Source organism: Triturus cristatus, chromosome 3_2 (genome assembly GCF_964204655.1).
Source record: "Triturus cristatus chromosome 3_2, aTriCri1.1, whole genome shotgun sequence".
NCBI classification, from domain to species: domain Eukaryota; kingdom Metazoa; phylum Chordata; class Amphibia; order Caudata; family Salamandridae; genus Triturus; species Triturus cristatus.
The window spans coordinates 142,190,917-142,263,005 of NC_140584.1; positions in this window are offsets into that span (position 1 = coordinate 142,190,917).

Sequence of the window (72,089 nt, forward strand, 5' to 3'; positions counted from 1 at the left end):
TCACTGATGACATCATCCTTGTGATAGAGTGGCAGACCTCCTCTCACCCTAATATAACCTTTGATACACACATTCAAAAATAGAGACTAAACTTTTCAAAACAATGGACATACCAATACCAGTTACAACAACCTCTTCAGTAATTCTAAGATCCACATACACGTCCACTCATTCACCAACAGTCCTATACAGTCACTCATACATGTATTCACTCATCATATGTACTCATACACCTATACATCCTGTTACACAATGCCACTCATCCATAGAGTTACTCACTCATGCTAATAAAGAATCAAACATACATTTATTTGCATATACAGTTATACACACACCACCACACTTCTACGGAAACTTACACATACTTAGTCTTTTAAACAATCACTTATAGAAACACATACTTATTCATACAGGAACTCTTTCAATCTCTCACTCTCACATATACTCACTTATATACACCAATAGTCACATATACTAGTTTAAAACATATGTAGTTACTCATAAAGACACTATTGAGACAGTCATTCACTCACTAACACACCCAGACACACACTCATTCACCCATACAGTCCTGCACACATGCTGTCTTCAACACATACAAAGAGTGAGTCACTCATTCATGCACCTATGCACTACGTAATACCCCCCACCGAACCATGCAGACACTCAGACTGATACTCAAAAAAACAACTAATAACCTATATAGACACCCATGTAGCTACTCACCAACCCATGCAGCCACTTATACACAAAGTGAGAGACTGATACAGATATTTACATGTTTAAACATTACTCACTAAGCCATGTATTCATTATGATACACTTAATCAGTCAGTTACACAATCAATTTTTCAAAAACAAATCATTCATTTAGACACTTATATACCCATTTATTCTTCCATCGACCTTGAGATATACATATATAAAACATATTTAATTTTCAGAAAAACACATATTCACTGGATGATGTCATCAGTGATGTCATTTGAGATGTCATCAGTGATGTCATGAGTGATGTCACTGACCATGTCATGAGTGATGTAATATGTGACGTCCTCAGGAGTGCATTGCGGGCACGCGAGTTATAGTTAGCTGAACTAACTATAACGGGGGAATTTCAATGGTTTTGTAGAAGTGAAAAGTCCAGCTAACTATAACACCCCTGAAACCTATGGTTTTTCAGTGAATATATATATATATATATATATAGATACATATATAACCTACTAGCAGTCGCCAGTAGGTAGTTATAGTTAGGACCTAGTTACCATAGGAAAATCGCAATATTCTATTCCCAATGACTTTGGCGCCAATTGACGAATTGCGGATTTTTCAAGAACTTATGGCCCGCTCCGGTACGCTCCTATCTTGAAAGTTTCGGGGTGATTCGGCAAGCGGGGGCCGAGAAAAAAGGTGGGTCCCAAAACGTGTTTTCCCCAAGGAAACTTTAGACACGGCTACAGCCCGAACTGCTAAATGGAATTATACTAAATTTGGCAAAAAGGTAGCCCCTGGTTCAGAAAGATCCCTTTTTGTTAAATGGTGTAAATTCATTCAGTAGTTGCTGAGAAAATCAAAATTAAAAAAGTTTTGATATCTATGGCAGCGGAGGATCCGCGCACCCTGCAGATTAGAGTCCGCGCACCCTGCCGATCATGAGCTGCATTCTAATTGGCTGTGAACACTCCAAACCAGGAACTGTTGGCAGCCATCTTGTGCTCGGTAGAAGCGAGGCACAAGATGGCAGTAAAATGAATGCAGAAAACAAGAAGAGGGGGCAGGGTTGAAACACCCTGACCCCTAGGCCTGTTAGGGGTCATTTAAGGACCTCCAGGGCTACAAAAAGCATTTTTTTTTTAAATGGCGAGATGTGCGCTGGGTGCGCAGATCCAGCCGCGAAAATAAAAAAAACGAAGCGTGGGCTCCAGCACTTCGTTTAAATAAAGCCCCCAGGTGGGCCAGGTCCTGGGGGCGGAAAAGCAAAAGTGTGGGGGGGCCCCATTCCCCCACATTGCCCCGGGCACCGCCACCCCCTGGGGCATTGTTTTTTAACATTGGGGGGGCATTCAAGCCCCCTCCCGAGCCCCGGGGACCGCCACCCCCGGGGCTTATATTTAAAAAATGATTCCTGTGTGGGGGGGCTGGAGCCCCCCACATGCCCTGGGGACCGCCACCTCCCAGAGCCCTAATTATTACAAATGGAGGTCCGTGATGGGCCACCAAGCCCCGGGGACCACTACCCCTGGGGCTTTGTAAATGTTGGGAGGGGGGCCACGTGGCCCCCCTCCTGGAGCCCTTGATGGCCATGGGGACCGCCACCCCCAGGGCCGGCTCCTGCAGTGTCCCGGGGTGCCCACCCCTGGGACACTGCTGTTTGCTATGGCAGGGTCATAGCAAACTGGGGTTTGGTTTTTGGAAGAGAGAGCAGGGAAACCTGCTCTCTCTTCCAAAAACCAAAGCCGATTACTTTTCCACTCGGGGAGCTGCATGTTAGCAGCTCCCCATGTGGAAAAGAAATGCCGGCTCCCGAAGGACACAGGAAGCTGGCGGGACCCCACGGTCCCCATCATTGTGTATAGGCCCCGGGGGATGGGGTCCCCAGGAGAATAGAAATTAGTGGTACGAGCCAATTTTTTTTTTATGGAACATTTTGGAGTCACGACTCCAGCGCGGTGCTCAGCACGCCCCCCTGGTGTTAACGTGCCAGGTGCGCAACTCCCATTGTGGCCCTTGGTGTGAACGTGCTGGGTGCGTGACTCCCAGCGCGGCCCTTGGTGTGAACGCGCTGGGTGCGCGACTCCAAAATGCGCAGGGGGCGTAACTCCAAGCAAAAAAAAACTAATATTTTTTAAATATAAATCAAGCTTATATGTTTAGATCTTGGGTGGCTCTAAAAAGAGCCCATGTGTTTATTGGGCAATTTTGGTCCTACAAGTAAGTACCTATGCAGAGTATAAAGTTGTTGAGAAAGAGTCTGTTACCCTCATCTGTGAAATGTACACCATCTCTCCTATAGATGCCATCCATATTAAAATGCAGATTGTCGTTGTAAATTGACCCCATCGTATAATCTCTGAGATAAGCAGAAACAGCGTTATTGACATGTTTCCTAGCTTTCTCAATTTGTGGACAAAATTGATTGGACCAGTTTCATTTCTGTCTTTGGCATATGTTAGAGTAGACAAAGGCAGTTTTGGGGAAAAGTAACATCAATTCTGCAAAGGTGTCCTTCATTACCATGTCCAGACCTACCCCAGTCAAAGTGCCTAGGTCATTGCCACCACAGTGCACAATTATGAGGTCAGGGTGTTGGAGATGCAGAAAGGATTTAACCAATGGCATCAAATGGTACCACTTTAATCCCCTCTGTCCAATCCATTTAATGTCTACATTTTGCAAACCTGGGACATTGTCAATACCTCTGCTTTCAGCATACCTTTTGCACCAGAGAATATAGCTGTGTCCCACAATCCACACTCTAAGCATCTTGAAGGGAAGTCTAGATGCACTCAGAAGGTGTCTGTAGGTGAAGTAGGCAGTTTGTAAAATAAGATGTATCTAAAATGGTGGACAAGATGCATTTTTAAAAAACAGAAGAGAAATGATTGGCTAATTGAGAACATTATACACTGAAAAATAGGGTGCATATTGCTGTGTTTAAAAAGCATGTTTCTTATTGGTTAGTAAAAACTGTTTGAAAGGTACATTAGATAAGATAAGCTTGTACTTTGGAAAGTCAAGCACACTTGCTGTTTACATTTGTAACATTGTGTGCTGAACTTGTGACGTGTGTTTTCAGTTGAGTGTTCCATGAACTGTTACTATGGTAACAGGCATTAAGCAGAATGGGGGTAGGGTTGGAAGTTATGAGTGGCATTAAAATGTGTATGTCTTATTAATATTACAGTAATATGAAATTGCAGTGATATTTCCCAAGTCACTGGTATAGTTAAAAGTAGTGTGTTATGAAAAAAAAAAAAAACTATTTGTCATATACATTTGAGGTCTCGTCGGGATCCACGGTTTCATCGCTTACGGTGCACGCACCAGGCACGACTCCAGAAACTTCCAGAAGCAATTTTGGTTCAGTTAGTGGTCAGTTGGCAAGGGTTTATATGTGTAACCAATAAAAATATGTGTTAGACTTTGAATTAATCTGGGAAGCAATGTGATTTGATATTTACATGTATATGTGTGGAGAACGAGAGGGAAAGTTTGCCATTTTTTGGTTTGGCTAAGAGCAGTGCACTACATTCATTGTGTGCATAAGAATATCTGGTGTGTGATTCAGATACTTCATAATCTACAAATCAATTTGAAAGGTGAGTTATTAATTTGTGAGGTGTTCTATGTGGTGCCTTTGATTTTAATCATAAAATATAATTCATAACATTTGGAGTTAGTGATATATTTTCTAATGAAGAAATATTTATCACAGTGTGTTGTAATGTGTTAAACTCTTGTTTAATATACAGTTTGTGTATTATTATGTGTATTTTGCAATAGGGATTGTTGATTATGATTGATTGTTTTAATATGTGGATGTGTACATTGGTATTGTAGTGCAAAATTGTAGGTGTTGGTTTTAAATTGGAAATGTATATGTTAAGTTAAGGTATTAATGATGAGAGTAGGTTTTATAAGTGTCTACAGAGGTATAGTTAAAATATGTGACATAATTTTTGGTGTTTGGTTTCAAATTGAAGCTTGTATTGAGAATGTATGTGGTGTACATAGAGTTCATATAAGTGCTTATAAACTTATCCTGATGATAACTGTTAGCAGTATGAGAACCCAGTCACTGTTTATGCACTTGGAGAATGAGTCAGGCATTTAAAAAAGCAGTGGTACAGTCAAATGAGCACAATGTATGTGGTCCCCTAACCCCTTCCAGACCACTGAGTCTCTCCTACTAAAGTCCAGGGAATAGTCTTGCTTGTATGGAATCACACTGTGAGTCTGTGTCCAGTCTTAGAATCATCCTGACAGAAGCATGTGCTTATTTAATCTCTCTGCAGACATATAAGTGCTTATAAACTTATCCTGAAGACAACTGTTAGCAGTATGAGAACGCAGTCACTGTTTATGCACTTGGAGAATGAGTCAGGCATTCAGAAAAGCAGTGAAACAGTCAAATGAACACAATGTATGCGGTCCCCTAACCCCTTCCATACTACTGAGTCTCTCCTACTAAAGTCCAGGGAATAGTCTTGCCTGTCTGGATTCACACTTTGAGTCTGTGTCCAGTCTTAGAATCATCCTGACAGAAGCATGTGCTTATTTAATCTCTATGCAGACATATAAGTGCTTTTAAACTTATTCTGATGATAACTGTTAGCAGTATGAGAACCCAGTCACTGTTTATGCAGTTGGAGAATGAGTCAGGCATTCAGAAAAGCAGTGGAACAGTCAAATGAGCACAATGCATGCGGTCCCCTAACCCCTTCCAGACTACTGAGTCTCTTTTACTAAAGTCCAGGGAATAGTCTTGCCTGTCATGAATCACGCTGTGAGTCTGTGTCCAGTCTTAGTATCATCCTAACAGAAGCATGTGCTTATTTAATATCTCTGCCGACATATTAGTGCTAATAAACTTATCCTGATGATAGCTGTTAGCAGTATGAGAACCCAGTCACTGTTTATGGACTTGGAGAATGAGTCAGGCATTCAGAACAGGTGTGGTACAGTCATATGAGCACAATGTATGCGGTCCCCTAACCCCTTTCAGATTACTGAGCCTCTCCTACTAAAGTCCAGGGAATAGTCTTGCCTGTCTGGAATCACACTCTGAGTCTGTGTCCAGTCTTAGAATCATCCTGACAGAGGCATGTGCCTATTTAATCTCTCTGCAGACATATACGTGCTTATAAACTTATCCTGATGATTACTGTTAGCAGTATGAGAACCCAGTCACTGTTTATACACTTGGAGAATGAGTCAGGCATTCAGAAAAGCATTGGTACAGTCAAATGAGCACAATGTATGTGGTCCCCTAACCCCTTCCAGACTACTGAGTCTCTCCTACTAAAATCCAGGGAATAGCCTTGCCTGTCTGGAATCACACTGTGAGTCTGTGTCCAGTCTTAGAATCAACCTGATAGAGGCATGTTATTATTTAATCTCTCTGCAGACATATAAGTGCTTATAAACTTATCCTGATGATCACGGTTAGCAGTATGAAAGCCCAGTCACTGTTTATGCACTTGGAGAATGAGTCAGGCATTCAGAAAAGCAGTGGTGCAGTCAAATTAGCACAATGTATGCGGTCCCCTAACCCCTTCCAGATACTGAGTCTCCCCTACTAAAGTCCAGGGAATCGTCTTCCTGTTTGGAATCACACTGTGATTCTGTGTGCAGTCTTAGAATCATCCTGACAGAAGTATGTCCTTATTTAATTTCTCTGCTGACACATAAGCACTTATAAACTTATCTTGCTGTCAACTACTAGTAGTCTGAGAACCCAGCCACAGTGTATGTATAAGAGGAAAAAGAGTTAGGCTTTCAGACAAGCAGTGGTACAGTCAAATGTGCACAATGTATGCAGTCACCTAATTCCTTGCAGACTATTGAGTCAGTCTTGGAAAAGTCCTGGGAATAGTCATGGTTCTCTGGAAACACACTGTGACTCCTACAATCTAATTTCTCTGCTGAAGCTTAAGCACTTATAAACCTATTGGGCTCTCAACTAGTAGCAGTGTGGGAACCCAATCACTGTCTATGCTCTTGGAGAATGAGTCAGGCATTCACACAAGCAATGGTACACTTTGCTGTGAACTACTAGTACTCTAGGTACTCATTTACTGTGTATGCATTTGTAAAAAAACGTATCCATTGTATTAAATATTCAATTAGTACCTGTGTACTTCAGTGTTTAAATGGTTTTTATATACAATGTGTTTGTTTAGTAATAGAAAAGTATATTTTATAGATTTATTAAAATAATTGTATATATATTTATTTGTTACAGATATTGTTACAGATATTGTTCATCATCATTAAAATAAACTTATCATGATTAAAAAAACAGAGAAGAGAAAAGAACAGAAAAAGGACTATTATTTGAAGAAAATTCAACAACAAGTATTGGATGACCAACAACATGTTGGGAAAAAGAATAAGTCTTCCGGTAAGAGAACAAAAGAATTTATTAAAAAACTTTCAAAGTCTAGAAACAGTGTGCAGATTGTGGAAAGTACAAAGAACGCCTCAACCAGAAAAAAAGAATATGAATAAAAAAAATGAAAAAAATGGGAAATTACAGTCTAAAGACACAATGTATGGTAAAAGAAGGAAGAGTCAGGGTAAAGAAATAAGAAAGAAGATGTTTTACAATAGAGTTGTCTTTAATTTGTTGAAAGGTGTGAAGAAATACAAAAGAAGAGCACCATTTTATAAAAAGAAGAAGGAGGAAATTGAAATTATTGTTGAGAAGGCTTTTGAATTAAAAAGGAAATTATTCATTTTCGTTTTAAACATAATTCGATCACAAGATAAACCAATTCATTTTATGAAGGCCAAAAGTAAGAAGAAAAGAGTAATTAACAGAACTAATTTTTGTTATTTTTTTTGGGTGAATGGAAACACAGTTCAAGTTCAGAGCCTTTCTTTAATGAAAAGAGTTATTTTCAGACCAATACTTTGTTGCTTGCAGTTGATACCAGTGGTCAAGCTTATGAGGTTAAAAATGGTTGTCCAATTGAAAAAGAAAAGATGGTACCTAGAAATGTACAAGAAGTGATAGCTGATGAAGTTCTAGGGAGACATCCTAAAGCCCCAGTGTATACTTGGGATTGCAGTAGTATTTGTAGTATACAACAGGTATCTATTGATATTTTACGCAATTTCTTACGACAATATAGTAAAAAAAGTGTTAATCAAAAGATTAAGATGTTGCAAGGACTAGATCTTTGTAGAGTAAGAAAAAATACTGGTTTGCAAGGTCATTCTCTGGCTTGGCTTTCTAGGAAAGTATGTCAAAGTGTTTTTCATCATTTCAGAATGTTAGCAGTACATCATTCTCAAATGCGGAAGGTAGTCAGAAGATTGTATTACGCAAAAAGTCCAGCAATAATGTTAAATGAGTTGAACAGTGCTCTTTTGCGGGGGTCAGTATTAGATGTAAAGAAGGTTTGTGATGAAATCGAGTTTTGGTATTTTCGTCCTGAAAAAGAGAGTGCAGAAACTGACACATTAATAGAAGAAGATGTAGAAGAGAATGTGGAACATACTACTACAAAATATTTTGAAGAACAAATTACAAAGTGTAAGGTGATTTCATGTGAAAGGCCAAACTATTCTTGTATTTGTTGCCGACGAACTCACTACAAAAATCAGAATAGGACTGTTGATCTATATTTAAAAAGTGAAAGAGAAAACAATGATAAGTGGAAAGAATTTTCAAATTATTTGTTGGTAGCGAATTGCTTTGATTTGGGTTCTGATCAGCGTATTTGTAAATATTGTTATAACAAATTAGACAATAATAAAATGCCTGCTAGAGCTATCCATAATAATATAGAGTTGGTAACTATTCCTCCAGAACTGATAGCTTTAAATATGCATGAGTCTATTCTGATTCAATGTGTGCACCCATTTCAGGCTATTGTTCGTATGGAGCCTAAAACAGGTAAATTACCTCCTACAGATTTACAGCGAAGATTAAAATGAAGAGTTGTATATTTACCTCTAGATTTAAAGAAAAATATTGAAACTATTGGTGTAGAGAATGTAGAAAGTGAACCAATGGTTATTCTAGTTAATGGTGTTCCTACTAAGAGAAGAAAACCTGGCAAGATTTAGTGGATGTTAGGAAAGTGCAAAAGGCAACATTATATCTGATAAAAAACAATGATTACTACAAAAATGTGTATGTGGAAGAAGAAGAAATACTTTTAGGAGATGATAGTGAAATGTCAAGTGGTCAAATTGAAAAAGTGGACATGTCCAAAAGTGAAGAAATCTATGAACATTATAGTGTACATCCACTTCATTCGAAAGAAGAGATGGGGAATACTATTGAAATATTCCAAATGAAGAAAACAAAGGGGACTCCCATGAGTGTATGTGAAAAAAGTTTGGAAGCACGTTGTTTTCCGCAGCTGTTTCCAACTGGAAAAGGTGGACGATATGACAAACGATCAGAGAAGATTCCTGCATCAGAATATCGAACAACAAGATTGTATGCAGAAGATGCAAGATTTTGACAATGTATCCCATATATATTTCATCTTTTGTTTGCGAGTGACTTATCTGGACTTTCATATGCAGTTAACCACAGGAGTGCATCTTCAAAATGTTTCTGCAAAGGAATGTATGGATAAAGTACATCAGAGAGACAATCATTTAGTATTTCAGCTGATTAATTTTATGGCATGTCAGCGTGGTACTAATGAGTATTTGTACCGTCGTCATGGAGAACTTAAATGTATGCTTCTCAGGAACTTCTAAGTGGTTTGTTACCGTAAGCTGTGCTGAATACGCTTGGGATGATTTACTTGAATTTCTTTGAGAAGCAAATTCGAATTTAAAAAATATTGAATACAAGACACCTGGAGAATTGTGCTCTTTGGATCCTGTTAATGTATGCAGATATTTCAATCATAGGTTTGAAGCTATGATGTCTTTTATCTGCAATAAAAAGAATCCTCCTCATGGAAAAGTTGTGGGTTTCTTTGGGAGAAAGGAGTATCAAGCAAGAGGTGCTCCTCATATCCATATGATGTTATGGATCAAGGATGCACCCAAGTTCGGAAGTGATTCGGATGACATTGTTTTGGCTTTTATTGAAGAATATGCCACATGTGCTATACCAAAAAGAACAGAAGAAAACACCTTAAGGCAACAAGTCTTACGATTCCAAAGTCATCGATGTGGCAAATACTGTCGACGAAAGTACAAGTCTAAGGAAAAGTTTTATTCCAAATGTCGTTTTGGATTTCCACGTCCTGTAATATCCAAAGAAAGAGTAAACAGTTTTATGTCAGCTGTGAGACATACCATCACTAGAAAATCTCCCAAACATGCATACAATTTGAGAAGAAGTGAAGAATCAAAATATATCAATGATTATAATCCAGTTATTCTCTCAATGTGGAATGCTAATATGCATATTCAATATGTAGTGGATAATTCCATTGCTGTTGCCCGGTATGTGACATCTTATATAACAAAATCAGAAAAGACGGAGTTAAAAGAAATGTGGGAAGAAATTTCTCACGAGAAGAGTGTTAGTAAGACATTGTACAGTTTCAGTTTGAAGATGTTATCCCATAGAGAAATTGGAGGGCATGAATGCTCAGATCGGTTGTCGTCTGCAAGTTTATATTCAAAGTCACGAGGGATCATTTGGGTGAGTCTAGGTCTTGCTGCAATGCGAAATCGAGTACTTAAATCTATACAAGAAATTGAATATTTAGCAGTAAATGAACCGGGAAGTACAGATATTGTCAAAACAAACATGATGGATACATACTATCCAAATAGAAGTCGTCATCTTGAGAACATATGTCTCTATGAAGTGCTGCAATTTTAGTTTTAAGAAAAATACTACAGAAAACATAAATGAAGGAAAATATGCAGTGATTGGTTCAGAAGGATGTTTGGTGAAACATACTAAAGGAAATCTAATTAATCACAGGAAACTGAGTTGTGATACTGCTGATAAAAGAGAATTTTACTATTTCGCACTTTTACAACTGTTCAAGCCTTGGCGTACGGAAATGGAATTACTTGGAGATTTTCAGTGCTATGAAGATTCTTTCAATGCATGTAAAGATAGCATTGAATGCCCAGTTTTCACAAATTATCTGAAAATGTTAAATGAAGAAATTGACCAAGAAGCTACTATTGCAGCTGAGATTGCTAGAGACAGTTCTCAAGACAGTCAAAGTTCTGGACCTGTGAGTCAAGATCCACTAGGACAACCAATTCTTGAAAATGAAGCAGCAATCGCCATGAATGAAGTGGAAACAGCCATGCATTAAGCTCAAGAAGATATTATGGACTTAGAAAACTTGGAAGAACAACTAAATGTTGAATAGAAAGAAATATATCAGCAAGTTAGACAACAGATCAACCATAGTTTTCTTCATGAAAAGTAAGAATGCACATGCACATCATTTCATCTTATCCCAATGTATATCAGTGGTCAAGCTGGTCCAGGAAAAAGTTTCTTGATTAAAGTTTTGACCACTTATCTACAGAAAATAACTGATTCACATTTGTCTTGTGTTGTAACTGCTCCAACTGGATTGGCAGCACACAACATTAAAGGAATTACATTATATCGTTTACTAATGCTACCTGTGGAACATGAAAATAAATTGGAATATCACAAGCTATCTGGAGAAGCTTGTTATGAAGTTTCAAGAGTGCTTAAGAAAATGAAACTTCTGAATATTGATGAGGTGAGCATGGTCTCAAACTTAATGCTTGCCTTTGTGCATTTAAGAATGCAGCAAATTCTTAAAACAGAATACGATGTCTAATTTGGAGGAAAACCTGTTATAGTTTTTGGAGATCTATTGCAACTCACTCCTGTAAAAGGACAACCAGTATTTAAAACGTTAGTGCATGAAGACACCAAAAAGTCTTTGGGAAGTGTTGGAAACGTTAACATTTGGTCATATTTTGAATACAAAGTACTCATTAAAAATATGCGACAGGCAAATGATGTTGATTATGGAACTATTCTTCAAGATATAAGAGTTGGAGTACTGACAGCACATGGCAAACAAGCTTTTCAAAGTCGATTGCTTACAAACTTGTTTCCAAATGAAAATATAGTTCTTGAAAAAATATATAAAAAATTGCAGAAAATAAATCTATAATCTGCTTAATGCCAACACTGCGCGAGTGTTCTATATTCAATGAAGAACTTTTGAAGCTAGAAAATTAACAAATAATAAAAATGGAAGCCATTGATAAAATAGAGCATGAAGGAATTACTATTATTTTGACAGAAAAATTGAAAACAAAATTGGATTCTTTAGAAAAATCTATATCTAAAACTGCTCGTTTAGAAAAGAATTTTTATGTATGTCTAAACTGCCGGGTAATTTTATGGCGTAATTTGGATGTGGAAAAAGGTTTAGTAAATGGAGCAATGGGGAAAGTTGTTGATTTTGTTCATTATCAAAGTAGAGATGGAATTGAATGTTTGAAAATCAAATTTGATCAGATTGAAGAAGTAAACAAATTGCTCGTTGTTCAGTTCGTTTTTTGCTAGTTAAAGATGTATATGTTCGTAGAAAACAGTTTCCTCTTTCTCTGGCATATGCAGTGACTAATCATAAATCTCAAGGTTTAAGTGTAGATAATGCTTTGGTAAATATTGGAAATACCATTTTTAAAGAGGGTATGTCATATGTTGCTTTGTCCCGAGTCAGAACTTTATCTGGATTGTATTTGATTTATTTTGATGAGGGAAAGATTAATGCAGATGCAAACTGTGTAAAAGAGTATAATCGGTGAAGAAGAGTGTATGCTCCCAATTTAGGTGAATATCCTGTATATGAAAAGGGTGTAATTGGTCGAAAAAGAAGATATGAGAATATCTGTAGTGAAGCTATAGAGAAGGAAAAAAATCAAGATAATGCTGAGATTGCAAGCAAAAAGAAAAAGGACACTATTGAAGAGATTGTCGGGTATCAGTTAGAAAATAGTTCAGGTATCAACTGCTATGCTAATGTAGTGGTCAATGTTGTTTTTTTCTAGAAAGTTTGCAACAGAAAATTATGGAGAATCGTGAAAAAAGATTTTGTTTCTTGTTGCATTGTATTTATGAAAATTTGAGAACGGATAAAAGGAAAATACAAAGTGTTTCTGATATTCCTAATCTTTTGGATATATGTTCTGGTGCTACACAATTTACGCAGAATATTCAACAAGATGCTCAGGAATTTCTAATGTATATGCTTGCAGTATTGGAAAATGAAGAAATAGAAATTAAAAATCTTTTTGACCTTCATTATCAATGGGAACATCAATGTGAAAATTGTATGTTTACATCTAGCACTAACATAGACACTGAAAGATTTATATATTTGACATTACCAGACTGTAAAACAGTGTCTTTCAACAAACTAGTTAAAGCAGCAAATCAAAACATGGAGTGTAGCCAATGCAAATCTGAAATGTTACCAAAATTGTTTATACAAAGTTTTGGACAATATATAATTTTAATGATACAACGTTGTACAGCTGATGGAAGAAAATTGGAAACTTTAATTAAATATTTTGTAGCAAGTCAACTATCAATATCAGAAAGAACTTTTGTAGCAGTAGCAATTATTTTCCATGATGGTCCTTCTACAACATCTGGACATTACACTGTCTATTTAAAATGCAATAAAGGATGGACATATTGTAATGATGCTCATTTGGTTTTTAGACATTGTTTGCCTAATGAATTACCACATTTCTACCTAATATTTTTAAAGCCAAAGTTTTAAGAACATAATTCGGCCTATTAGGAATATGTTCAAATGTATTAATACGATTACTATTGGACAATTACAGTATAAAGGATTTCAGGAATATCATTTGGCCTAGAGGAAAGGTATTAATTTCAAGTAAGGACTTTTGCTTGGACATTCTCACAACATATATTTTTAAAGAACATCATTTAGAGTATATGGAAATTATAAAGAATTGTTCATTGAATTATTATTTCAGTTCTTTCATTTTGAAGTAAGACAATTCTCTTAGAAAGAAGCATTTTTATATGTGTGATTTGTATTATATGGTATGTTATTGAGAATGTTGTTTTTATAGATTGTTGACAAATAGTTGACTATATTGAAAATATTTTTGACACGGATTTGTGTTTTTTGAAACAATCTTATTGATTGTTTTTTTTTTGCCTGCTGTTATGTGATAAGCAACATTGAAATCCCTGTTTCTAGTGAAATTCAATATATTCTGAGAACAGCAAAAAAGGCAAATGAAATAATTCATGTAGTGTTAAAATTATGTTGTGTAAAAAGTATATTATATTTTATAACTGTATTTTTTCTTCTCTTTCACAGATTCTAATTGAAAAGTACAACATTTTCAGAAATTTAAATTGTAAAAAACAAGTAAAAAATTGTTAAGCATTTTTTGATATGAACTACTGTCAAGGTAAGATTAAGTAATGCAAACACTATCAATGCACTACTACATTCAGCTCTGCACTATGTATATAAACCTGTAACCAACTAATAAGTAAAGTTTTACCTATGCAATCTAGGAATCCTCCTGTCTATCCCATGCATTTTTTCAATTATCCATCGAGCACTATCTATGTATCCTATCAGTCTGCCATAATACAGTCTTCTAAATACCAAGTTAATACCTATGCAATGTTGGAATCCCTCTGCCTGTGCCATGTTTTTTCGCAATCCTCCATCCAGCACTATCTATGTATGATATCACTTTACCAATACCTAAGCAATTCTAAATTCAACATATACTGTCTTTGCAGATCTGAAAATATTCTAGTTACTAGTCAAGTATCTGAGGAATATCCTAATCAGAATAACTAGTACAGCTTTAATATTCTGTGCACTATGTATGCAGACCTGTAATCACCTACATAGCATTGATATAGTCTTTTAAATATTCAGTTAGTACATATACAATCTAGAAATCCTTGTCTTTATTCCACTCTGACTAACCAGGCCTTGAGCCAGTGGTATGCTAAAAGACACTTAGAATACAGTGAAAACACCTACATACACTAGGGAAGACTATGGTGCCGATCACGATCCTGTAAAAACTGTGTACGAACCGTCGGACGGAGCATATTCTCCGTCCGACGCGTACCCGGTCGTCAAAACTTACAAACATGGAATTACGATTCGCACGGAAACTCCATTTCCGTACGATTCGTACAAAACCCCGACCGACGAAAATAAACATACAAATGCGATCCGGGAAAGCGCCGACGTGACGTCAGGACGCACGCAGCCTGCCATTCACGAACCAGGAATTACGATTCGCACCGACGTCATCCCGCACAGTGAATATTTTCCGGCTGCCAAAAACTGCCGGGAAATCAGGACGACGCGAACAAGGAGTACCTGTACGCGACGGACAGACATGGACCCGAACCTACGTGTCATCCCGGCCCTCATAGCAGTCGACCTCCTCTACAGGTTCGGACGCAGATGCCGCAGAAGGTCAGAACAACTAAGGGAGTGGGGAGAGGGGGGGCAGGACCAGGGGCAGGCCACAAAACCCCCACCAAAGTCACACAGCACACATGCCCTGGACATACCTGACCCCCAGGCCCTGGTCACTACGAGGGGGTGGGGGCGTGTCCAGCAAAGCCATCGTCCGCCACAACGGAAGTGCTTGACGACGCGAACCGGCAACACAACAATACAGGTACGTCCCGTACCCACGCCTTAAGAGCGTGGGTACGAGTCGTACCCCGCCCACACCTACGTCATCCCAACAATGGCGGGACGGCTGTACCCACGTGGCAAAGGCCTGGGTACGGGCCGCACAAGCATCACATAGCGTGGGGACGGATATGTACGGACCGTACCCCCACCCCTGTATGCATGGAGCGTACCCCCAACCCCAACAGTGTAAGAACGACCCGTACCCTCACCCGCGTACGTATGGAGTGTACCCCCCACCCCAACAGTGTAAGTACGACCCGTACCCTCACCCGCGTATGTATGGAGCGTACCCCCACCCCAACAGTGTAAGTACGACCCGTACCCTCACCCGCGTACGTATGGAGCGTACCCCCACCCCAACAGTGTAGGTACGACCCGTACCCTCACTCGCGTACGTATGGAGCGTACCCCCCACCCCAACAGTGTAAGTACAACCCGTACCTCACCCGCGTACGTATGGAGCGTACCCCCACCCCAACAGTGTAAGTACGACCCGTACACTCACCCGCGTACATATGGAGCATACCCCCACCCCAACAGTGTAAGTATGACCCGTACCCTCACCCGCGTACATATGGAGCGTACCCCCCACCCCAACAGTGTAAGTACGACCCATACCCTCACCCGCGTATGTATGGAGTGTACCCCCCACCCCAACAGTGTAGGTACGACCCGTACCCTCACCCGCGTACGTATGGAGCGTACGCCCACCCCAACAGTGTATGTACGACCCGTACCCTCACCCGCGTACGTATGGAGCGTACCCCCTACCGCAACAGTGTATGTACGACATGTACCCCCACCTCGTATGCATGGAGCTAACCCACACCCGTGTATGTTCTAAGCGTACATATCGTGAAATAGGAGGGGTGGGTGCAGAGTCCTCCCAGCAGTGCCCAGACATAGGAGGGGTGGGTGCCTATCACTCCCAGCAGTGCCCAGACACAGAAGGGGTGGGTGCAGAGTCCTCCCAGCAGTGCCCAGACATAGGAGGGGTGGGTGCAGAGTCCTCCCAGCAGTGCCCAGACATAGGAGGGGTGGGTGCAGACTCCACCCAGCAGTGCCCAGACACAGGAGGGGTGGGTGCCTATCACTCCCAGCAGTGCCCAGACACAGGAGGGGTGGGTGCCTATCACTCCCAGCAGTGCCCAGACACAGGAGGGGTGGGTGCAGAGTCCTCCCAGCAGTGCCCAGACATAGGAGGGGTGGGTGCCTATCACTCCCAGCAGTGCCCAGACACAGGAGGGGTGTGTGCAGAGTCCTCCCAGCAGTGCCCAGACACAGGAGGGGTGGGTGCAGAGTCCTCCCAGCAGTGCCCAGACATAGGAGGGGTGGGTGCAGAGTCCTCCCAGCAGTGCCCAGACATAGGAGGGGTGGGTGCAGAGTCCACCCAGCAGTGCCCAGACACAGGAGGGGTGGGTGCCTATCACTCCCAGCAGTGCCCAGACACAGGAGGGGTGGTTGCAGAGTCCTCCCAGCAGTGCCCAGACATAGGAGGGGTGGGTGCCTATCACTCCCAGCAGTGCCCAGACACAGGAGGGGTGGGTGCAGAGTCCTCCCAGCAGTGCCCAGACATAGGAGGGGTGGGTGCAGAGTCCTCTCAGCAGTGCCCAGACATAGGAGGGGTGGGTGCAGAGTCCACCCAGCAGTGCCCAGACACAGGAGGGGTGGGTGCCTATCACTCCCAGCAGTGCCCAGACACAGGAGGGGTGGGTGCCTATCACTCCCAGCAGTGCCCAGACACAGGAGGGGTGGGTGCAGAGTCCTCCCAGCAGTGCCCAGTCACAAGAGTGGTGGGTGCCTAACACTCACAGCAGTGCCCCTGCAAAGAAAAGGGTGGAGTACCCACAGATCCTATGCCCACAAATGTCAGTCAGGTGCACAAAGGTCCTGCAGTACATGTACCACATGTGTGCGAGGCTGGGAGTATACACATGCATACAGCCTAAAAGGGAACATGTCCACATGAAGTCATGTCAACCGACTACATACACAAGTACAGTGATCACCAAGGATGCCACGAATGATGCAGGTGGAGACATCGCTCTGCATGCATGTGCAAAGTTGAAGGAGTCCGTCACACCCCCAGCTGATGTAGACACAGCTCAGCACCACATAGTGGAAACACCCTGCAGGGAAGATGTCAGGGTACACAGAGGAAGGAACACACCTTGGGACAATTTCACCATGCAGTAACTGCTTACATGAACAAAGACACTTAGCTAACACCTTGTGATGGCACACAGATACCAGGGTCCCCACTATGACCAGCACACTACTAAATTTCCCACACACCCAACACATGTTCACCACCCAAAATCATGTAGCAGCCCCACCAACAGCAATACCAGAAAAGCAGTAGTGATCTAAGGAAAAAAAAATTGGCTTTATTCAGCATTACGAAAAAATGTGTGAGTGGATAAAGTTCAATATTTACAAAGCCCATAGGGCAGTCCATGAGTCACAGCTGGATGGGGGACACAGTGGGACGCGTGTCCCCTAGCTTGCCTGCACAGTCAGACTCCTTTGTCTTCCACAGCGGGGAGGGCATCATGTGGGGGGGAAGTACCAGGCACCGCAGGGACATGAGGGCGAAGGGTAGGCGTCGTGGGTGCAGGGATGGAGGACTCCACCACAGGGGGTGGGGCAGGGCCAAAGGCGGAGGCCAGGATCTCGCTGCACACCTTAGCAAGGTCCTCCAGCGTCTCCCCTGCACCCCAAGGAACCATAGGCCCCAAGGAGGGGGGGGGCAGAGGGATGGGTCGCAGTGCCACTGGGGGAGGGTGTGGCGGGGGGGACACAACCACCCTGACCGGGGACTCCCTTGACCGCTTGCGGGGTGGTGTCACAGTGGGGCTCAGGGACAGAGCGGCCATGAAGGAGTCCTTGCCGGATATGTGGCCAGGAGAGCTGAGGGGAGGGGATTTGGAGGGAGTGGATTGGGTGGAATGCGGACTCCCACTCTGGCTGCATGACTTGCGTTTGCCCCCCGACCCAGTGGGTGTGCCTACTTCACCCTGTGTGTGCATGCCAGGAGGTGTGCGTATGACCTTCCCTGCTGGTGTGGTGCCTGTGTCTGTTGTGGTGGGTGCATGCGTACGTCTGGGTGTACGTGGGACAGGCATGGGAGTGGGAAGTGTGGATGGGGCAGGGGTAGGGGGAGGGACGTAGCGCTGCAGGAGACCCACTGCTGCAGTCAGTGTTGAGTCTATGGACCTCAGCAACTGGCGTTGGTCAGCCTGCGATGAAAAAATGCCCTCCAAGTATGCCTCCATGTTGTGCAGCACTTGGCTGTGGCCATGGAGGACATTAAGGATCGCAGCCTGACCAACCTGCAACTGCCGCTGGATGTCCACAGACTCAGCATTGGCGGCAGCAGTGGAGACAGGGGCAGGGGGTGTGGTGCCTGGCAGGAAGGAGACATGTGGTGACCGGGCACGCTGGGAAGGGACACGAGCAAGTGGGAGGCGGCTGATGGCAATGGAGGGGGCGGGCTGAGATGTTGTGCCGCTGTCAGCTGCTGGTGCAGCCTCCGCCCACTCGGAGAGATCATCCTCGGACCCGACAGCTTCATATTCAGTGGTGCCAGTGGACAGGTCCTCGGCCTCAATCTCCTCCGCCTCAGTACCACTCAATGTGCCAGGCACGATGTCAACGCTGGCACTGGTGCTCGGTCCCTCCGCTCCGACTGTGCTCATGTCTCCCTCCGTGTCCCCCGACGATGCTGTGGGCAAGGTGAAGAGACAGCAATTAATCACACACCTGTATACACATGTCACATGAGTCCAATCTACATAGGTTACAGTGCATAGCCTGCAAAGAAAGATCTGTAACACCTACAAAACAAGGTACAGATGTAGGGCATGCAACACACAGTTGGTTGACCCACCATGCCAATGAAAGTCCATGGAGAGCATGACACAATAGCAAATGACATGAAATGGAGTTTGACATAGGAGCCAGGCCCTGGGGACAATCCAGCACTGCATCTGCACCACAAGGCGTTGCCGAAAAAAGGGATGAGCAGGGACCATATACATGAACTTGAGGCACATGCTGCATAGGTAATACTGAGAACATGCCCACCATGACTGGCTCACTGCACCTTGAGTGTATGTCCAGACAAACATCACACACTGGCCAGACCTAGCAAGGAGAATTCTGGTTTTGACATGTAGGCTTGGCCCGCACCAACCACCCCCTACATGAGACAATTTGTTGAGACACAGGTGGCACTTACATCTCTTAGTCTGGGTGAAATACACAGGGGCTGCATAAATGCAAGATTGGACGCCAAATACCCAAGGTGCGCCTGTCCAAATAATCATATACAAATGGCCACCATCAGATTATTGTAACAAGACACACAGGCACTGGCCACCGTGAGTATGAACAAGGACAATCAGGTCAGGCTGTACAGTGGACACTTGTACTACATTTTACGTCATTAGACATGGCGCCAGGGGACAATGGCACAGAGCACAACCTATGCTGTAGACACTGAGAGTGTCCACGTTTTGTGATGACACACATGACACCTATGAACATATGCCCCAGGGGACAGCAGTGGCCACACAACTCCATGGTCCTGAATGGGAATGACTGCAACACACGCCACCATCCCTGCACTATGCGTATCGCACACTCATGCACATCATGTCACAGGCCACAACATAGGACATGCGCGCTGTAAGGCCTGACACTTGAGAGACTAGCACCCATGTCTGGACTCAGCATCAGTGCCAACTGACATGGAACCCACATGCACTGAACTGGACAGGGCACAGGCAAGGTCCCCAAACCTGTTAGACGCCACCCCCACACATGATGCTACAGGCATAGTTCACGTGGAGAAAGTGCCAGCCTACATTACCTTGTGAAGGAGTGACTACACACAGACCAGGGAACACATTGCAAGGAGGGGAAGGGAGGCAGGAGAGCACAGCTATACTGTGGGTAACTGGATCTGCACAGCACCTTTAAACCCTGGCAGTGTATCCATGCAACTGTGCACTTACAAATGCTGGTGACACACAACAAACACACATGTACCTACCCCCTTCCTGCTGCTGCTTCTCCTGTAAGCGCCTCTCCAAGTCTGGAAATACCACCACCAGCACACGCTTGTGGATGTGAGTCAGACGGCGGCGCCCCCGGTTCTTATGGGTCTCAGGTGAGTCCCCCAGCAGGACCTGTGCAATCCTCCGCGTCCAGCACCGGATATCCTGCCAGCGTTTCCTCACCTGGGCCAGGCACCGCTTGCGACCATCCGCACTCCTCACGGCACTGACGGCGGTCAGCCATATCCGCTTCTTGGCAGAGGCGCCTACCTGTGAGGATGAACAAGTGACACTACATCAATACATCAGGCACATGTCACAGAGAGACATATTAGAACAAATGTGCTGTTTACAACAAGGCATAGTATGCATCCAACGCATTGCACCTTTGTCATAGGGACATGATCCTCTGGGGAAGGGCAAAAGCAGTCCGTGCCATTGAAAGTACACAGGTGGAATGAGGGCAACAACACAATCAATGATCCAGGCTCACACTGTGCATCACAAGCTACACCAGGATAATGTGCAGCACCTCTAAGCAGTCACATGCCACAGGCCACTGACGCTACCGCAGCAGAGTACACAGACACACACAGGCACAGGACATTCACCTGCCATTGCCAAATGCTGCGACAAACCTCACTCTGCACATGTGCCACTAGACGGGGGGGGCTCACAGGTGTGGGGCTGGCTCTGCACGTCAGGTACACAGCACTGCTCCCTGCTCACATCACATGGGCAGGGTATATCCATCCCTCATGCAGCCGGGGTGCTACACTCCACATATGCACCCACCCACATGACAGGGGACTTACACACACAACGATGTCCAGGGTACGAACACATCATGTGGACACTCTCAGCACAGGTACACAGAACTAACACACATCTGTGGGTACAGTCACCTGTCACACTGGGGTGACCACATAATCACATGAGGACTGCAGAGGCTACATTCCCAGGAGGACAAGACAGGCAGAATGTGGCATGCACCATGCAGTGATTGTCACAGTAAACACAATGCAAGTGAGGACGGCAGACATGCACCACAGCATGCACTGGCTTGGAGATATCAGGCATTCCCCCCCCCGGGACCCCCTCTACAGTACATAGCATGTGTGCCACACCTGGACATAATGCCAGAAGTCACACTCACAAAAAAGGGACACAGTCTGTGCTGGTGGACTCTGCACTCACCTGATACCCTGGTCGCCCATACAGCATGGGGTACTGTGGGAGGATCACTGATAGAAGGCGACCTCAGAGGGGCCCGGAGGGGGCCCCGACTGTCCTGAGACCCACCCTCAAAGTATCGTAGCCGGGCACTGGCGGGAGACTCCTCAGGGGAGGAACCTCGTATCTAGGATCGTACACTCGGCACCACACGACAAAGAGACACCACACCGAGAGTTCTTAAGAATCAAGCTTTATCAGATCGGAGTTGTAGGATCTTTATGATCGGCAAGGCAAATATATACAAGTGGAGCGCGGGCTCACAAAGTCTCGGAGGGGGGTTAGGAGGTAGCGGGACAGTCTCTGGGGATATGGATCAGGTGCAGGACCGTACCCGGCGCACAGCTCACAATCCTCGAGCTGGGGGATACGCTTGTCGTCGTGGGGTCCGGCGGGACCAAGAGAGTCTGTGGGAGCCGCGAGTCACTCAGCAGGGCTCAGGTACAAGTTCGGAGGTCTTACGATCTTCGGGGAGCCGCGAGTCACTCAGCAGGGCTCAAGCACAAGTTCGGAGGTCTTACGATCTTCAGGGAGCCGCGAGTCCCTCAGCAGGGCTCAAGCACAAGTTCGGAGGTCTTACGATCTTCAGGGAGCCGCGAGTCACTCAGCAGGGCTCAGATGTTTCCAAGGCGAATCTCTCGGACAGTCCCAGAGCACCCCTTATTATAGGGCGACTCCTCTTTGATGTCCGGAGTCTGCCCAGGCAGGGGTCTTGTCACCTGGGGGTCGCTTGTTGGGGGTTTCCTGCCATTGTCCTTTGCTCCTTTCAGGGCCGGGTCGGGAGGAGTCCCAGACACCCAGCAGGCGTGGAGCCAGCCCTCGGGGAGGCCGGCGGGTCGATCGAAACCCACCTTCCCAGGGAAGCGCAGAGGTGTGATGGAAACTGCTCCTCCCTTTCTCATCCCAAGGGGAGCGCGATGTCCTCCAGCCAGAGTGGCGCCTCTAGGCCAGGGTCGTGCTGGGGCCGGGCGGCCATCTTGGTGCATGAAGTGGGCACACGGGCCCGGTGTGGCCGATAGGAGGAAGGCCACGGACGGGGAAGTCCGGGTCGGGTGTGTGTGTTCTGGTGGGAAGGATCGGCTAGGCTGTGGGCTCGGGGCTGGTGTGAGGTGCAGGGGTCAGGTCTGGCTATGTTACGAGGGCCGGGTCTAACACGCGTCCCCCCCAGCTGAAAGCCGGAGAGAACTACCCATCCTCTTGGGGGTTCTCTTCGCTGAGGCGGAAGAACCGGGAGAGGCCATCGGCGTTGGCGTGGTCCGTACCAGGGTGATGTTCCACGGTGAAATCCATCCCCTGGAGGGAGATTGACCACCGCAGTAGCTTGGGGTTTTCTCCTCGCATCTGCATAAGCCATCGCAAGGGGCGATGGTCGGTTTGGACCTTGAAGTGGGTGCCGAACAGGTAAGGGCGTAACTTCTTGAGGGCCCAGACTACGGCGAACGCCTCGCGCTCGATGGTGCTCCATCTCTGTTCCCTGGGCAACAGCGTTCGGCTGAGGAAGGCTACGGGCTGGTCTAGGCCTTGGTCATTCACCTGGGAGAGGACTGCCCCGATGCCATGCTCGGAGGCATCAGTTTGTACCACAAACTCCTTGGAGTAGTCGGGGGCCTGGAGGACGGGGGCAGTGCACATGGCCGTTTTCAGGGCATCGAACGCCTCTTGGCAGGCAGGGGACCACTGCACTTTCTTGGGCTGTTTCTTGGACGTGAGTCCCGTGAGGGGACCGACCAGGCTGCCGTAATTCCGAATGAATCTCCGATAGTAGCCCGTGAGGCCCAGAAAGGCTCGGACCTCCGTTTGGGTAGTGGGGGGTTCCCAGGCTAGGATGGTGTCGATTTTGGACTGTAGAGGGGCGACCTGCCCGCTTCCGACCTGGTGCCCCAGGTAGGTTACCGAACCTTGCCCAATCTGGCACTTGCTGGCTTTCACGGTGAGGCCTGCCTGGTGCAGGGCGGTCAGCACCCTCCGGAGGTGCTGGAGGTGGTCACTCCATTCCGAGCTAAAAACTGCGATATCGTCGAGATATGCAGCACTGAATTATTCCAGCCCGGCCAGGACTCTATTTACCAGTCGCTGGAAGGTGGCCGGGGCATTTTTCATCCCGAAGGGCATCATGCGAAAGCGATAGTGCCCATCCGGGGCGGAGAAGGCGGACCGCTCCTTGGCTCCTTCTGTGAGCGCAATTTGCCAGTAGCCGCAGGTGAGATCGAAGGTGCTGAGGAACCGAGCATCCCCGAGCTGGTCAATGAGCTCGTCGGCTCGGGGAATGGGGTGGGCATCGGCTCGGGTGACTTCATTGAGTACCCGGTAGTCCACGCAGAAGCGGAGTTCTGGGGTGACACCGGGGGCAGCTGCTTTTGGGACCAGGACCAGGGGGCTGGCCCAGGGGCTGTCTGAGGGATCGATCACTCCTAGGGTCAACATCTTCGAGACCTCGGCTTGAATACAGGACCGGACCCGATCAGGGACTCGGTAGGCTCGGTGTCTCACCGGTGGGCTGTCCCCGGTATCCACGTCATGGACACACCAGTCGGTGACTTTGGGGATCAGGGAGAAGAGGTCGGAAAACTGCCCTAGGAGCTGGCGGCAATCCTCACGTTGCTGGGGAGTGAGGGATGGGGAGAGGTTCACTCCCTCTACGGAGCCGTCCTTCTCTTTGGTGCTCAGGAGATCAGGGAGAGGATCCGAATCCTCCTCGGACCCGTCATCAGTGGCCAGTAGGAGGCTCAGCTCCGTCCGCACAAAGTGGGGCTTGAGGCGGTTCACGTGGAGGACCCGGAGGGGGTCCCGGGGTGACTGGACGTCCACCAAGTACGTGACCTGGCTCTTCCGCTCAACCACTTTGAAGGGCCCGGTCCATTTATCCTGGAGGGCGCAGGGTTTCACGGGGGCCATGACCCATACCTGCTGGCCCGGCTAAAACTCGACCAGAGTGGCGTTCTGGTCGTACCAGCGCTTCATCTCCTCCTGGCTCGCCTCCAGGTTGGCCTCGGCCATCTCTCGGAACCTCCTAGTCTGGTTTCGGAGGGTCAGGATGTAACGGAACACATCTCGGGGGGCCTCGGCGCGCCGCCTCCCACCCTTCCTTGACCAGGCTGAGGAGCCCCCTGACGGGGTGTCCGTAGAGTAACTCAAAGGGGCTGAACCCCAAGGATTTCTGGGGAACTTCTCGGTAGGCGAATAGGAGGCAGGGGAGCAGGACGTCCCACTTACGCCGGAGGGGCTCCTCCAGGCCCGCGATCATCCCCTTCAGAGTCCGGTTAAACCGCTCTACCAGGCCGTTTCCTTGGGGGTGGTACAGGGTGGTGAATTTATAGGACACCCCGCATTGTTGCCATAAGGACTTCATGTATCGGGAGATGAAGTTGGTACCGCGATCGCTCACGACCTCGCGGGGAATACCCATGCGGGAGAAGATTCCCATCAACGCCCGGCCCACCACGGGGCCTGTGACGGTGCGCAGGGGGATGGCTTCAGGGTATCGGGTGGCATGAACCACCAGGACGAGGATAAAACGGTGCCCTTGGGAGGTTGGGGGGTCCAGAGGCCCCACGATGTCGATCCCGACCCGCTCAAAAGGGGTACTGACGACAGGGAAGGGTTGGAGGGGAGCCTTGCGCTTTCCTTCCGCTCTTCCCACTGGCCTGGCACGTGGGACAGGACTTGCAGTGGGCTTCTACATCTGCTTTCATTCTGGGCCAGTAGAAGTGAGTCACGAGGTGACTGTAGGTTTTGTCCTGGCCCAAGTGGCCTGCGAGGGGAACGTCGTGGGCCAAGCCCAGGAGGAGGTTTCGGAAGCGTAGGGGTACCACCAGCACCCGGCCGGACCCTAGCTCCACCGACTTCTGCTCGCTGTACAAAAGGTCATTCTCCCAATACACCCGGTGTGTCCCAGTCTGGTCGCCTGCGGCCTGGCCCTCTGCCTGCTGCCGGGGCCCGACCAGGGAAGGACAGGTAGCCTGCTCTCGGCAGAACTCCTCTCGGGAGGGGCCCCCTCGTGGCGCCACTGGGCCAATTCGGGCAGATCACCTAACTCTGTGACCTGGGCGGAGTCGGAAGGCAGTGGTTCGTCACCGGCGACCGACCCTTCTTGTGGGGGGATGTGGGGACCCTCGGCGGGGACCATCCTATCTTCAGTGGTCGGGGCGTCGTCGACTTCCCTCAGGGGGGTCAGTCGGGCCGCCAGGGATTGGGTGGTGGCGCACACCCACTCAGGGAGGCCCATCATCCCTAGGTGGGTCTTGCGCTCGACTTGTTTCCAGGGGGAACTTTCCAGGTCGTTCCCCAGGAGACAGTCGACTGGCTGGGAGGTTCTCACTGCGACTTTCAGTTTACCGACCACCCCCCCCACTCAAAAGGCACCAGGGCTACCTTACATAGGCTTTCCGTGTTGTCGGCGGAAACGACCGGGCAAAAGACATTGGGGAGGACCTGGTCTTCGTGGACTAAATGACTGAGGACACCGGTGATGCTGGCCCCGGTGTCACGGAGGGCTTCTACTTGGTGGCCATTGATCGTTACGAGCTGCCCATATTTCTTCGTGTTGGAGGGCAGGAGGCTTCCAGGGACCATTTCTCTATCTCCTAAGGATACTAGGGCCATGGCGGCGGGTTCCCACTCTTCGGTCTCCTCAACCTCCTCCCCCAGTGCTACATTGGCTATCTGTCTAGCGGGGGGTGCTGCCTGGGTGGTGTGTGGGGCCATGGGGCATTCAGGGTCGTTGGCGTAATGCCCGGGCTTCTGACAACGGAAACAAGTGATGGTCACCCGGTGCCCCCGTCTCAGGGGGGGCCGGATACAACTGGTGGGGGTGCCGGGAAAGGCGGAGGTTGGGACTTCGGGGGACTAGACTGGGACTCTCTCTGCCCTCCCTGGTTTCCCCCCCCTCTCTGGCGGGGTGGTCCCTGACTGGCTCGGGGGTACTCTCCTACAGGGCCCCGGGAGACCCGGGTGTTGGTCCAGCGATCCGCCTAGACGGCCAGCTTTCTCGGATCCGTGAGCTTGCTGTCGAGCAGATGCTGGCGCAGTTCCACAAAGCAGTTCGCAGCCAGGTGTTCCCACAACATAAGGTCTGTTAGTTCTTCCAGGGTGGTTACCTTGCTGCCCTTGATCCACCCATCGAAGGCGCGGCTGAAGAAATTCACATACTCCACCCAGGTGGTACCCGGGATCTTCCTGCAGTCCCGGAACCGTTGGCGGTACATCTCCGGGGTGAGGCAGTACCTTGTGAGGAGGGCCGCTTTCATGTGATCATAAGAGGTCTGCATGGAGGTTGGTAGGTCGAGCAGGGTGTCTCTCCCTTCGCTCAGGAATCGTCCCCACAACCCGGCCCCCCTATCCTTCTGCAGGACCCGATGGGAGGTCATGGCGACCTCGTAGGCCCGGAACCACTGTTGAATGTCATCGTTTTTGTAATATTCTTTGACCACATCCTTGGGGATGTGGACCTTCTGCTCCGCCGGGGAGGCCGCCTCTCGGTTCCCCGGGGGCCGTGCTTCTTCGCTTTTTGCTTTCAGCTCCATTTCCTTCAAGCTGCGTTCATGTTCCAGTTGAAGTCTCCTTCCTTCGTGTTCCCGTTGGAGTTTCTTCTCTTCTAGTTCTCCCTGCACTCGCAGCTGTTCCACCGCTAGCTTTTTCTCGGCTAATTTCAACTCGCCCTCAATTTTGAGTTTGGCTAATTCGAGTTCGTGATGGCGACTTCTTTCTCTGTCTGCGAGTTCCTCTGGGGATAGGCCCCCGTCTGGTACGAAGCCTCGCACCTGGTTGCTGCTGCGTTCTCCTTGGGAAGGTCCAGCTTCATCGTGGGGCTCCACCGCTCCTTCTGGGCGGGAGGCTCCAGAATCCACCCAAGCTTTCAGTGCTTTTTGCATATCTTCTTTGGTGTTGAGACCAGTGGTAGCGATTTTGAGTTCTTTACAGAATTGCTTCAGTTCTTTGTGCGTGTACTCTTCCAGCTGTTCCACCTGGAACACGGTACTGGTGTCGTTTTCTGTGAGAACCACGGCGTTTCCTTCTGCCATCTTTGTCGGTAGTGCGTCAGCCGTTCACGGTACGATCTTTAGATTTATGGGCCCGAATCCCGTCGCTTGCCACCAATGTTAGAAGGCGACCTCAGAGGGGCCCGGAGGGGGCCCGACTGTCCTGAGACCCACCCTCAAAGTATCGTAGCCGGGCACTGGCGGAAGACTCCTCAGGGGAGGAACCTCGTATCTAGGATCGTACACTCGGCACCACACGACAAAGAGACACCACACCGAGAGTTCTTAAGAATCAAGCTTTATCAGATCGGAGTTGTAGGATCTTTATGATCGGCAAGGCAAATATATACAAGTGGAGCGCGGGCTCACAAAGTCTCGGAGGGGGGTTAGGAGGTAGCGGGACAGTCTCTGGGGATATGGATCAGGTGCAGGACCGTACCCGGCGCACAGCTCACAATCCTCGAGCTGGGGGATACGCTTGTCGTCGTGGGGTCCGGCGGGACCAAGAGAGTCTGTGGGAGCCGCGAGTCACTCAGCAGGGCTCAGGTACAAGTTCGGAGGTCTTACGATCTTCGGGGAGCCGCGAGTCACTCAGCAGGGCTCAAGCACAAGTTCGGAGGTCTTACGATCTTCAGGGAGCCGCGAGTCCCTCAGCAGGGCTCAAGCACAAGTTCGGAGGTCTTACGATCTTCAGGGAGCCGCGAGTCACTCAGCAGGGCTCAGGTGGCATGGCACGGTCAACAACACATGCAAGTGTCCCCTGATGCCCGCTACAGGGGTTACCACACCCATAGTGATAGTGAGCGTACAGGCGTGTGTACGGGCCGTACCTCTATGAGTACGCATACACGAGAACACCCATAGTGGTACGGCCCGTACACATCTGCGTACGCTCACTATCACTATGGGTACACATACGGCAGCACTCCCATGGTGATAGGGAATGTACACAGGCCCTCTTAGCGAAAGTACGGTGCCTTTCACACATCACAGTGGTGACAGGCAGCACACAGGAAGGAATAGGGCTGACATACTTGTCCATGGATGGACATCAAGCCATTGTCTGGGCAGTACTACATGTGTGGGGCACAGGTGTGAAAGTCTGTGATGTGGCAACTCACTCCTGAGTCGAGAAGGCACCAGATGTATGATGAGATGTGTACAGATGTTATGTGTGACGGTGCAATGTGTGCCGGGCATGCCCTTGACTCCTTTGACATGTGTGCATGTCGTACTGCACACTTGGGATGAGCGTCACTGGCATGGCACGGTCAACAGCACACGCAAGTGTCCCCTGATGCCCGCTACAGGGGTTACCACACCAGACAGGTCACTACCCATGGTGCACCATGTGACTATGTCATGTATGTGTGGGGGGTTCACATTGGGATGATGTTGGTGCTCCCTCAAAAGCATCAGCTGTTGCAGCAACCAACATGTGTCTGTGTGTAGATTGACATGGCACACTGTTCCGCACACCAGGCCACATGTGGTACCCGATGTGAGGTGCGTATGTATGCATGGGACACAGAGTAGCGTAACAAGGACCTGTCTCCATCCTCTCTATGAATGTTTGGTGAGTCATCACATGTGCACCTTCATGGCAAGGTGTGTGGCCTGTCCTAGTGTAATGTCATGTGACCTGTGGCTCTAGTGTTCTGCTACCAGTCTCTGCAATCGACATCCTACTTCTGCTGATGTGTGGATGTATGTCACTCCTGTCTTGCATCTGGCTGTTCACTTACACTGGGACACAGCTAGTCCCATGCCATGGCATGTGGAGGTTCACAATCTCCGTGTGTAGCTGGGTCTTGGTAGGAGTGTCACCTGGCAGCCATACGTGTCCAGGGCATGTAGCACATACCTGACTCCGTATGTAGCATATGTGTATTGACAGATTAACATGTGCTCAGTACATATAAATTGTTGTTGTAGTGCACTCACTCTTCCTTGTCACTTCCAAATTACTGCAGAGCGCCGCCTCTTCCCCGACCAATTCCGGACTTGGCTGCCATGCGGGAGAATGACTGTATCCGGTGCTACCGCTTCCCCCAACGGTTGATTCTGGAGTTGACGGCGAGACTGGCACCACACCTGCAACCGCTGCACAGGTATCCTACGGCACTGACACCCAAGCTGAAGGTAATGGCAGCCCTACATTTTCTGGCCACGGGTACCTTGCAAAATACCATAGCTCATGTTGGTGGCATGTCCCAGAGCATGTTCTGCCGTGTGCTGCATGATTTCTTAGAGGCCATGTTGCTTCACCTGGATGAGTTCATCCATTTCCCAACCCCTGAAATGTTGACTGGGGTCAAGCGTGGATTCTATGCCCTGGGAGGGATGCCCCATGTCATTGGGTCCATAGATGGGACACATGTGGCTTTGGTACCACCACAGGCACAGGAGGTAGCGTACAGGAATCGCAAGCACTACCACTCCATCAATGCCCTTGTGGTGTGTCTATCCAACATGGTGATTTCACATGTCTGTGCTCGTTTTCCAGGATCAGCACACGATGCCTACATCATGAGGCGTAGCAGGGTGCCTGAAATGATGACGCAGCTGTGCAACGAATGAGCATGTGTTGTTGGTGGGTACACTCTGGGCCCGATTCACAGAACTAACTTAAGACAAAATCCTAAACTTACTACCATTTTGGTATTCACAGAAGGCACTTACTCATTTTGGTATTCACAGAAGGCACTTACTCATTTCGGTATTCACAGATGCCTTCTGTGAATACCGAAAGTCTTAAAATTAGGATTTTTCTCAGTTTAGTAGTAGTATAGTTAGGACTCCTAACTTTAGGACTCCTAAATGCCTTCTGTGAATACAGAAAGTCTTAACATTAGGATTTTTCTCAATTTAGTAGTCCTAAATCTAAACTTAGGACTACTAAATTGAGAAAAATCCTAATTTATGTCATGGACACGTCATCGTGTGCTGACTCAGCGTTACATGCACGGACAAGTTTGGAAGTCTCCTTAGGGTAAGGGATGCATCAGGGGTGTATTGGGTGTGGCAGTTGTTCACGATGTATGCACACTGCCCCTGTCGATGTTTGGTTCCTCTGCAGACATGTTGCATCACCATGGTACACATGACATGCAGATGGGTACACCTGAATAGATGGTCAGACTTGTTGACAGTCATCAGTGATGGGATTGTGGAATGTGATGATGGCATCAATGTGTGTTACACTGCCCTCGGACACATACGGTTTGCATTGGCTTGACATGGTGTGGGACTTCCACATCAGCGGATCAATGGTGTATGGCAGGCTCTCCGTGCGCAGCAGGGGGTGTTTAGCTGTTAGCCGACACTTGTGTGCCAGTTCCATGGCTATCACGCATTTGTGCTGCAGAAGGGGGGTGCCAGTGTTGGACCCACATGTTACTCCACATGACCTGTTCATGTGTACTCCGAGTTGCCTCTGCAATCCCGAATACATGACTAATAAAGGTGTCCCTATGCCTCCAAGTTGCCTCTTCTCAGTCAATGCTGGTGTGTTGCCATGGGGCATACGGCATGTCTGGCATGGTTTACCATGATAGTGGCTATGTGTCTATGTGTAGAGTAGCAAGATGCAAGCTGTTTGTGTGGGATTAGACTGTGTATTGTGCATGATGTCCATGACTGTGTGGGTATTGTGACATGTGCCATCCCCATGCATCCAACGTTGGCCAGGCCACCATTCTCTGCATCCACCTGACTCAAGCTTGCAGGACATGGTTCTGCCACCTGTCCACACATACCTGGGTGCCCCCCAGGACACTCCACATGATCCCTGACCTCTGCGCATGGCTGTCGCTGTACTCAATATGTCTGTCAGCACGGTTGTGCGGGCCCCCCCCTCAGCTGGCTGGGCCCATCACGGGTGTGTATGGTGCTCCATGTCTGTCTTGCCTAATACACTGTGACCCATGTGTGTCCTGTGCCAGACTCAGGCCCCAGGGTGTGGATGGTTGAAGTCAAATGAGAACTCAGGCATGGTTAGACTTTACAAGACACATGTAAGGTAATAATGCAACCAGTAGGCATCTTCTCTTCATGGTGTGACTTTTTATTTTGGTTGGGGGGGGGGGTTTGACATGAGGGGCTTTCCAGGTGTGTGGAATCCAAAGTTCACTAGGGGAGTTGGTGTCCTTGCCATTTGAAATCCTCAGAGTCCATGCCACAGTCTTTGTGGCAGAGAATGTCTTTTGATGCTGTGCTGCTGTTGCTCCAGTGGGCCAGGTGCCAGGCCAGGTGTCCTGGGAGATGGTGCTGTAGCACCGACCCTCAGGGTCTTTTCCGTGGACGACCCGCCCTCCTGCGGGGACCCTCAGAAGCAGGCCATGACGATGTTTGGGATGCTCCATCGGATGTTTCCTCCTCCTCCTCCTGATCCTTCCCTGTGGGTGGTGATGTTCTACGCCTGCTGGCACAGGGAGGGTTGCCCATGTTGTCGGCCATCCGACGGAGTGTACTGTGAATTCCCGTGAACACCGTCACGAGCTCAGCCTGTCTGTCCTCCATCCCCCGTTGGTGTTGCTGTAGACAGGCATGTTGCTCCGCATGTTGCTGGGCCTGCCGGGTCTTGATCTCCTCGAGGATGGACACAACCTGGGCCATGCCCGTGGTGTCCTGCCGGTATGTGTCCAGGATGTTTCGGACATGGGAATATACCGGTTCCCCAGCCAACTGGTCAGGCTCGTGCCTCCGCCGTCCTCCACTCCCACCACCCCTGCCCACTTGCACCTGGCATGCCCTTGTGGGCACATCGGGTCTCCGGGACCCCTGAGGGGTGGCATTGGCGTTGTCGCCTGCCTCCTCTTGGGTGCCCGGGACACCGTGTCCCTCCTGGCCAGCCTGGCTGCATTGTGGTGGTGGGGCAGGGATCCTGGGTGTCTCCTGGGATGTGGCAGGAGTGGGGGTGGTTGTTGGCCCAGTTGTACCTGACGCAGGTGCTGCAGGTCGTTGGACACCAGAGGGGCCAGGTTGGTCGGGGTCGGGTTCGTCCACAGAGTGGTGAGAGTCGTCGCTGCCGGTGGCTCCTTCATCCCGCCGAGCCGGGTCCTGTGAGTCTCCCCCCCAGTGTTGGGGGTGATCCACGACGTTGACCTGTGTGTGAGAGAGACAATGTTAATTTTGTTCCATGCAACATCCATGTTTCATTCGTTTCAAAGTTGGCACATTTCCTCTGGGAATTTGGTTATGTCTTGCATTCCACTCACAGTGCACTTGTGCATGGGTATGTCCCTTGGGCACAGCTTTGGCGACTTTACCTATGTGTGGCACAGTCTTACTTGCTGCGTCAAGTGTGACTGCAGTCAGCAGTGGAGTGGGCAGGTGTGGCGAGCCGTGCATTGGCGCCTTCCGTGTAGCAACGTACGTGGGCACATTGAGTTGTTCCACACACTTATATGATGCAGGTAGCTGTCGTTGTGCTCGTGCACAGGTTGTGACATGGCCCTGTGTTTTGCCATGGAGGAGAGGGGGGGTTCTGGCACTGGCCACCCTTGTCTACATGCACGCAGTCCACCTGCTGACGAGCAGACATTCCCACACACCACAAGGCTGATTTGCTCTCCCTGTGTGTCCCTTTCTCGCTCCCTCTCTGTCCCCCTCTCCCTCCCTCTGTGTGTCAGCCTCCTCCCTCTGTCCGTGTCCCTGTGTCTCCCTCCCTCTCAGTCCCCCTCTCCCTCCCTCTGTGTGTCAGCCTCCTCCCTCTGTCCGTCTCCCTGTGTCTCCCTCCCTCTCTGTCCCCCTCTCCCTCCCTCTGTGTGTCAGCCTCCTCCCTCTGTCCGTGTCCCTGTGTCTCCCTCCCTCTCTGTCCCCCTCTCCCTCCCTCTGTGTGTCAGCCTCCTCCCTCTGTCCGTCTCCCTGTGTCTCCCTCCCTCTCTGTCCCCCTCTCCCTCCCTCTGTGTGTCACCCTCTGTCACCTCAGCCCAGCTTCCTGTGCACACACTGTTAGCAGATCTTTGAATGGCCCTTGGATTGTTGATGTGAGTTTGTTTCTGATCTCCAGGCACCCATTGGGTGTAGTGTCTGTGTCTGCACTGCTGCTGTGGTGGTGTGTGCTGCCACTCTTTCACAGTGTTGGCTGTTCATTAGCTGCTGTCATGTGCAAGAACGTGCCGTCACCCCCATGTGTTGATGCAAGGCGTCCGCCATTTGCTTGCAAGTCATTCCTGTGTTGGGACACACTGTTTGTCTGGCTGTGACCTAGGCCATATGGGCAGGGGGCATTGTTGTCTGCTTCTGAGTTGCACTATGTGATTTTTTGGGCCCACCCTCCCGCCATCCGGCTTACCGTGTCATGTGTTGGTGTCTTCTGTGGCCTGTGACTTGACATTGTCCAGCTGGGTGCATGGGGCATGGTGGCGCCAGTGGCATGTGCGTGTTCATGGAGTGTGGTTGAGTCATGCGATAGCTTGGGGTGGTTGCGTGACTGTTTGTGAGTTTGGTTGTGGATGACGTTCCCCCCATGTGAGGTGAGTTGTTTGTGTACTCACCCGTCTCTCGGAGTCCATCTACTCCGTCCACTGCCACCACCGGCAGTATGGCCATCACCCTCTCCTCCCAGGGATGGTAGTGTACGGGTCTGCGGGCCGGCCCTCCTCCAGTGACGTTGGCCTGGTTGTGTTCATCGGTCATCTTGACTCGGACCCTCCTCCGCAGATCGTACCACCTGGCTTGGCATTCCTGCTTGTTCCTTCTGGTGTCCGCAACAGCATTCACAGCATCGACGATCGTCTGCCACATTTGCTGAAGTGCTGGTCTGTCTGACCAATGTTCCAAAGAGCTGTGGCTCGACTCTGAGGATTTCATCGACAAGGACCTCCAACTCTCGGCTAGTGAACTTTGGATTCTTGTTAGTGGGCATGGTGAGGGGTGTGGGTGTGGATGGTGGGGGGGGTGTGGATGGTTGTGGGTGTGTGGGTGTGGTTGTGCAGGTGTGTGTGAATGTGATGAGGGGGTGTTTGTGAAGGTGTGTGTGTGAAGGTGTGCAAGTGTAAGGTGTGGTAAAGCTTCTAGTATGGTGCTGTAGGTTGTCTGTGGGGTCTGGCAGCAGTGAGTCTGTTGCAAAGGCTCATGGTTTGTGTGTGTGGGCCCTTTTTATTGGTCCATTGGTGGGTGTGGCTGTGTTTGAACTTTGGGTGGGTGTGTTATAAGGAGTGGTTGTGTTTTGGGCCTCTGTTTTTGTTTTTGGCAGTTGCAGGTCAGTGAATGTGTTGTTTTAGTGGTTGTTGGACATGTTTTGTGGCTTTGTGCCATTCGAATGGTGTATTCTTGTGTTGTTTTGGTTTGTCCTGGTTGTGTACGTGCGTTTTTAGCGTGTGTACGGTGTGTACATGGGCCATTTTGTTGTACAGTGCTGTCCTTGTGTGTGGCTTGGTACGACTCGTACATGCGCAATGTTGTGTAAAGGTGGTGATGTTGGGGCCTGGGGTGCGCCCCGTACTTAGAATGTTGGGGTGGGGGTACGCTCCATGCATACGCGGGTGGGGGTACGACTCTAACGTACGAGGGTGTACATACACGGGGGTACGACACGTACACGGGTGTACATACACGGGGGTACGACACGTACAAGGGTGTACATACACGGGGGGTACGACACGTACACGGGTGTACATACACGGGGGGTACGACACGTACCCGGGTGTACATACACGGGGGGTACGACACGTACACGGGTGTACATACACGGGGGGTACGACTCTAATGTACACGGGTGTACATACACGGGGGGGTATGACACGTACACGGGTGTACATACACGGGGGGTACGACACGTACACGGGTGTACATACACGGGGGGTACGACACGAACGTACACGGGTGTAACTACCGGGGGGTATGACACGAACGTACACGGGGGGTACGACATGTATACGGGTGTACATACACGGGGGTACGACAAGTACACGGGTGTACATACACGGGGGGTACGACACATACCCGGGTGTACATACACGGGGGTACGACACGTACACGGGTGTACATACACGGGGGGTACGACTCTAATGTACACGGGTGTACATACACAGGGGGTATGACACGTACACGGGTGTACATACACGGGGGGTATGACACGTACACGGGTGTACATACACGGGGGTACGACACGAACGTACACGGGTGTAAATACCGGGGGGGTATGACACGAACGTACACGGGGGGTATGACATGTATACGGGTGTACATACACGGGGGTACGACAAGTACACGGGTGTACATACAGGGGGGGTACGACTCTAACGTACACGGGTGTACATACACGGGGGGTACGACACGTACACGGGTGTAGATACACGGGGGTTCGACACGTACATGGGTGTACATACACGGGTGGGGGTACGACTCGAACGTACACGGGTGTACATACACGGGTGGGGGTACGACTCGAACATACACGGGTGTACATACACGGGGGGTTCAACACGTACACGGGTGTACATACATGGGTGGGGGTACGACTCGAACGTACATGGGTGTACATACACTGGGGTACGACACGTACACGGGTGTACATACACAGGGGGGGACAACACGTACACGGGTGTACATACACGGGGGTACGACACGTACACGGGTGTACATACATGGGGGTATGACACGTACACGGGTGTACATACACGGGGGGTATGACACGAACGTACATGGGTGTAAATACCGGGGGGTATGACACGAACGTACACGGGGGTACGACACGTACACGGGTGTACACACACGGGGGTACGACACGGGTGTACATACAGGGGGGGTGCGACTCTAACGTACACGGGTGTACATACACGGGGGGTACGACACGTACACGGGTGTAGATACACAGGGGGTTCGACACGTACACGGGTGTACATACACGGGTGGGGGTACGACTCGAACGTACACGGGTGTACATACACGGGTGGGGGTACGACTCGAACGTACACGGGTGTACATACACGGGGGGGTTCGACACGTACACGGGTGTACATACACAGGTGGGGGTACGACTCGAACGTACACGGGTGTACATACACGGGGGTACGGCACGTACACAGGTGTACATACACGGGGGGTACGACACGTACACGGGTGTACATACACGGGGTGTACGACACGTACACGGGTGTACATACATGGGGGTACTACACGTACACGGGTGTACATACAGGGGGGGTACGACTCTAATGTACACGGGTGTACATACACGGGGGTACGACACGTACACGGGTATACATACACGGGGAATTCAACACGTACACGGGTGTACATACACGGGTGGGGGTACGACTCGAACGTACACGGGTGTACATACACGGGGGTTCGACACGTACACGGGTGTACATACACGGGTGGGGGTACAACTCGAATGTACACGTGTGTACATACACGGGGGGGTACGACACGTACACGGGTGTACATACACGGGGGTACGACACATACACGGGTGTAGATACACGGGGGTACGACTCGAACATACACGGGTGTACATACACGGGTGGGGGTACGACTCGAACGTACACGGGTGTACATACACGGGTGGGGGTACGACTCGAACGTACACGGGTGTACATACACGGGGGGTTCGACACGTACACGGGTGTACATACACGGGTGGGGGTATGACTCAAACGTACACAGGTGTACATACACGGGGGTACGACACGTACACGGGTGTACATACACGGGGGGTACGACACGTACACGGGTGTACATACATGGGGGTACGACACGTACACGGGTGTACATACAGGGGGGTACGACTCTAACGTACACGGGTGTACATACACGGGGGGTACGACACGTACACGGGTGTACATACACGGGGGTTCAACGCGTACACGGGTGTACATACACGGGTGGGGGTACGAGATGAACGTACACGGGTGTACATACACGGGGGTTCGACACGTACACGGGTGTACATACACGGGTGGGGGTACAACTCGAATGTACAAGTGTGTACATACACGGGGGTATGACACGTACACAGGTGTACATACACGGGGGGTACGACACGTACACGGGTGTACATACACGGGGGGTACGACTTGAACGTACACGGGTGTACATACACGGGGGGTTCGACACGTACACGGGTGTACATACACGGGTGGGGGTACGACTCGAATGTACACGGGTGTACATACACAGGGGTACGACACATACACGGGTGTACATACACGGGGGGTACGACACGTACACGGGTGTACATACACGGGGGGGTCTGACACGTACACGGGTGTACATACACGGGGGGTACGACACATACACAGGTGTACATACACGGGGGGTACGACACGTACACGGGTGTACATACACGGGGGGTACAACTCTAACGTACACGGGTGTACATACACGGGGGGTACGACACATACACGGGTGTACATACACGGGGGTACGACACGTACACGGGTGGACATACACGGGGGGTACGACACGTACACGGGTGTACATACACGGGGGTATGACACGAACGTTCATGGGTGTATGTACACGGGGGGGTACGACACGTACACGGGTGTACATACACGAGGGGTACGACACGAACGTACACGGGTTGTAAATACCGGGGGGGTATGACACGAACGTACACGGGGGGTATGACATGTACACGGGTGTACATACATGGGGGGGTACGGCACGTACACGGGTGTACATACAGGGGGGGTACGACTCTAACGTATATGGGTGTACATACACGGGGGTACGACACGTACACGGGTGTACATACACGGGGGGTTCGACACGTACACGGGTGTACATACACGGGTGGGGGTACGACTCAAACGTACACGGGTGTACATACACGGGTGGGGGTACAACTCAAACATACACGGGTGTACATACACGGGGGGGTCGACACGTACACGGGTGTACATACACGGGTGGGGGTACGACTCGAACGTACACGGGTGTACATACACAGGGGGTGCGACACGTACACGGGTGTACATACACGGGTGGGGGTGTACATACACGGGGTACGACTCGAACGTACGGGGGCTGGGGGGAGTGTTGGGCGAGTATGCGGGCACATGTCTCCATGGTTGCTATGGGAGTTCGGTGCGGACGGTGTTTTTTCCATACGGTTGTAACATCGGACGCACGGGATGGACCGTGATTCCGCGGTCGGACTTCACTTTTCACATTTGTACGGTAAATCGCCTGAGGACGTGTCGGACACATTTTCCGACACGAGGACGTGTGGGGAATAATTCCCAATGCGATTCGTATGGTCTTTTCCCATGCGAATCGTAATTGGCAGTTTGTACGGCACTTGTACGATTCGTACGGTAAAAAGACCGGATACGAGTCGTACGGGGAATTTTTTTACCGGATCGTAATTGGCACCTATGCGTTGGGGTATCCCTGTGATTAGCATAACCTCCTCTGTAAGCTCATAGTACATAATAGGGCAGGGGGATTAAAACTACCTATTAAAATGTGCAATGGGGTGCGTTTGCACACTGGTGAAGAGAGGGGGGGGCCTGAGGTGACATGTGTGCAAACACGCCCTGTGGGCGTTTTAAGTTGGGATATTAAGTCCCTTTGAATCCTGAGGGTCCCTAGGGTCCAAATAGCCCACTAGGTATGTCCAGTAAGCGCCACAGAGCTGTGTTGCAGAGAGATGAAAAAAGGGGCACGGCCCAGACCACCTCTCTGCAATGCAGCGCAGTAGCGCTTACTGGAAGCATGTATTCTCTTTACAACAGTGAAATTATTTTATTAACTAGTCAAGTACCAGAGGAATGGCCTAATCAGAAAAACTAGTACAGCTACAATATTCTGTGCAGTATGTATGGAGACTTCTAATCAGCTACATAGAACTGATACACTCTTTTAAATACTCAGCTAGTAACTATGCAGTCTAGGAAACCTTCTGTCTGTCCCATGCACTTGTCCATTCACCCATCCAGCACTTTGTATCCTATCACTTTGTCAAAACCTAAGCACTTATAAATGTATCTTGTACTCTCTTTGAAGTTCTGAAATTATTCTAGTTATTAGTCATATACGTAAGGTTTGGCCTAGCCACTAACCCTAGTACAGGTGAATTTCTTTATATACTATGCATGCAGACCTGCAACAAGCTACATACTATTAATACACTCTTCTAAATACCCAGTTAATACCTATGCAATGTTGGAATCCCTCTATTATAAGATCCCATGTGACCTGAAAAAAAAGATTTGATTGGTTCATAACATTTCCCATTGTTACTATTGAAGGTCCCCACCCATTTCAATCATTCTTGTTGGAGCATCTTTGGAGAGATATCTCTGTGCTTTCAAGAACCCTTATTTCATCTTTTTTGGGTGTTTTTTTGACTAGTAATCCTTCTCTTTATTCCACGCACTTTTCCATTCACCCATCCACCTCTATCTATTTATTCTTTTACTCCACCAATACCTAAGCACTTTTAAATTCACTATACACTCTCTTTGTAATACTGTAATTATTGCAGTTACTAGTTATGAACTTATGGAATGGCCTAGCTTGTAACACAAGTACAGCTATAATACTTTGTGCACTATTCAAAGAGATCTCTAACTAGCTAGGTATTATTAATACACTCTTCTAAATACCCAGTTAGTACTTATATAGTGTAGGAATCATCCAGTCTATCCTATGCACTTCTTTAATCACTTATCTACCAGTATCTACTTATCCTATCACTCCACCAATACGTAAGCACTTATAAATGAAATATTCACTCTGTTTGCAGCACTATCATCCTTCCAGTTACTAGTGGTATTCTTATAAAATGACTTAGGCACAAACACAAGTATACATACAATATAATGTGTATAATTCCTTCAAATCTCTAAGTAGATACATACTATTGATCCACTTCATTAAATACTGAAGTAGTACCCATGCAGCATAGGATATCACCTGTCAGTCTCATCTAATTCTTCAATCTCCTAACCAGCACTATGTTCTTATTGTATCAGTCTGCCAATACCTAAGCACTTATGGGGCAGATTTACAAGCACCCTGCTCCACTAGTGCGTCACTTTTTGTAATGTACTGATGGCGCCAGACACTTCTTCATATTTACAAGGAGAGGAAAAGCCACCCAGCGTATCTTTTCTTCTCCTTGTAAATACGACTACTTAATACACAGCACTGTGCATGGTAAGGGTGTTCCATAGTTGTTGCTGTGGGTGTTCCCACGCAACACTCATAGAACAAAATACATCTCCAGATTTATGAGAAATCATAAATCTGGAGATGTGTGTGAATGCTGCGCCATCCTAGAGTTGGTGTAGCGAGGTACACCAAGGAGAATTGTTTTCATTTCTCCACATTTTTTCCTCTTTCAATGAATGCTGCATTTCACAGCATACATTGAAAGAGGAAAATGCCTTTACTGATTGCTTTTGTGCAGGAAGGTGTAACTTCCTGTACAAATACAATCTCCCCACGACACAGATGTCCTTGCACTATGGTGCAAGGATACCTGTGTCACTGCATGGCTGCAGTTTGTGCAGCAGTGCAGAGGGAAGCATAGAGTTGCAACATATTTATGTACATATGTCACATCTCTGTGCTTCGGAAGTGCCACAGCGCAATGCACTGTAACGCTTTTGTACTTCCTCATAAATCTTCACCTATAAATTCACCATACACTACTAATACATTCTTTCAGTCATTCATGTTCTATACATATATTCAACCAAACTTTCACACATTACCATACAATTATATTTCTTTCTTTAACCAGGTAAGGTAGTTCTGAAAATAACTTTTTTTTTTCTTCTTTTTTTCTTTTATACATTTGTTTTATTTTTCTGAACAATTTTGTATTTTTTTTTGTGATTTTTCAAAAAACAAAAACGAAAAAAGAACGAAAAAAACAGGAAACTTCAGGAATTATTTTTCATTCTATAAAACAAAGCAAACAAAAAATTAGCAACGATGGTTCCGTTGCGCAGCACAAACTGCATCCACTGACTGTTCTCCAAAAGATATGAATTTCTTGCACTTCACGCAGTGCTGCTCGAGAAAGGTAAACCCTGGTCGAATATCTTTTGGAGGTGTGCCAGTTGATGTCCCAGAAGTGCTTGCCACTGCAGTAGGAGGGTTCATTGCAGCTCGCCTGCATTCCTCCCGAGCCAGATTGAGTGGATGTATGGTCTTGAGATGTTTATACATCGATGCAGTTCCACATGAGTATTTCTTCTCACTACTACCTCTTGAAAATACTCTTTGGCAGATGCAGCAGGTCACCTTCGTGGCATTCACCTTCTTCTGCCCGGGTGGAAAGCTAAAGAATTTCCACACTACTGATTCTGGCCTTTTAGGATGTGCATCTTCCTGCAAAAATTCTTAATCTGAAGAATGTTCCTCCTCCTGCTGCTGCTGTCCTGAAGCCATGTTCTTCTTTTTTTTTTTTTTATAAAAACCCCCCAAAAAATGATGAAATAAAGGTTTCTTGAAAGCACAGAGATGTCTCTCTAAAGATACTCCAACAAGAATGATTGAAATGGGTGGGCTCCTTCAATAGTTACAATGGGAAATGTTATGAACCAATCAAATCTTTTTTTCAGGTCACATGGGATCTGCGCACCCTGCACTTATGAAGCACACACCCAACGAGACTTCCCGAAAGTACATTTAAAAGTAATATAAGTTTATTTTAAATACAAATATATTATTTGTATAAGTATCTTAGATAATGTCTTGCCCTAATATGTATATTAAAAATACATATATATCATTTTAGACATAAACATTTTTTGCAGAAGTCGAGCATCCAGCGTGCACCAGCACGTATATGATATCACGTACCGTAATGCGCATGTGTCGTGAATGCGCAGGACAAATAGTCGCGCATCGGTCGCATACCAAGCGCACAGCGCGTAAAGTAAATGACGTAACTGAAAAATCCATGAAGCCGTTGCTTAACATACGCGGCTCCTTAATGACTTTCTAAAATGGCGGCTAGAATCCACGTACCAATCGTGATGGGTATGCTTTGGGTGCGCGGTTCCCAAAAAAACTGCAAAAAAAAGAAAACAATTAAAATATATTACATTTATTTTTTAAATAAACAATATTTCAGTTTGAATTTTTTATAAAACTTTTTTTTTGCAATTTTCATAAAAATATATAATGTTATTTAATGAATAAATTATTTAAAAATAAACAGATACAAAACTGAAGAAAATCAGTACCAAAAAATAGATATAACTAATATTACACTTAAAAATTATCATTTAAAAAACTTTTGAAATTCACTGAAAAAAACATAGCTTTCAGAGACATTATAGTTACAAATTAGCATCTAAAAGACCTTTGAAATTCACTGAAAAAAACCATAGGTTTCAGGGGCGTTATAGTTAGGAATTAGCATTTAAAAAACCTTTGAAATTCACTGAAAAAAACAGGTTTCAGGCACGTTATAGTTAGGAATTAGCATTTAAAAAACCTTAGAAATTCACTGAAAAAACCATAGGTTTCAGGGGCGTTATAGTTAGCTGGACATTTCACTCGTACAAAACCATAGAAATTCCCCCGTTATAGTGAGTTTAGCTAACTATAACGCGCGCGCTCACAATGCACTGCTGATGACTTCACATATTACATCACTCATGACATGGTCTGTGACATCACTCATGACATCACTGATGACATCTCAAATGAAATCACTGATGACATCATCCTTGTGATAGAGTGGCAGACCTCCTCTCACCCTATTATAATCTTTGAAACACACACTCAAAAATACAAACTAACATTTCCAAAACAATGGACATACCAATACCAGTTACAACACACCTATTCAATAATTCCAAGATCTACACACACATCCACTCATTCACCAACAGTCCTATACAGTCACTCATACATGAACTCACTGATCGTATGTACTCATACACCTACACATCCTGTTACACACCACCACTTATCCATAGAGTTACTCACACACATAGTCACAAATGCAAACACAGTATCAAACATCCATTTACTTGCATATACAGTTATACACACATTACCACACTTACATCTACAGAAACTTACACATACTTACTTTCTTAAACAATCACTTCTAGAAACATTTACTTATTTGTACAAGAACTCTTCCAATCTCTCACTCTTACATATACTCACTTATATACACCAATACTCACATATACTAGTTTAAAACATATGTAGTTACTTATAAAGACACTATTGAGACACTCATTCACTCACTAACACACCCATACAGACACTCATCCACCTATACAGTCCTGTACACATGCTATGTTCAACCCATACAAACAGTGTGATACTCCCCACTGAACCATACAGACACTCATACTGATATTCAAAAAACCAACTAATGACCCATATAGACACTCACGTAGCTACTTACCAACCCATGCAGTCACTTATACAAAAAGTGAGAGATTGATACAGATATTTACATATTTAAACATTACTCACTAACCCATGTATTCACTAAGATACACTTAATCAGTCCGTTATACAATCAAATTTACAAAACAAATCATCCATTTAGACACTTATATACCCATTTATTCTTCCATCGAACTTGAGATGTACATATATAAACATATTTCATTTTCGAGATAAACACATATTCACTGGATGATGTCATCAGTGACGTCATTTTTTTTAAAATAATTTTTATTGAGCAGAGCATTAGGTTCAAGAAATACATAGTATACTGAAAATCGTTTTCATTAAAATTAAAACCAGTTTCTACAAAAAATCTCGAAAGGACAGCCTCACAATACATAATAAAGAGTGAGAAAGAACTAAAACTACAGCAGCTAATTATGTACTTATTCACAATGCAAAGTGCAAATTTATCCTAAAACACAGCAGCAAAGAGGAAAATTCCTAATACATCTAAAGTGCAAATGCTAATAAAGTGCTAGTGCCATCTTATCGCCTAAAGCCAACATAAATACAACATTTTATTAAAACAAGGATTTGTGGCTATTATGGTTCCTCACATCATTGACCAAAGTACAGAATACATTCTATAAAGTGCTAAAACTATTAAAGTGCTAGTGCTGCTAAAGTGCAATAAGAGAAAATGCTGATGCATTTTAGGAAAAAGCGCCTACATTAATTTACCAACCCTGGTGCTAAAACTTCCAATTTTTTTCACATTTTTTAGTAGCTCCTACGGTATGCTTCCTCAAATTTTCGGATGCTTTTCATTTTATTGAACTATTTCAGATGAGAAAGTGCTTCACTGGATTTCCAATTCTGCAGAATTAGGGAGCGAGCCACCATACACGAAATAAAAAAGAAGGCTTTTCCGAGTTCGGATAGTATCTTTTCATCTCTACTGATACCAAACAAGGCAGCAAGGCAGCTTCGGCCTCGAGCGAAATATTCTTACCGATTGACTGCCCAATATCCGAAAAAACTGCCTCCCAAAAAAGCCTAAGTCCTGAACATGCAAACAAAGTATGCTGCCACCCGCCCTCCCCATCTATTTAGCAGCAAAAGCACCTATTTTCTGCGCCTGGAAATCTTTTTTGTAAAGCTGCCGGAGTTAAATAAGAAAGCCATCACGATGGGAAGGCCATCCTTTTAAAATTTGCGGCATTCAGGGATTTACTTCCTAGATGGCACATAGATTCCCACTCCTTCCCATCCAGCCTACATCCGGTCTCCCGAGTTATTTTTACCAGGTTAGTCTCTATCACAGAAGCCTGTCCCTGCTTTTGTAGCAGCCTATACCAGTTTCTCACCCCTTTAACATTGGCCCCATAAAGGGCTACCACATATTGATTAGGGGTGTCCAAAATACAGCTGGTATTTGTTAGCAAATGGATAATGCGTAAATATTCAAAAAAGGTCGGCTTCCGATTGCCTTCCGCCTGTGCCGTTACTTCTTGCCAGGAGATCGGTCTATTTTGAACTATAAAATGCCTTAACTCGGAGAGTCCACAGCCTTAACAAGTACTTATATGCCTTAATTGCAACTGGAGGCCGAGACTCGTACATTCTCTTAATTTTAAATACTGGAGACCAGATGAACCCATCTTTTTAAAAAAGGACTGTAGTCTAAAAAAATAATCTTTTAAAGTCTTATAAAGTGTCTTTTTTGGAAGTTTTTAAAAACACTCGGGTTAGTGATCCGATTTCTTGTGTGATTATATCTATAAAAAAGCTGTCGCTAGTAAAATTGGATCCTATCAAGCCAGACACTAAATCTAAAAAGGCGGCCTCATAATAAGTTCTCAGATGAGGAAGCGCTAAACCCCCTTGTACTATTGGTAATTGGACCACGTTCAATTTAACCCTTGGAGCTTTCTTACCCCAAATGAATTCCCTGAGTAGAGTATCAATTTCATTAAAGTATGACTGATTTATTTTAATCGGGACATTAGAAAATAAAAACATAAGCAGTATGGACATTTTAATCAATGAAACTCTACCCACTATCGATAGGGGGAGTAATGTCCATTGTTCCAGCAGCTTCTTGATCTTGCCCTTCATTTTTAAATAGTTCAGCTCGAATAATTGATGATACTGATTAGATAAATATATCCCGAGGTATCCTATAGGATCGGTTTTGGTTGCTTGTGTCTTTAGACAGGATGGAAAATAATTCAAATCAGCATTAAGGGCGAGAACCTTGGTTTTATTGGCATTTATTTTTTACCCGCCTAGTTGCTCAAACTCTGAGAATTCCCTCAGAGCTGTTTCAAGGTTCTCTTTATCAGGAATCAAGTATAAAATAATGTCATCAGTGAAGAGTTTTAATTTAGCCATACCAGGTATCGGGGGTTGGATAGCAGCATTATTTTGTATCTTTAAAACCAGAGGTTCTATAAAAAAAGGAAAAAGTAATGGCAAAAGCGGCCAGCCCTGCCTGGTTCCACGGTTTATATTTATGGTTCCTGCACAGTTTGAGGTAATTATGACGTGGGCCGTGGCCCCCTGGTAGATGTTACATAGCATATTAACTACCTGTGCAGGAAACCCGAACCACCGCAGAGTGAAAAACAAAGTTTTCCAATTCACACGATCAAAGGATTTCTCCGCATCGACCATTAAAATACTAGCAGGGATGGAATTTGTATTGAAATAATCCAGCGCATGTATTAAAAACTGGGTGTTAGCCGCCATTGATCTACCGTCTATGAAGCCGGTTTGATCTCTATGGATTATTTCTTGGGCGGCAAATAAAAAACGTTCTGCCCATACCTTCATCAAGATTTTATAGTCAGAATTCAACCGACTAATGGGCCTATATGGAATTATGGATTCACATCTTCCGGGTTTTTATCTTTTTTAACAAAAGAAACAATTATTGCTTCTTTAAAAACATCTGGGACTGTACCACCCTTTTTAACAAAGTTAAATATATTTTTCAACGGGGTAGCAAGTTCTTTTAAGAATACTTTATAAAACTCAATGGGAAAGCCGTCCTGCCACAAGCTTTTGCCCCAGCTGTTGATTTAATAGCTGCTAAGATTTCGGTAGCTTCTACTTCCCTTCCCAATTCACCAATCCGGTTATCTGATAGTTTGGGGACATTCATATTTATAAAATATTCCTGGATTCGCTCCTCCTCCACTAAATACTCAGTAGAGTACAGTTGGTGAAAATGGTCCACAAACGTCTGTGAAATATCGCTACTGTTAATTATTTCTTGACCAGTATGGGGGTCTAAAATTCTACTTATTGTAGCTGATTCATGTCTTTTCCTTGTGGAATTTGCCAAGAACTTGCCAATAAACTGGCTTTCTTCATAGACCCTCTGTTGGAATATTCGTGAGTTGCAAACCTCTTCTAAAATAAAAAAATCCCTCAACGCTGTTCTTGCCTGCTCATATTTGTTAGGAAGAAGCTGAAGTTGGAGAGCGTATTCCCGATCTACTTCAGTTTGCATTTGGGCAATCTTAGTCCTCCGGGTATGGGACTGGGTCGCCGTATAGGCTATTATCTGTCCTTGAGCTGCTGCCTTGAACCCCCCCACACTGAAAAGGGGGCAGCCGTATTCTCATTAATCTGGAAATATTCCAGAATCCACTTTCTAAATCTTTGAACCCAATCCTCATTTTACAAAAGGAGACGATCCAGCTGCCACCTGAGATGTTCCCTACTTCTTCCCCCAAGCACCATTTCTATCCCAATGTAAGCATGGTCTGAAAAAGGATTACAGCCTATGCCAGAATCTTGAATCTGAAGGGATCTGGTAAGAAAAAAATCTATTCGAGATGCCGTCCGAAAACGGTGTGAATAGCAGGTGTAGAATTCCTTATCAAGATTGACTTTCCGCCATGGGTCCACCAATTGATATTCTTGTATAATGGTTCCCATTATTTTTTTTGTATTTGGTTTTAGTTGTTTTATATTTTTTCCGAAGTATCTTTCCTTATGTCCTGTATGAAATTAAAGTCCCCACCAAATACCACCTGCCCAGGAGATCCTATCAATAAATCATTAATTTGAGTCAAGGGTGCAATGTCATCTGAGAGTGGACCATAGTAATTTATAAAATGTAACGTTTTCTCCTGTAACTTGGCTACTACCCATAACCACCTCCCATGTATATCCCTATGTACTTGAATGAATTCCCACAGAAGTTTACTAGAAAAGTAGATTGCTACTCCTCTAACCGCAAAACCTGAAGATGCAAAAAAAACTTTTGAGAAAATCATACATATAAAAAGTTTTGGAAAATTAGATTTCAAGTGTGTCTCCTGTAAAAACAGAACTTGGGGATTTAATGAAGGTAACCATCTAATAAGAGCTCCATATTTCCTTATGTTTAGTATTCCATTAGTGTTGACTGATAGGATCTTACATTTACTGGTTTCCATGATTAACTCTTTCTTGTGCATTTCTAAATTTTCAGAACCTTCTGCTCGTGCTCTTTTTCCTGCTGTGCCTCCCTTCCCACCCCAGAAAAAAAAGACACATCCCTTGAAATGTGGGAAAAACCCTGCCACCCACGCTGCCCACAATTCACCCCTCCCATCTAACTTCCTGGGTGTCATAAAATGACACCCTGAGTGACCCTGCTGGCCCCGAACTCCCCAACAATATTAAAGAAGGAAAATCAATCTAAGTATGTACCAGAGTCTAGACGCTAGTTGTAGGGGACCCCTTTTTCATTTACATTGATCTAAATAAAAACCAATGTTATCAGTACTCTTAATTAAAAATTCACAGTTGCCTATCGGTAAATACATTTCTTAGCCAGCCCAGCTTGTATCTCTGGGGAGGGCACCCTTAATATTGACATTGCTACTGTTAACTCTGTATATATACCAATTTTTCAGGCACTAGACCCTGCTGAAATCTCCTTTAAAAAAGCCTGGGCCTCATCAAGGTCTGAAAACATAAAGAACTTTCCTTTGACTAAAACTCTCATTTGTGACTGCTGAGCGATTGATGCTTGCGCGCCATGAGCTTTAAACAAATGCAAAATTTTAACAAATTATTTTCTCCTGCGTGCATCAGCAGCAGTCATGTCAGAAAATATGCGACACTTATTAGTCTTATTCACAAACAACTGTCTCGGCTGGATAGCTTTTGTCAGAATCCTCTCCTTTATACAGAAGTCTGTGAAGTTCAGCAAGATAGTTCTTGGTATCGTGGAATTTGGAAAAGATGGCGCTGGGACTCGGTGGGCTCTTGTAATGGTGAGGTCGCTCTCGAACTCGGGTAGGACATGCTGTTTGATAAATGAGTTTACTCATAGGAGGGGTTGGGAGCCTTCTATCCCTTCCGGAACCCCGACAATCCGGAGGCTGGACCTCCAAGAGTGGTTTTCAAGCTCCTCCAATTTTTTATTGATGTAGTTCTTCCTTTTAGCTGCCTCTTTTGCCTCTCCCATAGCATATTCATTTGATCCTCCAATACAGATATTCTAGCTTCCGCTTCGTGCAATCTAATGGGAAATCCGGTCATCACTTCTTTGATTTTCCCCATTCTCTGATGCAGAGCAGAGCAGCGATTTCCATTTGCTGCCTTTTGTTTTATTTCTAAGACCTCTACCAAGAATAAATTCAGGATGTCCCTAATATCCAACTGAAGACCCCCTTGGTCTCCATATTCTGAGAGGAATTGCTTAGCGGGCCATCAGTTCCAATACTCGTATTTCCTACCTTTGGGACCGCCTGGGCCGACACAACTTCTGGCAGTGCTTGCCCTTGAGATCTCAATTGAGGTTGAGCCTGAGATTGTAGCAGAGGCTGGGATGACCGCGGTAGCAATCGTGATCCTTCTGCCTTCATCTGCCACATCTTGGGCCTGGATGGAATTTAACCTAGGCATAGCTTTTCCCACTGCATTCCTGGAGCTTGGAGGTATAGAGGGCACCACCGAGGCTTGTACTTGAGTTAGATCTTGGTGTTGATACTGAACTTCTAAATGATCACTTTCGGAATTTCGTCGAGTTATAGCCTGATCCTGATCCTTAGGAGTCAGTTTTTCTGGAGATCCTGATGAAACCGATCCTGACCCCAGCGGTGAAGCACTCGATGATTTAGGAACTGAATTTAAATTTAGTGAAGAGGACTGTGACAGTTGTAGGATGGTTTTCTTTATAAACAGCAGAAAGTCCTTCACTCCTTTTCCACCTTTCCTCGGACCGTCCTGTACTGGGCTGCCTTGAGGAGACATTGTTGAGACAACTGCAGCTTCAGTCTGCTCCAGTGTGGCACACGCCTGATCAGCAGTTGATTCAGACAGCCCCTCGCGTTGTGGAGAAACAGTGATGAAGGGGGACTGTTAAGGCCGGAGGAGCTGGAATTGTTTCCCTTATGCTTTTACTTATTGGCCCTGAGTGCGACTTTTGTTCGCCAGAGACTGGCGTGTTTTAGCTTTAAGGCGAGCTGCGGCATCTGCTTTACTTGATTTGACAACAATACTTGCATTCTTCTGGGCTTTTCCCATTATTACCTCTGGCTTTTTTTTTTGCTTGTTGCTTTATTTGAATGTATTCCTCCCAGATCCACCTCTCCTTTTCGTTTTTTTTCACGAAAGGTCTCCCAGAGTCTACAATCTCCGCTTATTGCTTTCTTCTTCTATTTATTTCCCCCCTTTAAGCCATTAATGCCTCTGAATTTGCGAGTCTTTGAATTCCAGCTATTTCGGATACTTCACAATCAAGAAAGGGTCAGGCCGATGTTCAGTTAATTGCACCCGACATTAAGTCTCACAGCACCCCCCGCGGCAATCCCGGCCCTCATTTGGGAAAAACGCTCGCCTCCTCCTCACCTTCTCGGCGCTGCCGCGCCGATCAACTCCCCTGGTGGCCGCCGGAAAAAACACTCGCAGTCACGAACGCCCAGCAGACTCCCAGAGGGCTCACTCCACACACTGCTCGATCCTGATGCCTGGGATCCGAAAGCCTGCCTGACTCACTTCTCATCCAGAATCCCGGCAAAAGTCGCGATGGAAATCACTCGGAATGCCAGCCAGCGACACACCAGGTACGAATCGCCATGCTGGGGGTGGGGCAGCAGTCACCTACGGCTATCCGGAGGCGTGGTTCTCCATAGCCCGTCATCAGTGATGTCATTTGAGATGTCATCAGTGATGTCATGATTGATGTCACTGACCATGTCATGAGTGATGTAATATGTGACGTCATAAGCAGTGCATTGCGGGCGCGCGATTATAGTTAGCTGAACTAACTATAACGGAGAAATTTCTATGGTTTTGTACGAGTGAAATGTCCAGCTGACTATAACGCCCCTGAAACCTATGGTTTTTTCAGTGACTATATATATATATATATATATATATATATATATATATATATATATATATATATCAAACAGAAGAGTGTCCTCTTTCAGGAAGCCACACACAGGGGGGTAAGTTTCACGCTTTATTGGAGAGAGCTGCAGCAGGGATGACAGAACACCTTCCACAAAATCTTACTGCCCGACGCGTTTCGTGCTCACGCACTTAATCATGGGCTGAAATGTCAATTACAGTTGCTTCACTCCCCGCACCTGAAATATATCCTGGGACCCGCCCCAGTGGGCGTCGGCAGTCGCACTGCCTGCTGGTTCCTGTAGTGCTGGTTATCAACCTCCTGTGAGTAGTGAAAGCACTGCTGCATACTGACTGTTAAAATCCCAAGTGGGTTGGCTGATGTCCCGTTTCTCCCGGCAACACCATACGACTCTCGCCGCGCCCCTCCTGTCCTCTCTGTAGCTGCACACCAACCGGTATCAGCATAGGTCCGCTTCTCCGCGGCAGGGCCTCCTCACGACCGGACTAGCCGTCATCAAACCAAACAGAAGAGTGTCCTCTTTCAGGAAGCCACACACAGGGGGGTAAGTTTCACGCTTTATTGGAGAGAGCTGCAGCAGGGATGACAGAACACCTTCCACAAAATCTTACTGCCCGACGCGTTTCGTGCTCACGCACTTAATCATGGGCTGAAATGTCAATTAGAGTTGCTTCACTCCCCGCACCTGAAATATATCCTGGGACCCGCCCCAGTGGGCGTCGGCAGTCGCACTGCCTGCTGGTTCCTGTAGTGCTGGTTATCAACCTCCTGTGAGTAGTGAAAGCACTGCTGCATACTGACTGTTAAAATCCCAAGTGGGTTGGCTGATGTCCCGTTTCTCCCGGCAACACCATACGACTCTCGCCGCGCCCCTCCTGTCCTCTCTGTAGCTGCACACCAACCGGTATCAGCATAGGTCCGCTTCTCCGCGGCAGGGCCTCCTCACGACCGGACTAGCCGTCATCAAACCAAACAGAAGAGTGTCCTCTTTCAGGAAGCCACACACAGGGGGGTAAGTTTCACGCTTTATTGGAGAGAGCTGCAGCAGGGATGACAGAACACCTTCCACAAAATCTTACTGCCCGACGCGTTTCGTGCTCACGCACTTAATCGTGGGCTGAAATGTCAATTACAGTTGCTTCACTCCCCGCACCTGAAATATATCCTGGGACCCGCCCCAGTGGGCGTCGGCAGTCGCACTGCCTGCTGGTTCCTGTAGTGCTGGTTATCAACCTCCTGTGAGTAGTGAAAGCACTGCTGCATACTGACTGTTAAAATCCCAAGTGGGTTGGCTGATGTCCCGTTTCTCCCGGCAACACCATACGACTCTCGCCGCGCCCCTCCTGTCCTCTCTGTAGCTGCACACCAACCGGTATCAGCATAGGTCCGGTTCTCCGCGGCAGGGCCTCCTCACGACCGGACTAGCCGTCATCAAACCAAACAGAAGAGTGTCCTCTTTCAGGAAGCCACACACAGGGGGGTAAGTTTCACGCTTTATTGGAGAGAGCTGCAGCAGGGATGACAGAACACCTTCCACAAAATCTTACTGCCCGACGCGTTTCGTGCTCACGCACTTAATCGTGGGCTGAAATGTCAATTACAGTTGCTTCACTCCCCGCACCTGAAATATATCCTGGGACCCGCCCCAGTGGGCGTCGGCAGTCGCACTGCCTGCTGGTTCCTGTAGTGCTGGTTATCAACCTCCTGTGAGTAGTGAAAGCACTGCTGCATACTGACTGTTAAAATCCCAAGTGGGTTGGCTGATGTCCCGTTTCTCCCGGCAACACCATACGACTCTCGCCGCGCCCCTCCTGTCCTCTCTGTAGCTGCACACCAACCGGTATCAGCATAGGTCCGCTTCTCCGCGGCAGGGCCTCCTCACGACCCGACTAGCCGTCATCAAACCAAACAGAAGAGTGTCCTCTTTCAGGAAGCCACACACAGGGGGGTAAGTTTCACGCTTTATTGGAGAGAGCTGCAGCAGGTATGACAGAACACCTTCCACAAAATCTTACTGCCCGACGCGTTTCGTGCTCACGCACTTAATCATGGGCTGAAATGTCAATTACAGTTGCTTCACTCCCCGCACCTGAAATATATCCTGGGACCCGCCCCAGTGGGCGTCGGCAGTCGCACTGCCTGCTGGTTCCTGTAGTGCTGGTTATCAACCTCCTGTGAGTAGTGAAAGCACTGCTGCATACTGACTGTTAAAATCCCAAGTAGGTTGGCTGATGTCCCGTTTCTCCCGGCAATACCATACGACTCTCGCCGCGCCCCTCCTGTCCTCTCTGTAGCTGCACACCAACCGGTATCAGCATAGGTCCGCTTCTCCGCGGCAGGGCCTCCTCACGACCGGACTAGCCGTCATCAAACCAAACAGAAGAGTGTCCTCTTTCAGGAAGCCACACACAGGGGGGTAAGTTTCACGCTTTATTGGAGAGAGCTGCAGCAGGGATGACAGAACACCTTCCACAAAATCTTACTGCCCGACGCGTTTCGTGCTCACGCACTTAATCATGGGCTGAAATGTCAATTACAGTTGCTTCACTCCCCGCACCTGAAATACATCCTGGGACCCGCCCCAGTGGGCGTCGGCAGTCGCACTGCCTGCTGGTTCCTGTAGTGCTGGTTATCAACCTCCTGTGAGTAGTGAAAGCACTGCTGCATACTGACTGTTAAAATCCCAAGTGGGTTGGCTGATGTCCCGTTTCTCCCGGCAACACCATACGACTCTCGCCGCGCCCCTCCTGTCCTCTCTGTAGCTGCACACCAACCGGTATCAGCATAGGTCCGCTTCTCCGCGGCAGGGCCTCCTCACGACCGGACTAGCCGTCATCAAACCAAACAGAAGAGTGTCCTCTTTCAGGAAGCCACACACAGGGGGGTAAGTTTCACGCTTTATTGGAGAGAGCTGCAGCAGGGATGACAGAACACCTTCCACAAAATCTTACTGCCCGACGCGTTTCGTGCTCACGCACTTAATCATGGGCTGAAATGTCAATTACAGTTGCTTCACTCCCCGCACCTGAAATACATCCTGGGACCCGCCCCAGTGGGCGTCGGCAGTCGCACTGCCTGCTGGTTCCTGTAGTGCTGGTTATCAACCTCCTGTGAGTAGTGAAAGCACTGCTGCATACTGACTGTTAAAATCCCAAGTGGGTTGGCTGATGTCCCGTTTCTCCCGGCAACACCATACGACTCTCGCCGCGCCCCTCCTGTCCTCTCTGTAGCTGCACACCAACCGGTATCAGCATAGGTCCGCTTCTCCGCGGCAGGGCCTCCTCACGACCGGACTAGCCGTCATCAAACCAAACAGAAGAGTGTCCTCTTTCAGGAAGCCACACACAGGGGGGTAAGTTTCACGCTTTATTGGAGAGAGCTGCAGCAGGGATGACAGAACACCTTCCACAAAATCTTACTGCCCGACGCGTTTCGTGCTCACGCACTTAATCATGGGCTGAAATGTCAATTACAGTTGCTTCACTCCCCGCACCTGAAATATATCCTGGGACCCGCCCCAGTGGGCGTCGGCAGTCGCACTGCCTGCTGGTTCCCGTAGTGCTGGTTATCAACCTCCTGTGAGTAGTGAAAGCACTGCTGCATACTGACTGTTAAAATCCCAAGTGGGTTGGCTGATGTCCCGTTTCTACCGGCAACACCATACGACTCTCGCCGCGCCCCTCCTGTCCTCTCTGTAGCTGCACACCAACCGGTATCAGCATAGGTCCGCTTCTCCGCGGCAGGGCCTCCTCACGACCGGACTAGCCGTCATCAAACCAAACAGAAGAGTGTCCTCTTTCAGGAAGCCACACACAGGGGGGTAAGTTTCACGCTTTATTGGAGAGAGCTGCAGCAGGGATGACAGAACACCTTCCACAAAATCTTACTGCCCGACGCGTTTCGTGCTCACGCACTTAATCATGGGCTGAAATGTCAATTACAGTTGCTTCACTCCCCGCACCTGAAATATATCCTGGGACCCGCCCCAGTGGGCGTCGGCAGTCGCACTGCCTGCTGGTTCCTGTAGTGCTGGTTATCAACCTCCTGTGAGTAGTGAAAGCACTGCTGCATACTGACTGTTAAAATCCCAAGTGGGTTGACTGATGTCCCGTTTCTCCCGGCAACACCATACGACTCTCGCCGCGCCCCTCCTGTCCTCTCTGTAGCTGCACACCAACCGGTATCAGCATAGGTCCGCTTCTCCGCGGCAGGGCCTCCTCACGACCGGACTAGCCGTCATCAAACCAAACAGAAGAGTGTCCTCTTTCAGGAAGCCACACACAGGGGGGTAAGTTTCACGCTTTATTGGAGAGAGCTGCAGCAGGGATGACAGAACACCTTCCACAAAATCTTACTGCCCGACGCGTTTCGTGCTCACGCACTTAATCATGGGCTGAAATGTCAATTACAGTTGCTTCACTCCCCGCACCTGAAATATATCCTGGGACCCGCCCCAGTGGGCGTCGGCAGTCGCACTGCCTGCTGGTTCCTGTAGTGCTGGTTATCAACCTCCTGTGAGTAGTGAAAGCACTGCTGCATACTGACTGTTAAAATCCCAAGTGGGTTGGCTGATGTCCCGTTTCTCCCGGCAACACCATACGACTCTGCCGCGGAGAAGCGGACCTATGCTGATACCGGTTGGTGTGCAGCTACAGAGAGGACAGGAGGGGCGCGGCGAGAGTCGTATGTTGTTGCCGGGAGAAACGGGACATCAGCCAACCCACTTGGGATTTTAACAGTCAGTATGCAGCAGTGCTTTCACTACTCACAGGAGGTTGATAACCAGCACTACAGGAACCAGCAGGCAGTGCGACTGCCGACGCCCACTGGGGCGGGTCCCAGGATATATTTCAGGTGCGGGGAGTGAAGCAACTGTAATTGACATTTCAGCCCATGATTAAGTGCGTAAGCACGAAACGCGTCGGGCAGTAAGATTTTGTGGAAGGTGTTCTGTCATCCCTGCTGCAGCTCTCTCCAATAAAGCGTGAAACTTACCCCCCTGTGTGTGGCTTCCTGAAAGAGGACACTCTTCTGTTTGGTTTGATGACGGCTAGTCCGGTCGTGAGGAGGCCCTGCCGCGGAGAAGCGGACCTATGCTGATACCGGTTGGTGTGCAGCTACAGAGAGGACAGGAGGGGCGCGGCGAGAGTCGTATGGTGTTGCCGGGAGAAACGGGACATCAGCCAACCCACTTGGGATTTTAACAGTCAGTATGCAGCAGTGCTTTCACTACTCACAGGAGGTTGATAACCAGCACTACAGGAACCAGCAGGCAGTGCGACTGCCGACGCCCACTGGGGCGGGTCCCAGGATATATTTCAGGTGCGGGGAGTGAAGCAACTGTAATTGACATTTCAGCCCATGATTAAGTGCGTGAGCACGAAACGCGTCGGGCAGTAAGATTTTGTGGAAGGTGTTCTGTCATCCCTGCTGCAGCTCTCTCCAATAAAGCGTGAAACTTACCTCCCTGTGTGTGGCTTCCTGAAAGAGGACACTCTTCTGTTTGGTTTGATGACGGCTAGTCCGGTCGTGAGGAGGCCCTGCCGCAGAGAAGCGGACCTATGCTGATACCGGTTGGTGTGCAGCTACAGAGAGGACAGGAGGGGCGCGGCGAGAGTCGTATGGTGTTGCCGGGAGAAACGGGACATCAGCCAACCCACTTGGGATTTTAACAGTCAGTATGCAGCAGTGCTTTCACTACTCACAGGAGGTTGATAACCAGCACTACAGGAACCAGCAGGCAGTGCGACTGCCGACGCCCACTGGGGCGGGTCCCAGGATATATTTCAGGTGCGGGGAGTGAAGCAACTGTAATTGACATTTCAGCCCATGATTAAGTGCGTGAGCATGAAACGCGTCGGGCAGTAAGATTTTGTGGAAGGTGTTCTGTCATCCCTGCTGCAGCTCTCTCCAATAAAGCGTGAAACTTACCCCCCTGTGTGTGGCTTCCTGAAAGAGGACACTCTTCTGTTTGGTTTGATGACGGCTAGTCCGGTCGTGAGGAGGCCCTGCCGCGGAGAAGCGGACCTATGCTGATACCGGTTGGTGTGCAGCTACAGAGAGGACAGGAGGGGCGCGGCGAGAGTCGTATGGTGTTGCCGGGAGAAACGGGACATCAGCCAACCCACTTGGGATTTTAACAGTCAGTATGCAGCAGTGCTTTCACTACTCACAGGAGGTTGATAACCAGCACTACAGGAACCAGCAGGCAGTGCGACTGCCGACGCCCACTGGGGCGGGTCCCAGGATATATATCAGGTGCGTGGAGTGAAGCAACTGTAATTGACATTTCAGCCCATGATTAAGTGCGTGAGCACGAAACGCGTCGGGCAGTAAGATTTTGTGGAAGGTGTTCTGTCATCCCTGCTGCAGCTCTCTCCAATAAAGCGTGAAACTTACCCCCCTGTGTGTGGCTTCCTGAAAGAGGACACTCTTCTGTTTGGTTTGATGACGGCTAGTCCGGTCGTGAGGAGGCCCTGCCGCGGAGAAGCGGACCTATGCTGATACCGGTTGGTGTGCAGCTACAGAGAGGACAGGAGGAGCGCGGCGAGATTCGTATGGTGTTGCCGGGAGAAAGGGGACATCAGCCAACCCACTTGGGATTTTAACAGTCAGTATGCAGCAGTGCTTTCACTACTCACAGGAGGTTGATAACCAGCACTACAGGAACCAGCAGGCAGTGCGACTGCCGACGCCCACTGGGGCGGGTCCCAGGATATATTTCAGGTGCGGGGAGTGAAGCAACTGTAATTGACATTTCAGCCCATGATTAAGTGCGTGAGCACGAAACGCGTCGGGCAGTAAGATTTTGTGGAAGGTGTTCTGTCATCCCTGCTGCAGCTCTCTCCAATAAAGCGTGAGACTTACCCCCCTGTGTGTGGCTTCCTGAAAGAGGACACTCTTCTGTTTGGTTTGATGACGGCTAGTCCGGTCGTGAGGAGGCCCTGCCGCGGAGAAGCGGACCTATGCTGATACCGGTTGGTGTGCAGCTACAGAGAGGACAGGAGGGGCGCGGCGAGAGTCGTATGGTGTTGCCGGGAGAAACGGGACATCAGCCAACCCACTTGGGATTTTAACAGTCAGTATGCAGCAGTGCTTTCACTACTCACAGGAGGTTGATAACCAGCACTACAGGAACCAGCAGGCAGTGCGACTGCCGACGCCCACTGGGGCGGGTCCCAGGATATATTTCAGGTGCGGGGAGTGAAGCAACTGTAATTGACATTTCAGCCCATGATTAAGTGCGTGAGCACGAAACGCGTCGGGCAGTAAGATTTTGTGGAAGGTGTTCTGTCATCCCTGCTGCAGCTCTCTCCAATAAAGCGTGAAACTTACCCCCCTGTGTGTGGCTTCCTGAAAGAGGACACTCTTCTGTTTGGTTTGATGACGGCTAGTCCGGTCGTGAGGAGGCCCTGCCGCGGAGAAGCGGACCTATGCTAATACCGGTTGGTGTGCAGCTACAGAGAGGACAGGAGGGGCGCGGCGAGAGTCGTATGGTGTTGCCGGGAGAAACGGGACATCAGCCAACCCACTTGGGATTTTAACAGTCAGTATGCAGCAGTGCTTTCACTACTCACAGGAGGTTGATAACCAGCACTACAGGAACCAGCAGGCAGTGCGACTGCCGACGCCCACTGGGGCGGGTCCCAGGATATATTTCAGGTGCGGGGAGTGAAGCAACTGTAATTGACATTTCAGCCCATGATTAAGTGCGTGAGCACGAAACGCGTCGGGCAGTAAGATTTTGTGGAAGGTGTTCTGTCATCCCTGCTGCAGCTCTCTCCAATAAAGCGTGAAACTTACCCCCCTGTGTGTGGCTTCCTGAAAGAGGACACTCTTCTGTTTGGTTTGATGACGGCTAGTCCGGTCGTGAGGAGGCCCTGCCGCAGAGAAGCGGACCTATGCTGATACCGGTTGGTGTGCAGCTACAGAGAGGACAGGAGGGGCGCGGCGAGAGTCGTATGGTGTTGCCGGGAGAAACGGGACATCAGCCAACCCACTTGGGATTTTAACAGTCAGTATGCAGCAGTGCTTTCACTACTCACAGGAGGTTGATAACCAGCACTACAGGAACCAGCAGGCAGTGCGACTGCCGACGCCCACTGGGGCGGGTCCCAGGATATATTTCAGGTGCGGGGAGTGAAGCAACTGTAATTGACATTTCAGCCCATGATTAAGTGCGTGAGCATGAAACGCGTCGGGCAGTAAGATTTTGTGGAAGGTGTTCTGTCATCCCTGCTGCAGCTCTCTCCAATAAAGCGTGAAACTTACCCCCCTGTGTGTGGCTTCCTGAAAGAGGACACTCTTCTGTTTGGTTTGATGACGGCTAGTCCGGTCGTGAGGAGGCCCTGCCGCGGAGAAGCGGACCTATGCTGATACCGGTTGGTGTGCAGCTACAGAGAGGACAGGAGGGGCGCGGCGAGAGTCGTATGGTGTTGCCGGGAGAAACGGGACATCAGCCAACCCACTTGGGATTTTAACAGTCAGTATGCAGCAGTGCTTTCACTACTCACAGGAGGTTGATCACCAGCACTACAGGAACCAGCAGGCAGTGCAACTGCCGACGCCCACTGGGGCGGGTCCCAGGATATATTTCAGGTGCGGGGAGTGAAGCAACTGTAATTGACATTTCAGCCCATGATTAAGTGCGTGAGCACGAAACGCGTCGGGCAGTAAGATTTTGTGGAAGGTGTTCTGTCATCCCTGCTGCAGCTCTCTCCAATAAAGTGTGAAACTTACCCCCCTGTGTGTGGCTTCCTGAAAGAGGACACTCTTCTGTTTGGTTTGATGACGGCTAGTCCGGTCGTGAGGAGGCCCTGCCGCGGAGAAGCGGACCTATGCTGATACCGGTTGGTGTGCAGCTACAGAGAGGACAGGAGGGGCGCGGCGAGAGTCGTATGGTGTTGCCGGGAGAAACGGGACATCAGCCAACCCACTTGGGATTTTAACAGTCAGTATGCAGCAGTGCTTTCACTACTCACAGGAGGTTGATAACCAGCACTACAGGAACCAGCAGGCAGTGCGACTGCCGACGCCCACTGGGGCGGGTCCCAGGATATATATCAGGTGCGTGGAGTGAAGCAACTGTAATTGACATTTCAGCCCATGATTAAGTGCGTGAGCACGAAACGCGTCGGGCAGTAAGATTTTGTGGAAGGTGTTCTGTCATCCCTGCTGCAGCTCTCTCCAATAAAGCGTGAAACTTACCCCCCGGTGTGTGGCTTCCTGAAAGAGGACACTCTTCTGTTTGGTTTGATGACGGCTAGTCCGGTCGTGAGGAGGCCCTGCCGCGGAGAAGCGGACCTATGCTGATACCGGTTGGTGTGCAGCTACAGAGAGGACAGGAGGGGCGCGGCGAGAGTCGTATGGTGTTGCCGGGAGAAACGGGACATCAGCCAACCCACTTGGGATTTTAACAGTCAGTATGCAGCAGTGCTTTCACTACTCACAGGAGGTTGATAACCAGCACTACAGGAACCAGCAGGCAGTGCGACTGCCGACGCCCACTGGGGCGGGTTCCAGGATATATTTCAGGTGCGGGGAGTGAAGCAACTGTAATTGACATTTCAGCCCATGATTAAGTGTGTGAGCACGAAACGCGTCGGGCAGTAAGATTTTGTGGAAGGTGTTCTGTCATCCCTGCTGCAGCTCTCTCCAATAAAGCGTGAGACTTACCCCCCTGTGTGTGGCTTCCTGAAAGAGGACACTCTTCTGTTTGGTTTGATGACGGCTAGTCCGGTCGTGAGGAGGCCCTGCCGCGGAGAAGCGGACCTATGCTGATACCGGTTGGTGTGCAGCTACAGAGAGGACAGGAGGGGCGCGGCGAGAGTCGTATGGTGTTGCCGGGAGAAACGGGACATCAGCCAACCCACTTGGGATTTTAACAGTCAGTATGCAGCAGTGCTTTCACTACTCACAGGAGGTTGATAACCAGCACTACAGGAACCAGCAGGCAGTGCGACTGCCGACGCCCACTGGGGCGGGTCCCAGGATATATTTCAGGTGCGGGGAGTGAAGCAACTGTAATTGACATTTCAGCCCATGATTAAGTGCGTGAGCACGAAACGCGTCGGGCAGTAAGATTTTGTGGAAGGTGTTCTGTCATCCCTGCTGCAGCTCTCTCCAATAAAGCGTGAAACTTACCCCCCTGTGTGTGGCTTCCTGAAAGAGGACACTCTTCTGTTTGGTTTGATGACGGCTAGTCCGGTCGTGAGGAGGCCCTGCCGCGGAGAAGCGGACCTATGCTGATACCGGTTGGTGTGCAGCTACAGAGAGGACAGGAGGGGCGCGGGGAGAGTCGTATGGTGTTGCCGGGAGAAACGGGACATCAGCCAACCCACTTGGGATTTTAACAGTCAGTATGCAGCAGTGCTTTCACTACTCACAGGAGGTTGATAACCAGCACTACAGGAACCAGCAGGCAGTGCGACTGCCGACGCCCACTGGGGCGGGTCCTAGGATATATTTCAGGTGCGGGGAGTGAAGCAACTGTAATTGACATTTCAGCCCATGATTAAGTGCGTGAGCACGAAACGCGTCGGGCAGTAAGATTTTGTGGAAGGTGTTCTGTCATCCCTGCTGCAGCTCTCTCCAATAAAGCGTGAAACTTACCCCCCTGTGTGTGGCTTCCTGAAAGAGGACACTCTTCTGTTTGGTTTGATGACGGCTAGTCCGGTCGTGAGGAGGCCCTGCCGCGGAGAAGCGGACCTATGCTGATACCGGTTGGTGTGCAGCTACAGAGAGGACAGGAGGGGCGCGGCGAGAGTTATATGGTGTTGCCGGGAGAAATGGGACCTCAGCCAACCCACTTGGGATTTTAACAGTCAGTATGCAGCAGTGCTTTCACTACTCACAGGAGGTTGATAACCAGCACTACAGGAACCAGCAGGCAGTGCGACTGCCGACGCCCACTGGGGCGGGTCCCAGGATATATTTCAGGTGCGGGGAGTGAAGCAACTGTAATTGACATTTCAGCCCATGATTAAGTGCGTGAGCACGAAACGCATCGGGCAGTAAGATTTTGTGGAAGGTGTTCTGTCATCCCTGCTGCAGCTCTCTCCAATAAAGCGTGAAACTTACCCCCCTGTGTGTGGCTTCCTGAAAGAGGACACTCTTCTGTTTGGTTTGATGACGACTAGTCCGGTCGTGAGGAGGCCCTGCCGCGGAGAACCGGACCTATGCTGATACCGGTTGGTGTGCAGCTACAGAGAGGACAGGAGGGGCGCGGCGAGAGTCGTATGGTGTTGCCGGGAGAAACGGGACATCAGCCAACCCACTTGGGATTTTAACAGTCAGTATGCAGCAGTGCTTTCACTACTCACAGGAGGTTGATAACCAGCACTACAGGAACCAGCAGGCAGTGCGACTGCCGACGCCCACTGGGGCGGGTCCCAGGATATATTTCAGGTGCGGGGAGTGAAGCAACTGTAATTGACATTTCAGCCCATGATTAAGTGCGTGAGCACGAAACGCGTCGGGCAGTAAGATTTTGTGGAAGGTGTTCTGTCATCCCTGCTGCAGCTCTCTCCAATAAAGCGTGAAACTTACCCCCCTGTGTGTGGCTTCCTGAAAGAGGACACTCTTCTGTTTGATATATATATATATATATATATATATTATCTACTGGCGGTCGCCAGTAAATAGTTATAGTTACGATCGTGTTTCCATAGGAAATCCGCAACTTTCTATTTGGAATAACTTTGGCGCCGATTGACGAATCCTCGCGAAATTTTCAGAATAGGTGGGGCGCTCCGCTCCGCTCCTTCCCTGAAAGTCTCGGGGGGATTCGTCAAGCGGGGGCTGAGAAAAAGGGGGGGTCCCAAAACACGTTTTCCCCATGCATTTTTCCATAGGACCTTTAGTCCAAGCTACAGCCCGAACGGCTGAACAGAATTACTTGAAATTTGGCAGAGAGGTAGTCCTCAGGTCAGGGATGTGCCTTTTGCAGGTCTGGTGTAAATCTGTTCAGTATTTCCTGAGAAAATAGCATTTAAAAGCGTATATATATCTATAAGCGTGCACCGTGCGCGTACGGTAAAACTGACCGTGCGCGCACCGTGCGCGTACGGTAAAACTTACCGTACGTGCACGCTGCCGTGCGCGAGCGCGATTCTGATTGGTTGTTAGATCTTAGTAAACATTCGAATCGGTCGAAACCAGGAAGTGTCGGCCGCCATTTTGTCTCTCGCAGTCTGAGGGGGTGAAAAACAAAGGTGGAGAACGTGAAAAGGGGGCAGGGTGGACAGTTCCTGACCCCCTAGCCTTAGTCAGGGGGTCCCAGAAGGACCCCCAAGGGCCAAAATTTCCTTTAATTTTTTTGCGAAAAATCGCGGAGTACGCGTAGCGTGCGCGTACGGTGGAAACGGAAAAATTCCGCGAACTGCGTAACGTGGGCGTGCGGTGGAAAACCTTTAAAAAAAATATAAAATAAATACATACCTTAGCATTTAAAAAACCGTACAAATTCACTGGAAAAACCATAGGTTTCACAGACATTATAGTTAGGAATTAGCATTTAACAAACCTTGCAAATTCACTTAAAAAACCATAGGTTTCACACATGTTATAGTTAGCTGGACATTTCACTCATGAAAAACCATTGAAATTCCCCCGTTATAGTTAGTGCAGGCAACTATAACTCACGCGAACGCAATCCTCTGCTGATGACGTCAGATATTACATCACTGATGACATATGTGTCTTTCTGAAAAAAAATATTTGTAATATATGTATAGCTAAAAATTAATGGAAGAAGACATGGGTAAATAAGTGTCTAAATACAGTGATGTAATATCTGACGTCATCAGCAGAGGATTGCGGTCGCGTGAGTTATAGTTGCCTGCACTAACTATAACGGGGGAATTTCAATGGTTTTTCACAAGTGAAATGTCCAGCTAACTATAACATGTGTGAAACCTATGGTTTTTTAAGTGACTATATATATATATATATATATATATATATATATATAAATATATATATAAGCCGCATGCAAGGCGCTAGCCATTAAAAAACTTTAAAACTTTATTAGCATATTGGAGTGTCCGAGTACTTTCTGCCGATCAGCGGAGAACTTTGGAATGCAAATTGGGGCCTACGGTAGCCCGAACTCTGACCGCCCGTGTTTGACAGTCTTGTACGATCCTGACAGGAACTGGTGGAGTGAATATATCTATCTATCTATATATATGTATATCACAATCCAATATATCGGATAGAATCGAGCCCACACCATCAGTTTCTGCAGGTAAGTTCTTTATTTAGATTGCAGACAAGGACGACACGTTTCAACCACGTCTGTGGTCTTGGTCACATGACCTCCGCATTAAGTCACACATTATTTAAAGATGCAGTAAGTATTCGTCATCATGATAGACATAAAAGAAATAAATGTTAAGTCACATTACAAAACAATAATTTGTGCCAAACTGTGTTATAAATAGTAAAAATGAGGCTAGCAGTTCTAGGTTTTTAAAGTGCTTTATAAGTGTGGTATTCAGTGAATGTATGTTGTTGTTTCCTATCACCACCGTGTTTTTGCGCCAGCATCCATCATGCTGTGTTGGTGATAATCATTGTATGCTGGGTCTAGTACCCATTTGACATTGGAAACCATCAGTCATGTTTAGTTCTGAAGATGGTCATAGTTTTGTAGGGGTTGATTACTCTATGTTGATAAAACGGAGAGAGAAAGGCTCAATTTTTGCATTCAACATGGTTATTGTTTCTATTGTTGTCAGCAAAGTGGCAATATAAACTGGTGAGATTACTTATTCAAACAAAATGAGGGTTTAGTACCCTGTTTTTATTGCTGAAACTGTAAGGTGACTCGGAGTAAATGAGGGGGTGATAGACCCGTCACTCCAGTGCTCATATCTCTAACACGAACGTGCAGGTCAGATAGTTTGCAGAGGCTCTCTCCTGAAAAAAACACAATAAATCCACATGATTAATATCCCTTCAGTGTCCATCGATAGAACAAATTACACATGACAATTTAAAGTCCAAATCACCATCACTTTTCATCAATGATGTGCACAACTCTAGACACTGCTAAACTATTGTTTGCAACATAAGGGGTGTGAGATGTGTGGAAGGAAGAAATGAGCGAGTGTTCAGTCAAGGCACGATTAAAAATGTGTATTCATGAGTTTACAAATGGCTGCACAGTTCCTCATCCTGATTCAGGCCATTCGGAAATGTTGTGCCTGCTAGAAGAATAAGGTAGTAAATCTGTATGGTAAAGGAGAAAGAAAAATGTATAAGTATATATGTATTTTAATTCTTTTAATTGATAACTTGTGGTGTTTTGCCTGGAAAGAGAAAGGGATACATTTGTTAATTGTTGTAGCCAGTGGGGAAAAGGAACAGTTAAAAACCCTGCTGGAGTTAAAAATTCTAAGGGCCTGATTACAAATCTGGTGGTGCATAGACCACCACACTCGCGGTGGCAGTGAGTCTACTGCTGGATTACGACTCTCTGAGTCCCTGGCAGTGGCAAGGCAGAGGGGCAATGCAATATGCTGAGTGGGACTGGTGCAGTCCCGCCGAGTGTATTTTGAGTTCCTCCAAAACCAGCCTTTTCATGGCGGTGAACCCGACATGAAAAGGCTGGCAGTGTGAGAACAAAGGGGGCCCTACAGAGCCTCCTTGCCCCCATGGCCATAAGGATGCATTCAGGGGGGAGTCAACATGTGCCCCCCTGTCTGCTTGCTCCCCCCAGTTCAGCACTGCATGTACAGCACAGTCCACACCGTGCTACAACAGTTTTGCAGTTTCCATTGTGGTGCCCTTTTTCAGGGCACCAACGTGGGAAAGGCAAAAGGATTATCTACCTGCATGAGTTGAACTCATAATCAGGCGGGCGGTCTTTGCACAGCTTTGGCAGTGCTGTGCCGGTGGAGAGCTGGTGCAGCACCACCAAAGTTGTAATCAGCCCCTAAATTCTGTTGACTGCGTTGGTGGTTTGGTAAATTTATGACTAAGGGTTTTACATTTTTATAGAGTTTTAATAATTACCTGAGGATGATTTGTTTTTTGGCTTGTTGGAAAAATGCAGAGTTGGACTGTTGTTTGAGTTATTCACTACGATAAGGAAAAAACTGGCACTTTTCGATTTGCAATACTTCTGTGGAAAAAGAGAAAAATGCAATTTTATACTATGAAAATGTATGGGTCTGTAAGTTGGTTTTGTTTTCATTGTCATTGTTGTTTTCTGCACTCACTTTGAATTTTGAAAACGAATTGTGCAATTTGATATGACCTTGGAAGCAATTCCTATTGTTTTGTTTAAGATGAAGACTGCAAGGGCGAAATAAAATAATGATATGAATTAATAGTGTTAATTAGGTGCCCCCCCCCGAGTCACTATTCAGTACCTGGTGGAGTAAGAATAGTAATTTTGCCCCCAGTCACTTCCTAGTACCTTCCCTGAGGTAATTACCTGGTGGAGTAAGAATAGTAATTTTGCCTCCATTCACTGTTCAGAACCTGCTCTGAGGTAAGTGCCCAGCGGAGTAAGAATAGTAAACTTTCCCCAGTCCATATCCAGCACCCGCCCTGAGGTAAGTACCTGTCAGAGTAAGAATAGTAATTTTGCCCCCAGTCACTGTCCAGCCCCTGCCTTGAGGTAAGTACCCTGTGGAGTTAGAATAGTAATTTTGCACCTGATTCACTGTCCAGCACCTGACCTGAGGTAAGTACCCAGTAGAGTAAAAATTGCAATTTTACTCCCCAGTCACTGTCAAGCACCTGCCCTGAGGTATGTAACCGTTAGAGTAAGAATAGTAATTTTGACCCCCCCCCCAGTCACTGTCAAGCACCTGCCCTATGGTAGGTACCTGGCAGAGTAAGAATGCTAATATTGCCCCACAGTCAGTGTCTTGCACCCGCCCTGATGTAAGGTGCCAGCAGAGTCAGAATGATAATTTTGTCCACAAGTCACTGTCCAGGACCTGGCCTGAGGTTAGTACCCAGTGGAGTAAGAATATACATTTCCCCCCATTCAATGTTCAGCACCTGCCCTGAGGTAAGTACCTGGCAGAGTAAACAATTTTATTTTGCCCCCAGTCAATGTCCAGCACCTGCCCTGAGGTAAGTACCCATTGTCATTAGAATAGCAATTTTGCCCCTGTCACTGTACAGCACCTGCTTTGAGGTAAGTCTCTGATGGTGTAAGAATAGTAATGTTGCCCCGCAGTCACTGTCCAGCACCTGCCCTGAAGTAATTACCTGGTGAAGTAAGAAGGGTAATTTTGCCCGCATTCACTGTTCAGCACCTGCCCTGAGATAAATACCCCATGGAATAATAATTGTAAATTTTTCCCTAGTCACTGTTCAGCACCTGCCCTGAGGTAAGTACCTGGTGGAGTAAAAATAGTAATTTTGCCACCAGTCACTGTCCAGCACCAGACCTGATGTAAGTACCTGGCAGAGAATAGTAATTTTGCCCCCGAGACATAGTCCAGCACCTGCCCTGAGGTAAGTACCCAGCAGAGTAAGAATAGCAATTTTGCTCCCCAGTCACTGTCAAGCACCTACCTTGAGGTAAGTACCCAGTGGAGTAAGAATAGTAATTTTGCCACTCCATCATTGTTCACCACCTTCCCCGAGGTAAGTACCTGGAGGAGTAAGAATAGTAAGTTTGCCCTCAGTCACTTTCCAGCACCTGCCCTGAGGTAAGTACCCAGTGGAGTTATAATAGTAATTCTGACCCAGAGTCACTGTCCAGCACCTGCCCTGGGGTAAGTAACTGGCAGAGTTATAATAGTAACTTTTACCCACAGTCACTGTCCAGCACCTGCCTTGAGTTGAGTAAGAATAGTTATTTTGCCCCCCCCCTCACTGTCCAGCACCTGGGCTGAGGTAAACCTCCTTGAACATTTACTTTTCTTTTCCTAATATTCTGGGTAGAGTACAAAAAATGTCCTGTGATATTTCGAAGGGTGTCTTATAATTGGTAGTTTAATCTCTGAAATAATGTCCCGCAACTATTGTGCAGAGATAAAAATGCAGTGGTGTCAATTTTTTACAAGAAAAATGAAAAAAAAACATATAATAGAGTAGCATTGCAATCAATTTAAGTTCCTTTACCTTCCAGAGTTGTAATTTACTTAAGGTAACCTGAGTTGTCCTCTGTATTAATTTTTTACAAAGAATGAAAAATATTGTAAAAATACTAACTCAATAAATGTTTAGGCATTAATTGAGCTTTGGTTTGCACAGATATTCTTAATGATTTTCCTACTTATGTAGCTAGAAGGCAGTGTTTTCCATAGGCGGTGGCTCACAGTTCTAAGCTCCTAATTGTGTGTGTGGTCACAAAGGCACTCAGAGTACCACTGACTGCAAAATAGTGGATGGCAGTTTATAGAATATTTAGTGTTGTGGTCCATAATTTATTTGAACACATGTTTTGGACTTCATTTTTAAGGAGAGTTTGTTTGTGACAGAACGTGAATTTATTTTGTATGTTTTAAAAAATTATGCTTATTCGCATTCCAGGCATGGAATGTCAGTCATTATTTAGAGGGATTTCATCCAATGTTTAGTGAAACTAAAGGAAGGACTAGTCTGGAAACGGGATACCATGAAACCCATATCTGTATTGAAATGTGTATTTTACGATGGTAGTTGAACCGCCACGACAGGATTTCGGTGGCGATCTGAAGCCGACGGTCTTTCTGTACGACCACGGGAATACAATTCCGGAGTTCAGACTCACATGTGTCAGAGGGAAGACCGCCACCTCCGCTAGGGTCAGAGATCCTGACGGGGTGGCAGTCAGAGTTGTATACCTGTATGGTGGTGGTGCGTACGTTGGCCCCGCTGTCGTGATTACGATATGTCTTTCTGACAGCCTTTTATGGCAGGAAGACTGCCATGTAAAGGCTGCAAAAAGGGATATGGGGGCTCCCAAACAGGGCCCTATGCCTCGTGGGCCACTGTAAAGTGGCCCAGGGGGGCACATGTAGCACCCCCACTCACGTTCATTTACTGTGTGCCATGTACGACATGGTGCATGGCACACTGCACATGAATGTGCAGGAGGTGGTCTGTACCATGGCAGCTTGTGCTGCAGCCCTTTGGTGGTCTTATCGATATGCCGCGGTCAGACCGATGTCTGTTTGTCGGGCAGTCTCTTGACTGCTGCAATAGTGGGTGGTGGTCCAGCTGACCTCAATTGTAACCAGGCCCTTACTGTTGTGTGTTTAAATATGGTTTGGGAAGCTAAATGTGCTGTGTATCATTTAATAAAAATTGTTGTAATCAAAGTTTTTTAAAACATTTAATTGTAAAGGAGTGCATTTTCACTGTGCCCGAGGGTATGGGTTGCCACAGTATGCATAGTTAAGTTAAGCATTGTAATGGTATGCGTAGTTTAGGTATGTTTAATGGGGCAGATTTACAAGCCCCTTGCGCCGCCGGTGCATCACGTTGTGTGACGCACCGGTGGCGCAGCCTGCTAAGTGATATTTAGAAGAACAGGTAAAGTCACCCTGTGTGACTTAACCTGTGCTTGTAAATATCGCCCCTGTTCATGCAATACTTTGCGTGTTAGGGGTGTGACATGGGTGGTGCTGTGGGTGTTCCCACGCACAACCCATGTCCACTGATGCATTTCCAGATTTATGAGAAATCGTAAATCTGGAAATGCGTCAGAATGATACGCCACCATATGGGTGGCGTAGCGAGGTTCAACAATGAGAAATATTTTCATTTCTCCTTTTTTTCCTCTTTCAATGCGTGCTGCATTCTACAGCACACATTGGAAGAGGCAATCACCTCAATTGATTGTTTTTGTGTAGGAAGGTGCCCCTTCCTGCACAAAAACAATCTCCCCACGACACAGGCATCCTTGCACCATGGTGCAAGGGTGCCTGCGCCGGCACATGGCAGCAGTTCGTGCGCCAGCGCAGGGGGAAGCACAGAGATGCGACATATTGTTGTAAATATGTCTCATTCCTGTGCTTCGAAACTAACGCTGTGCAGCAAAATGACTTGCGGCACCGCGCTGCGTTAGTTTCTTGTAGATCTGCCCCAATGTGTTTTAATGTATTTGCATGGCTAGACTTGGGTTGTTCAGGAATGGTCCTTGTTGTGCTTGCGCTATAAAGGCATGCGTTATTTAGAGATTCGTTTTTCTATTGCACAAACAACACGTGGGCGTAATTTAGTAGAATTTTGCCTACATCTAGCACTTTCAGATGACCAAGTCCATATAAACTATACGTTCTGCACTCATTCAATTCAGAGACATTTCTTTCTGACATACCTAGTTTATGTATGTCATAAAGTACACAGGTAAACTCATAAAATTACCAAATAATTCGGAGCCGAAATAACTATAAAAGCTGCAAATTTGGTTCTGTAGGAATCACATTTTTTGCCTTTCGTTATATTCAAATAGAATTGCAGGAATTCTCCTGGAAAGCTAAGACTGTCTCACTCTCCTTTAGACATTCAAATGCGTGAACATTTTTAAATCCCGAAATGTAGCAGGTTTATATTTCGAAAATGTAAATGCACGGGAGAATTAAAATTACACCTGCGGATTTTTTTCACTCTCTACATGAACCATTTTTCGCGAGGAGATCCCTGTTCCCCACACTCATTAATGTTGCATGTGTTTCTCCCCTGTGCCATTACGAGAACGGATTTATTCCTGACCTTTATCGAAATAAATCTCCGAATGCTTTCAGCATTTGTGAATATCTGCGAACTCGCTTTTCACTGACTTTTGCTGGTGTCTCCACACTGCTTGGCCCACAACCAGTGTTAGAAGTGGGGGGGAACGGAAGGGCACGGCGTGCCCCTCCATTTTCAAAAATTATGCTAGTCCGTTCCCCTACTTCTTGAAATAAAAAAAGCGTCCCGGGACTGCCCTAATTCAGGCCCGGTTCTACCGGGTGGGCCGGGCCCACCCAAACTGGAGCCTTGGCCCTTGCAGTAAGGGCTGGAAGGGAGGCGCGCAACGCCACGGGGCTCAAAGTGCTTCAAAGCCCCCCTCCCACCCCACCTCCTCCCCCGTCGTGGTGTGTGCGCCCCGGCGCGCACACACAGACAGTTTTTGAGATTATCGCAGCCGTACCCGAGTACTTCACAGGTCTTTAAAAGACCATTTACATGTTAACGAGGCTTTGTTTATTTTTTCACCCCTTCATCTCCACATGGCGAAAGGCGAAATCCTTTCTTTGGCCGCGGTAACCTTTACCTACTGTCCTGCTGCGTGGATATTCTTTTCCTATGCAGCGCAGGAGAAAAGAAGTTTGTTTATTTTGATTCACCTTTCCCAACCCCTGCAGCTGCTTATCACTTCAGGCTTTGACACTAAGAGTGACTAATGGAGTAGGTAGGAGAATGTGTCACTATTTGTTTTTCTATTTAAAATCTGCACAGGCCCAGCAGGACATGTACTTCGTGTGTGCTTCATTTAATCCGTTTTTATCGTTATCATGGCCGATGCAGGACAACAATAGGACAATAAAAGATGCCCCAATAACGCTGGGGATGAATGATCCTGCTGGAGAGCAATCATTTGTCTGTTAGTAGTTAAGTGCAGATGAACTGTATTTTATGTGGAAGCTCAGTGGGTTACAGTCATTGTGACAGAGATCCTCGTGTTACTTGCAGTTCAGAAGTTACAATCCTAACATAGGACAGTGACCAATGAACTGTAATCAAAGAGCTGCAGACAAACACGAATGGTATAGTT